This window comes from Lytechinus variegatus, chromosome 15, assembly GCF_018143015.1.
Source record: "Lytechinus variegatus isolate NC3 chromosome 15, Lvar_3.0, whole genome shotgun sequence".
Classification (NCBI taxonomy): Eukaryota; Metazoa; Echinodermata; class Echinoidea; order Temnopleuroida; family Toxopneustidae; genus Lytechinus; species Lytechinus variegatus.
In genome coordinates this window covers 32,573,381-32,645,469 of record NC_054754.1, presented here as the reverse complement: position 1 = coordinate 32,645,469, position 72,089 = coordinate 32,573,381, and the positions used below count along the sequence as shown (strand labels likewise).

Genomic DNA, 72,089 nt, shown 5'->3' with positions numbered 1-72,089 from the left:
GGGAGGGCTTTGTGAAGTGAAGAGGAGTGAAGGGACTTGAAGAGAGAGATAAACTTACTTTTTCACCATTTACCAGACGATGCGTCCACATTAAAGCTATATCCTGTTTGGCGCCAAAATAATCGACTCGATAAGGATTTTGAATTCTACCTTTAATGTTTCCGAAATATCTGAGTGTTCTTAGTTTGAATAAAATTATTGTATCTATAAATAAGTAACAAGAAGACAGACAAAATATATATGATCAGGATGTAATAACACATCGTCAGTGACTGTATTACCACGATAAATCTATCTTTTTACGCCAATGGATATTGTTCTCAGACAATTAGAGAGAGAGAGAGTTAATCTTCAACTTTCAAGAATTTTGGATGATATATTTTAAGTAAGAATTTAAAAAATATATTCATTGAGGTGTCAATAAAGTGTCGACAAAAATAGACTAAAAAATCATTTCGTACTGGTTACTTAATTTGTATTTCGTCCAAAACTATTTTTATCTTGATATATATGAAGTGAGTTTAAAGATGGCGACGACCCCTCGTATGGCTGAATTGAACGATAATCACTGGCCAACAACAAAATTGCTCTTCTCCAACATCTGCTCAAAATCATTAATCTGACGTACCTATCCAAACATTAGAAAGGTTATCTAAATCACGTTTGTCTCTACATGGAGCGGGTTTTTATTGAATACTAACATGTTCAGTGTATTTTAGTCATATCGTTCGCCTTCTTTCCTCTAACCATATCCCTTCTCTTAACCTTCCTCTCCTCCAACCCACTAGCTTGCTGCTCATTCTTTTACTCATTTTGATTTAGCTCCATTGTTATTTTTAGAAAGGAAAATTACTTACAAAAAAGGGATATACATTAAAGGGAAACTCCGGGCTGAGAATATTTATTTCCCAATAAATAGAGTGAAGTTCACAAGCAAAATACTAAAAAATTTATCAAAATTGGATAACAAATAACAAAGTTATTTAATTTTAAAGATTTGCATTATTCCTGTGAAACAGTTGCAGGCATGTCTTCATGAATATTCATTAGGTGGGCTGATGTCATATCCCCACTTATTTTATTTATGTTTTGTTACATGAAATTAGGTTTATTAAAAAAAAATTCTACTAAGAACTAAAACAATTGGATTGACAACTGATTAAGTGCATTATTTATTTCTTGCTGAAGCTATTTCATCACAATGGAGACACATTGTTCACATTTACTAAAAAAAATGAAACAATTATGATTTCAAACATAAGAAAAGGGAAAGTGGGGATGTGACATCGTCCGCCCACCTAATGAATATTCATGAGGACATGCCTATGTTTCATCGGAATAATGCAAATCTTTAAAATTCAATTACTTCGATATTTTTATCTGATTTTGATGAAATTGTCAACATTTTGCTTTGTAAATTTTACCTTATTTATTGAGATATAAATATCCTCAGCACAGAGTATCCCTTTAAGCAGAGCAGGAAATTCTAAAATAAATAAAATCTTAAAAATCAAAACAGAAAAGATACATTTTCAATATTTAGACAAACCCTACAAATTTATTTGAATTGGGGAAGATGAAGAAGCATTTTACCTTCCTTCTTTTAATCCCAAAATCATTTAGCCTATATCACATAAATTAAAGGTGAACGGATTTAAACTTAATTCATGTTAAAAACTTTTAATGATAATCACCACATACTGTATTCTTTATGAGGGATATCGATTTTAGTTTGGGTGTGTTTTTTGTTTGTTTAAGCAGAGCAAAGACTAAAGCAGATAAACCACATTTTAACTCCTTAGAAATTTGAAATATCTTATTCCAAAGATATAAAAAGGAACTAGGTTTTACTTTCCAAACCCATTGTCATACATTATGCGTAAAGAAAATCAGATTTGCTTATCCCACTATTTTCAACTCCATTTGCACAGTCGCATACCAATAATTGTATTTTATTTTCTCTCATATTTTACTCTCTCGCTTTTACAGTATTCATGATACTCAAAATGGAAATGCAGTGGTGTATAGTATAAAAAGTATTCCAAATTGCCAACAAAGTTGACATTTATTCGAGTTATAAAAAAATAGAACCATGACAGTATTTTATTTTAAGATGTCACTTAAGTAGACTTATATGATTAAGAAGGCTTTATATCCTGCATATCTTAACTTTTTTGTTTTGTTTTGTTGATATTTATAGTCAAAGGACAGTGACACCAAGTCTAAAAGGTAATACAGGTCACTCTAAGAAAATAAGAAATCCTTCTGGATTTAAAATAACACTCCATTGCATTGGATTATCGACTAGTCGCTTGGTCACTCCTGCGAGACAAGAACCAAACGGGTCAATGGTAGGGTAAAGGAAAGTAAGGTGAAGACTAAAGAATGAAAATACCCAAGTGATTTAACTGAATGTTTGTCTGACGTAGATGTTTTTTCGTTTATTTGTATCAATTGATTTTACAAGGTCATTGTACAGCGATCTTTGTTTAGAACATCGAATCATTGTGTCAACGTTTTTGTCTTTTAGAAGTGGAAGATGATTGGACAGAGAGAGTGAACATCGATACATACGAGTCTTTGCCGTTGATTTTATTTTGACAATTATTTATGAACAAAAATAGACAAGTGTGCAGTCATTTTTTTTTAATTTAAGTAATTTGTAGATTAATTATATTGACGCATTATTTCAACATGGATTTGTAAAAAGAAACATGTGAGAATTTGGCCATCGGTGGAATAATCAGCTTACAAACATCCTAATAGAATAAAAAAGTGAAATATTTTGTTGAAGTGCAAAGGATGCTTATACCCCCGAAGTCATGGAACACAGTACCCCCATCCCCGGTTATCTCCTTTATTGGTATATGATTATATTGATCAATGTAACTGAACACATTTATTTCTAAGAATGTTCTCAGATCACTTATAAGTTCATATGAAAAAAAAACAATCATAAACAGACATGGCTTATGTAGAATATTTTTTTACTTTAGATATGAGAAGAGGCTCATATGGATATAGTTGGGGAGAAAAGCATGATCTGATGAGTAAGCTTAATGTGATTTTCAAGGCATCTGTTGGAACTGCCTGATCAGAGAACTCTCATTAGTCATATTAGTGCAAATAAAGTAACTCGCAACCGTTGGGATTACCCCCCCCCCCCCTCGAACTTACACTAAAGATATCGACCGGTGAATGTTTCAAATGAAAATCTAGTGTAAATAACAGATCGTTATAACACATCTTCTATAACATAACAATGCTAAATCAATATGACGGTCTTCATTTAATTGAACAACTGGATTTCACGACTTGTTTCTTTGAAAGGACTTTAGGATTCCTCATGAATTTTTAATCAAGCTTTAATAAGTAAAGATAACGTTTAAACTCCTATGTTAAACAATCACTTCAATAGGAAGACCCATGCAGCTTAGCTTCCGATGTTCGTAATTTTTGTGAATCGTTTCATCGATTTAAGATGATAACGATGCGGTCTTTCTCTTCAAATGCCATCGATAAATGCTTCTAAATTATATTTCCGCATTTTATAATGACTTGCATATCGACGACTGTAGCTGTATTGAGGTTTATTACTTCCCAAATGGTAATACACCAAGCTATTCCAGGTTTATGGGGATAAACATATTGATCGCGGTGCATTTCAAATATTCCATCATGCCTATTACTATAGGAAACACTAATTCAATAAAGTTATTATATAAACTGTATTAGCCAAAATAGATACAATCCTTAAATGATTTCGTCGATTGAAAATTGCTTATTTACTTGCCCATGAGACAGAAATATGGAAATAACCTGAACTTATATAACAAACAATGCAATCTTTTTTTTATCTGTATCTTATCTGCTGTTCAATCATTCTCCGAATTAATATCATAAAACGATAAGTGATTGTAGTATCAGATGTATTATTATTATTATTTATTCGGCAAATAATATTTAAAAAATACATTTCAGTGTAAACAATACAAAATAAGAAATACCAACCATTGGAACGCCAGGGACAGAGAAAGTTAACTTAATTACTGTGGCCTAAAGCCTCCTGTCCCAAATGTATTATGCTCTAGTCAAAGCAATTATTTATGACTGAACGTCTGATTAGAATACCCATATAGCATATCCATACATTGACATCTTATATCAATTTGCAACCGATAAACAGAATGCATAATTCTTAATTATCAGTAGATCAGGGATCGCTTTCACCCCGCTGTGCACTTTTCACAGTTGGCGACATATCCTCTTCATTTGTTTGTGTAATAAAAAGGGTGCATTGTATTCGAAAAATTGTCGGTGTATAGTAAACCCTTTCTTTATCTGTGTATTCCGTCCGTAGAATAGAAATCGTATAATTGTAGGTATTTAACGGAAATTAGCCTGAGAGGACTGATCGATTTCAGCTCTTGATCAATAAAACCGGTTTGAATTGGTAGAGAAAGTGATACCTGTACCAAGCTACACAGCATCATGCAGTTGAGCGAGGAAAAATAAGGTCAACGATATGCAAATTTGTAAGACTAATAAGGGGTATGAGGGTGTGTCACAGAGTTAATACTGAAATGAGTGGAGCTGATGTTAACCTGAGACCAACATCTATGTTAATAATAGTTATAATATGTAATCACCGAAGACAATTTCGAACTATATTTTACCAAGTGTCGCTTTTTCATAAATCAATTAATCCAAATCTCATATGAATATTCAGAATTCAGACATACGTGTATTCAACATATTCACGGGGGTTCGCAATCGAACGATATTACAGTAATGAGATTAATCTTTCTTCCAGTGTTGCTATTTCTCTTCTGGAAATTAAAATGATTGTATTAATATAGATAATGACATACTCACAACCAGGACAACGCGGCAATGAAGATCTTTCCCAGATTTAATATGTTTTTCGATGTACATAAATTTATCAGAAGAAACAAGATGAAAGAGGTCGTTCAATGTACCCAGTAGTGACAGAATTATTTAAGAACATGTATCTTGGAGCGGTAAATTATTTTCTAATAGATCGTTTACAAATCTAAAAAGAATACCAGAAGATCTCAGACGAAGAACTGGTGAAAGAGGAGTTCAAAGAAGCAGCCATGGGATAAAACCTTTGAAAAGGTTTTAGGGTGGTGTCTCTTGTTGTTTATTGTAAATGTCTTGTAATTCGGCAGAGCTTCAAGTTGAAAGGGATTATCGTGGGATTCCAAGCAGTTTCTTTAGAATGTCATCCGTTACACATGTAGCGATGGAATGCCATTGATATAATAATCACCAATTAGTTTGATGAATGGTATCGGGAAGGTAGATTCAGAAAAGGGACTCGGTAACAATCATAAAAATGGTCCATACTCACAACCATTAACAAATACACATGCATGTGTACTGACAAGATGCATGCATGCTTTTTAACGAAAGGGTGGTCTTGAAAACCTGAATGCTTGTCAGAGACATGTCCGACATAGCGACAAGTGATGTATGCAGAGTGGATTCCATGTATTGTCATTTATTTATCCCTGCCTGTTCAAAGTGACATCATGGGCAAAGAGCTACAATTAGACAATAGATTTAAATCAAATTTAAATCGCAAAAGATCTAGATGTATAGTTGAGAATTAGGAGTTTGAGATCAATAGCGATTAAAATTTGATTTCAATGTAATTTGAATGTAATACGAATATGTAAGACGAATCACTGGTAAGGTATAGAGGATCCATACAATTGAGTTAAACTATGCATATTCGACATTAAGTAGTGAAAATGGGTGAATAAAATATACCTTATTATAACTATATTTTCAGAATGTTGGTATACAACATTAAAAATTAGAAGTTGTTTTACGACAGTGACCATTAACCTACTGGAAAACATTGAACTATCCCTTTAAATCATTTTACTGCGTATCCTTTTAGAGCAGAAGAAGACGATTTTGATTGTGTCGAGCTTGGATCATGTTTGAAGAGCAGATTATAATATAAAAGCAACGTGCATGACATGAAATGGTTGCCATGGTAATTTGAAACTGGGAGGCAGAATGATCAAATGTTACCTATAGACCAATTCGGCTTGGTGTGCTGTTTTCTATGTGTGGTAGTTTCTAACTTGGGGTGGGGGGGGGGCTTCAAGTATATCTAACAAAAAGATAATGCATGCATTGCCATAGCAATCAACGAACCTGGTTCAATGCGTATCAAGTGTTTTCTTGATCTTCTTTGGAAGCCCCATCCTTCTGGCCGCAATAAGTTCCAGTGATCTGAAGTCGGAATCATGATAATATAATTATAATAAAGGATATTTATATTGCGCACATATCCACCTTGTTAGGTGCTCAAGGCGCTCCTATATTACCCGGCTAAGCTAGGCGTTCAGAGCGCACACAGCTTCTTAAGGAATTACTTCCTACCGGTACCCATTTACCTCACCTGGGTCGAGTGTAGCACATTGTGGATCAGTTTCTTGCTGAAGGAAATTACGCCATGGCTGGGATTTGAACCCACGACCCTCTGTTTCAAAGTCCGAAGACTAATCCACTGGGTCACAACGCTCCACGATAGATAGCGTATAGAAAAAAAAATTTAAATTTAAAAAAATACATGAGACTGAGAAGAGTGTTGTGCTAGGATGAAAGAAGGAACATTTTCTGTCAGTTTGATTTGCATAAGATTTGCCCACGCCTCATCGGTATTATCATCAACAATATGTTCGATTATTTTGGAAGATTATATTTTATATTTTCAAGATCATCACTTCTATAGATAAAAAATAATAATAATAGGTTATTATCTGCAAAATTCTAGCCATGTTGTATGTAATATATTCTGTGTTACTGCTCAATTTATTAGAAATGTTATTAAAAAACATTCAAAGGTAAAACACACAATGCAAATTCTTTATGGACTGAATTCAAGCTTACTATGATTGTTTATTAAGAAAGTTTATGTAAAGAAAAAAAGCGTGTTTGGAAATTAAAAAAAAAATGATATTCAAAGAATCATTGCATCATTGGATTGAATTTCATTTTTATCGTTTGTATATTATATGTATATAATGTTATTATGAATAAATACCTCGATTTAGGGGATAAAATAAAAAAAAACTATCAACAATATCAATGCTGTATGCCAAAATACAATGTCAATTAAATGAATTATTGATTTATTTATACCTCAAGTTTATCGGTATCAGGATTATAAATATATCTTTCTTACTAACTTTTACCTTTGAAGAATAAGAGTACGCAACAAAGTGGTTCAGGACTCTCATTTAAATTAAAAATAGACAATGGTTTCTTCTGAATCTTTTTTGTTTGCAGGAATCAATGGCTTTACAACAATGATCTATTTACCCCCGTCCGTAGATTACCCAAATATTGACACTTTTCTTACCCTTTCGCTCTCCACCATTGTTGACTGGCGTCAATCAACCAAACCTAACTAAAGTACTGCTAATGATACCTCGTATTCCTGTCTTTTAACTTAATATAAAACTCAAATATTTGAAATGTAGGCTAGGTTAGATCGATATACAGGATAAACATCTAATTGCTAAACTCACTTTCGGCTCCTTGCGTTTGAGGTCCATGCGTGAAATATAGATCTTGACATGCGCAACTGATGAGATTGGCGCCGTAATAACATATTCCGTTAAATTTGATAATTATATCCCTTCGTTGATTAATGGTATGCCTATATTAATGACCTAACTTTAACGTTACCATTAGATTTTACATGTGGTTGCGTAGTGGGGTTTTTCCGTTTTTTAAATCTTAGTATGTAATAGAGACTTAGAAATTGAGAGTGAAAACAAACAGCCAATCTTGAGGGCGTACATCCATAGTGAAGTGAAAATAAAACAGTATTATCGTTAATGGATTTGGACAATGTACGTTTGATACTACCTCGCTTTAAGCATAGACCTATGCAGGTACAGGCCCATAAGTACATATTCGGTTCTGGCAAACTGATTATTTGGTTTTATATAGTAGTCACATGCATCTTATCAGCAGAGATGATATATGTACGTCAGCTTTCATTACATTCATTTGTAAATTAACGATGTTTTATTTAGCTGTTCATGGTTTTGGAATAATATAATTCCACAATTGTCATGATTATGTACCATATCAATACATGTTTTTGTTTTCCCCTTTTTTCAATTACCTTACTCATAATTTGTAAAATAGATATCGATTTTGCAGCCTTATATTTATTTATTTTTACATGTTTATTTTGTCGGTAAAGTATATATATTAAATATATGTTCTCGAAGAATGAAAAAATCAAATAAAGTTTGAAAGTAAAACGCTTTCGTTATGATATTCAGAATATTCATCAATATAATCAATGCAAATTAATGTATATAATTAATATCAGAAGCCTTCAATACAGGTCACTGATGGAACGGACCAATGATTATCTTTTAAAATCCTATTTCTATAACTAAGAGGCAATACCTTACATTACGAAACCATCCAATTTGTTATTTCTATTTTGTTTTACTGTACCTTTTCCTCATTTAACATTTACAGATATTAACACAGATACCCTACAAAATTAGGAAACTACAAGGGCTTTTAATTATGTTAGATCCGGTGAAAATAGAATGATCTCATTACATGACTAGACTCTCTCTTGGGGAAACTGTCTTAAAACAGATACACGTAGTATTTCCTTTACTTGTTGTTTTTTGAAGCGAACAATAATTTCTAAACTTTTGTAAACAGAGAGGTACTAGATTCTATACGTTAATGAAGAGAAAACATCCTATATTATTATGTCTTCGTATATAGAGAGAGAGAGGGGGGGGGGGTAAGCAAGGGGATGGAGAGTAATAACGAGGATGAAAGAGTATTGAGAGAAATGGATGCTATAGGCCTATACATTTAAATAAAGATATAGAGAGAAGCCCTGGTCCGTGTCTGGTCGGAGGGAGAGAGAGGATGGGGGAGCTAGGAGGAAATAAGGAAAGAGAAAAGAAGAGAAAAGGGGAAATTGGGAGTGATAAAACCTTAAACGTCGATACGCCTTTCGGGTAATAAGTGTTAAACGCATTACAACGAGAGGATAAATGTGAACATACAAAATAACCGTCCTTACTAATTACGTCTGCAAATACTAGCCTTAGCAAACATGGCTTTATTGATCCAAATAAAAGAAATTCGGTAGGAGGAAAACCACCCTGGGCAAGGATTTCGTATTTCTTGTACAGTGCTTCAAAAAGAAACTCAAGATTAACCATTATAATACCATGGAGCTATCAACACATAGCTCCATGTTAATACCTTTATATGCGGCAAAATCAGAGATGTTAGCACTGAAAACTGATAAGTGTTACTGAAGGCACATTTAAATTGCTTGCCCCTAAGCAGTGGACGATATCTTAAGTGTCGAATGTGTTTAATTAAATGTTCTCATTATTTGAGTGTAGGCAGTTGGATATGTCAATACTATAGATGTGTGTTGTATCGATTTAACATTGGGGTCTTGTCGATGATGTAAGGTAGTTTGTAATTCTTGGATGTGATCAGTTTTATTCGTTAGAATTAAGATGATTGCAATTAGATTAAAAGGGGAAAATATGTCCTTCCCTCATACACTATAATAGAACAAACATCGTTTCAAGGATTTCGTATTTCTTGTAAAGTGCTTCAAATAGAAACTAAAGATTCACCATTCTAATACCCTCTTTAATGAAAGTACTTGGAGGTACATAAAATTTCATTTGAGGAAACGAGCGTCAAGAAAAGAATATCATTAGTATAGTGAGAGTTTCCTAACAAAGATGGGTTTCGGTATATCTATACCAATTTGTTTCGTATTATAATGTCTCCAACTTCTGAACTTAACCTAAAATATCGTTCCATCTCAGCTGTCATCATTAAATGACGCATATAAATGACATCCGCTCCGACTAAATCATAAATTCATTGATACATCAATAGCAATAATTACACAATACAATATTCTTCAACGCTTTATTGCATGATCACTCATTTGTGTTATATTGGAATCCTAGATTCTAGTTAACAATAGTGACAAACTAAAAAACAAGGTCGATCGTCATCAAAACCTGACAAATTGAAAAGGGTTCATTATTTATCATATTTATTGTATTTCTTGGTTCAGGTGTTTTATCAAATCGTATCTCGAAATTGCTCAATTTTAATCAATAAAACGGTGGCATCGGGGAGGTACCAGTGATTTGGATAATAAATTATTATTGTTTAGATGTTGATCGCTCTTACAAAGCTAGCCATCACAGGACACGCCTATGATAAAATGATGAAGAGGAGGACCCTTGTTCTGGGTCACCCCATCCAATAATCAATAACAGCTTGTTTCTCATTTTGTTGGTTGATTTTTTTTTTCGGTCGCCAACATGCCAAATATAATCTTCTCGTGGTTTCCATTTCTTTCATTTGTTGTTGTTGTTGGTGTTGGTGTTGTGGAGGGGCATCGGTAATTAACTTTTCTGTCTACCTTTGTCATAATTATAATTCTTTTTTTTTACATAATGGATTTCGTTCTCTTTTGCCTAATAGCTGAGTGGAGTATCACGGGTAATGAGGGCAAAGGAATGCGATATAATGATGAATAGTTCATATTTTACAAAGGGCCTAAATCTAATCTCTAAAGGGTGTCGAATATTATGTTTACCTTTATTTATTTAAAGTGGATTACTGTCGAATAGCTGGATGCTCAAATTAATCCGCGTTCTGTCAGTTTTTTGGTCGAAATGTATATGCTACAAGAGATATTAATCCCTATATGTGATATGGTTATAGAATATTCCAAACTCACACTGACGTAACGCCAGCGGCACAACCCTCTAAATCACACTGCCTTATTTGAGAATATGCTTCAACGCATAGATTAAAAGGCATATAATTGCAGTCTTGTAGATTACAATAATTACACAAGCTATATGATCAGACGAGCAGTAATGCAAATCAGAACGCCACTCTAACTAAACATCCTGTATAGATATAGAACGAGCGTGGTGAAATTATTATGTGATAAAAGAAATTAGAGACCTATAGTAGAGTATTAAATCTTTTTTCGGTTAGATACAGACCATAATAGCTATCGATTTAACCTTACCAATCTGTGAAGCCTTCTAACTTTATAATTGGGTCTACATACTATGATCCTTTCATTTCAATTCACGTTTATCAATTTTTTTTGACGAATTGCTACATGTATATTATGTATCTGCAATGTTTTTTTTTTTTTGGGGGGGGGTTAGCAAGTGCTACTACTAATCTAAAAAAAAAAACGTCCCGGTGTAAATGCAGTGACACAATGAGTACACTCTAAAAACAAGAAATTTTAACTTAACATTTGAAAGGTTGGAGGAGTGACAACATTGTCTAAATGTTGCATTTACCACTTTAAATGGTTATACCCAACACTTAAAATGTTGGATTCAGCTTTAAACAAGGTTGGATGTAACATTTGGAAAAAGTTGTCACTCCTCCAACCTTTCAAATGTTGATTTAACATTCGAATTTTTAGACTGTATAAGCATTAATTGGGGTGGCTGATCAGGGGCGATGGCAGCAACTTTTGATAGACGGGTTGCCTATTTTTCAAAATTAAATTACAGGGTTAATACAGAGCTACAAAATTGTACCACATTCTTTTATGCTCATCTTAATTTTTTTCCCATTTCTTCACCTTTTCTTCCTCTTTTCCCCACGACTTGAAAACCATATGGAGCGGTCACCCCTGTCCCCTGTAGCTCCGCCCCCGGGGGCTGAACACAGTGTTCCAATAATGATACTAATGATACTACTGATGATGATGATGATGATGATGATGATGATAATAATAATAATAATAATAGAAATAATAGCAACAATAATACTAATAATAATTATGTTGCTAGCGAAAAAATAGTTTTCAAAATGATATAATGATAATAATCCAACTATTAATTTTGGTTTATACCGTTCCTCTTCACCATGTTCTTACATCCTACTTCTATTTTTTCTACGTTTTAGAACCCCCCCCCCCTTATTGCACAACAAAAATTGTGGTGTTAACCGGTGTACATAGCGGACCATACCAGTTGTTTTACACCGGTGTTAAATTGGTGGTCTTAGTTTTACACCCATAGGTGTTATTACAACACCTTTGGTTGTTATATTTACACTCTTTGGTGTTATGTTCAATCTTTAGGGTGTAGTTTTAACACCTCAGGGTGTGGTCTTCTATTAACACCAACTGGTGTCAGTTTTAACACCACAGTTTTTACAGTGTGTCTTTTGGGGTGTTGATGTATGATGATATAAATCCACAAAGATGTAAAACACAACAACTGAAATTATAATAATTGAAGGACAGAAGACTGCATTAAAAAGTAAAAAGATTACCTCCTTATTTGACATAAAATGTATATTCGGATTTTTTATACGTTTTATTAAAACCGGTATAGGTCTATATTTAAGAATAGTGCATGAGGCCTTTCAAATTCTTTTGCGATATACTGAATGATCCCATAATGAATATACGATTTATAATGACCGGATCACTAGTGCTTCATTGTAGGTCTACATTAACAAATCAATTTAGAGATCATCCCTTGAATTTCGATTAGTATCCGAGCTTGAGATTGATGTGACATTAATGTACGGGTGCATAATAACATTCCTTCATTGATTGATCGATGATGCATTGTGACTAATTTTCAATCAAGTCATTATCTCTCGATATTCGCTCAATGAATAGTAACCCTGCATTGTCCCAGGAATGTAGCTAGTATGTTCGTGTGGTATAGGTCCATGGTATAATAACCCAGGTCAAAGACAGTGCTGTTTTCCGTAGAAATACATCTTGCTAGCATGGTCATTACATAGGTTTGATCTCTAAAAATCATGAAAAATGAAGCCATGTTCTTTTTATTCAAATAAAAATAACGATGGATGATTATATGCATACTACTGGACACATGCAGTCACCTGTTATTGTTATGTTACACTGAAAATCTTCAATTCAGTTTATCTTTATAACAAAAAAGGAAAATCTTTTGAAAAATTGTCTCATTTGTTAAAATTATAGAGCATGTATAGAATGGGAGAATGTTTATAATATTGTTGTATTAAAGACTGACACAACAATGAATATGTGGTGCAGGCCTATTAAGGAGAGATTATCTAACACTATAGGGGAAATGAATGAAATACAATGTTCTCTATTTCTTTCTAATCTCGCTTAAAGTTTGGTACCATTTAAGCTTAGACCCCCTTTCTTGATCCACACTTAATTACGTCCACATCTTCCGTCGGAGGTGTATTAATGACGATGAAAATTTGTCAAGATTAGGGCGCGCTTTTTAATCTGCATAAAATCCCTGAGAAATGTCGTCTGCTCACCTTTCTATTCCGTTGTTTATCAATAAGAAACCTATAAACCAAATACCTGATCACAACATAGGTTTCCCTCCCGGATTTGTACAAGATTTAATACTTTCAATTATTTACTTTAAAATCTATACTCAAGGAGGGTTTAATTGCTGGTTTTAAGCTCAAGAAATATTTACAGTTGGTGTCTCAAGTATGTACAGCCCCCAGTCCCCCCTCCCTCCGTCGCTGAAAGGATTATACAGAGCAGATACAGTATGTGAGGAACATAACATAATAGTGGAACGTGGGGAGTGACAATACAAAGAAAATAAATATATAAAAATCCGGGATTCCTTAAATGGGACTGTGAAAATGTCAGAACATTAAAAATATCTAAATAGAGGCAGAATACCGGGATATTCTGATGGGGTCAGTTGTGACATAAATTTTGAATGAAAATTAAAATAAGGGTATCGAATAGTTACTCGACTAATCACTTCCTTTTTATCTTGTTATTTCTTAACTCTATACGTTCTCCTATTTTTTATTCACAGAAAAGTCTTATGGCGGACGACCATGCCCCGAATGAAACACTATTTCCGCACCAGTTTGACGATCAGACGACAAAGAAAGATAAAGAAGCCTACGTATGCTGGGATTATGAATCCAAGCAAGTTAAACTCCTTTTCTGCAAAGCCGCTGCTCGTATTTTACAACATTTTGGTTGATAGAGCAAATAATCTCTCATGCATATAAACGAATGGCCCATGTTGGAAAGCCTAAAGTTTTCTTTAGAGAGATCGCAAAATATCATTTTTATTTTTACATCATCATGAAAGTATGAAACAAATTAATTAAGGTTCCATGGCGGTAAAGTGAATGTGTTTTTTTATGTACTGAAAATATCTTTCCCGCACAGGCATATACATACACGTTTCAAATATTATGTATCCATTTTCGGTTTCCAAGCTCAAGAAACGCCATTATGCAATCATTACAAGTCTACGTTGAGACGTGTCTGTGAACTTCCAGTTTATAATCAAGGGTGCATGGTATTCAGTCATGTTGTTATGTAAACAATATACCATTTTACGTCACGGTCAAGGTAATAGTTGGCTTCTAAGAATATAAACATTTGCATCATCTCATTTCATTGTGTTTTCTATTATCCCACCAGCTTGACATCATACATCCGATTAGGTTAAACTAGACAGATCATTGGACCATAAATCAATCAGAGTGCCCCTTGCTTTGGTAAACAATCCCCGATTTTCAACAGAACAGGACCCCATAATGAATACAAGGAGATAGCTACAATAAAGCCTCTTAAAAAGAAACAAGAGAAATGGTGACTGTACTTCTTCAGAAGAAAGCATGTATTACAGAGTGCACGTCAGTGCATATTGTGCGTGCGGAACCAGTGTTCCATGTCGTTGGCGTGCACAGCTTGCACGCCAGCTTATTCTTGCGACAAACTATTTCATTCAACAGCTCAGCTGGAAGAACGAAGGTACTTTGTGTGGATTTCATGGAATAAACTGAACGTATAATGAACTATTTTCAACTCAAAATAGTGAAGATGTCTTTCCATACTTAGGAATGCTAGAGAGTGAATAGATGTTGATGTTAATGTAATATCGTAAATGTACGGAGCGCGGGAAATGACTGTTTTCGTTGAATCTTCTAGCAGACGACTCACTCAATGAGAAGTTTTCGTGACCTGTGAATCCTGGATCGCGACCCTGGGCTGGAAGATTCGTGATATTTGTTATCTGATATCTTTTTTCTTTTTCGATTCTCCATGTTCAAACTTTTATCTGATCACTGGAAAATTTATATATCTGACATTCTGTCGAACCTTGATGTATCGCGTTCCCGTGATTTGAGCAGATGAAATCATATTTTCAAGAGCATTTAAATCAGGACTGCTAAACAATATTATTTACTCTGGGGGACGGACACGGTCGTTGTACCGGGGGAGCTTCGGGTGCTTTGTTGCACTATGAAGGATATTAGTCAACGAATGATGCACTCGCCAGACTCGGACGTAATAGGCCGATATAAAGGCGAAAAGACTAAACAACAGGTAAGAAAATCATCACATTTTAAATATTATTGAAACAAATATGTCGGTTCGTATGAGATTCGGTATATGGCATTTACCAGCTTACCTCGGGCCCTGGAACGAATGACCGGACTCCAACACATCCAGTAGCATCGGCTGTACGTCTGCAATCCCTAACACCATAGTGATGACAATTTTCGTTCATGACCAGGAGTCAAAGCCCCTGGTCATTCATCTAAACATGGTTAACGTGCATAATTTAAGATATTGCCAAGGAGATTCCTGTCCCAGTGATATTGCCTCTGAAATCCACAACTAAACATGAAATATGAGTACTGAGTTCGAATTTGTTTCATGACGAACATCTTCATCGTGAGCGGTTGCATGTTTCTTTTCTGCCTGATGTTACCATAAAAGATTGGCCCACCATGTTTACCAAATTATAAACCATAATTTAAAAAAAAAATAAGTAGAAGAAGATTCTTACGACAAACCATTTGATTATGGATTTACACAATTCTAAAATCCGTGTTGAGAGCTAAAGGAAATAATATGTTACGAGGAAGTGAGTTAATGAAGCCATATATAACAGACAACATAAGTAAGATTACTGTATGTAATCTAAGGTCATTCGTTCCAGTATTTATCACCATGAAGTCAGTCAATTTGGTGGCTTTATTATTCGATAAGAAGTAGAGGGAAATTACAGTACACCCAGACCAAATTATGGGAGTAGAACCACTTGCTCCTGGGAATGAAACAGAGTTTCTCCCTTTACATTCACATTTTTTGTCATACCAAGGAGATATCACCTCTATCTCCTTGGTCATCCCCAAAGGGAGCCTGGCTGACAAGGCATGCTGCATGGGAACCAAGCTTAACTCATCTTCTAATCCTTAATACCTCCTCACTTACAATGCAAAATGTTAACAATGTTAATTATTTTGTGATTGGATTATCGGTATGTTCTCATCATATATTTACTTTCTACTGTACATATTTCCATTTTGTGGTATAAACTATTATTTTTATTAACAAATCTTGAGGATCAAACGTCCACACCCTTGGATTCGGTCCATGATCCGATCGACCAAATGTGATTTGAAGAGCGTCGAACTTTAACTTCGATTTAATGTGCCCTTGATAAAAACCACACCATTCCTTTCTCTCACATTATCAATGAATTATTGACTTGAATCAGTGCATTAGGATTAATCAGCGGAGTTCTTTAGGCTACGTTTTTGTTCGTAACATCGATTAGTTTTAGTCATTTTATTCTACTATCCATTCTATTGAATGTCTATTCTATGGAACATCATCCATGAAATACGCATAATGTTGCAGTGTTTGTTTTGCCAGTCGATGATATGTCAGCATTGCCATGGTAACATTGTAGACGCTGGCACAGATGGTCGGGTTATTAAACTGTCTAAAAGGTCTGCTAATGTTAAGTATTTAAACAGGTGATGCGGGTATATAGGACAGATCGTACATGTACTTTCTATTTGTAGGATGTATAATTTCGTCATCTACTTTGATTGTTTTGTCAAAAATCATCCATAATTTTCATTTTTATACCAGTCCTGTGAATGTATGGAAGTTATTTTTCAAATAATAGAATAAATCAAGTTAACACATAAATGCTGAGTAAATACGTTAGGGTTGTATGTATAACAATCTTTAAGCATTTTTGATGGGATCTATAGGGCGGGGCACCGACATCTCTCTATGTATTTGGGGGTGGCCCAAGTTGGCCTTAAGGTAAGCTTGATTTATACCTAACTTGCCAAAAAAAATCCAGATCATTGTTATAGTAACACAATTTACAAGGCATATATCTTTCCATACATTTTCTTTCTTCTTCTTATCTTCCACTTCTGGCTGTGTCTTTGTTCCGTAATGTAGTGCGACATAATATTGATTCATAATTGATGTAGAATTTTGTTTATATAATTATTTGAAAGCATATATCTAGTATTGTATTCGTTTGATTAAGGTAATATTGTTGTGACGGACACAGCCCCATTTGGGGTTCGTTTTGCGAGATAGATATTCAATGTTTTTGCATCTGTGAATGTACAAGTTCTCAACGTGTTTTTGAGTAAACATTTGATATCCTCCTATATGATAATTCGTGTTCGCTTGCTCGCTAGGGGTTCGACAGATTCTCCTCGTTTGTGGTTTCATCTAAAATCAAATTAACCTGTAGTCGACCTTGGGTGATAGGCATAGAACGCATCGTATTGATCTCTCAGTCTTCAGCAAAAGAAGCTTCAGGAACTTCTGAGAGCCAAACAAAGATCGATAGGATTTTTTTCAGTTTGAACTCTTTTGGGTGAAAAACCAAGATGGGGAGATGCTCAGAAAGGGCTTTTAGTAGCTATTTGTCATCTCATAAATTTAGGACGCATCGTGATTACAAAATTTTTAAGTATGATAGTAATTTATATTATACCCTCATTCTGAAAGCTAATGCACACTCTAGATTTCCAAGATCTAAAGTCAACTAATTGCGTGGTTTGGGACTTACCGAAAAGAACATTGAAACAGGACAATATATTCTTTCAACAAGTTTCTATGTTTGTGTATCATCGTCGGGAAATTTTATTGGATGAAATTAAAGGAATTTGGTAAAAATGAACTTAAAGCGATGAGAAAATTACATTGTAAATCGAATTTGCCAATCTATTCTTGATTTTTTTATAATTTTTTTTCAAACCAAAGTGACTCTTTTTTTTACACTAAGATCATTGACAAGAGAAATGAATGAAAAATTCCAATAGCAGAATGGTCCCCTGCGGACCAATTGTAAAAAAATATCTAATTTTTCTTATATTTTATATAAAAGATTTAGATTGAATTGAACTTTGTATCGAGTTCAAATCAATCAAGTGAAGCAACTAGATTCACAAACATATTATCGTCGGCCTTATGCCAAAAGGGCCTTAACCCGATTTTAGGGGTTCTGAATATTTTATAATAAATTTAACACATTTCATGTAAAACTTAATAACTAACACGTTTATCGAAATTGGCTTCAAAAGCAAAAAAACGACCACAAACTTTTGATTATTAGAGAGGCCAAAACCTTTATAAACGCCATTATCTCGGAATGGCCAAAAGCAGTTAAGGCCCTTTTGGCATAAGGCCGACGTTATATAGTATATACTCATACAATATCCCCGCTAGACCAAATATCAATGGAAAAAAAATACAGTAGAAAATGTATTTTTCATGGTTGAGACATCATCTTCAATATTGTGATTGTTGCATTTTCCCTTTTCGACGTATTGATGCATGCCTCCGTGGTAAAAATGGGAGGTCCTGATAAAAAGGGAAGTTTGTCCCACTTGTAATGTCGGCCTAGTCTTGAAATGTTACATACGCAGGTGCATGTACAAACTCATGAAAAAGAAATTCCGAAATCATATTTAATTGTAACGATGTGTATTCATTGTTATTCTGCCTACGTATTTGATAATCATTTTCTCCTTTTTTCGTATCTCAATGTAAACGATATAGTGTGCTCATATCTATCAATGTAGATAAGTCATAAAGATTCAGATTATATTATTAACAAATAAAAACGGAACTCTCTGTTAGCTGTTCCAGTATAGACAATTGTTCCTAATCATATCGATATGACAAAAATATGAAAACATATTGCAGAGGAACTGTTATTTCATTTAGCCAAAATCTGTAGAACACGGGCCTTTCAATAATATAAACAACCTCCTTGTATCAAGTGTGTAAGTTTTCAATTCGTATGCCAATTAAATAACAAAGCAGTATCCCTATAAAATGGCTGTCAATTCTTGAGAGTTAATCACCACTTCTCTATACCCCTTTTGACACCCTTCTATTTGAGAATGATTAATGTGGCCATCAGTATTAGATGGGTTTCCCCCGCAAGCGGCACCGAATACCAGAAAGGGATGACATTTCGAAAAGATTGCTTAGCGTTTATGGCGCGTGAATATCGTCTGCTACAGAAATTCAAATGGACTTGTGCATAATTATGTATCGTCTGCAAAAAAAGTTGACACAACAGAAAATGAAGACATTTTTATGTTAGACGGACTATCATCATAATGTTTTATTCATATAAAATAGCACGTGCTAAATATGAAATAATATTGGATCGCATTTTTAATAAATTTCATGATCCCAATATGAGGAAATACAATTATTCACAAGATTTTCAGTATTTTTCAATTTCAATTTATTCAACCATGAAAATACCAATATGCAATACTGTATATACAGTATACATAATATGCAATGGATGATACAAAATATGGCTAGGACCATAAAAATAAAGATGCATAATGTGAGAATGAATTATATTGTATGAGAGAGATACAGCTCAAAACTACATTTCTGTATCCCTGGCGACATTTACATGCTCGCAATTCTATAAATCATCGCTTTATCTCGAAAACAAAATAGCAATAAACATTTGTTATCAAAAAGCAATTTCTGAGTAATTAATTTCATTTCCATCTCCCTTTTCATAGATAGAACCCATTTATATTTATGACTCAATATTGTTGTCACCTCAAATTGAGCGTACAGGGATCATTATTTCATTTCTTTGACATGTATATGGTGAGATAACATTGGATTGTGATGAACGTGTTCTGCCCTTCAGTTTCAATTGTATTTTGATTAAATTTTATTTCAGAGACTAATATGTTATCATTAAAAGATCACACTGGTTTCAATTGTTCATCTCTCTTATTGAAAATGAGCCGAGCATTTTCAAGAAATCCATAGTTCGACATCTAAATAAATAAATGTTGAATATTTTGAAACTTGTGCACTGTAACTCAATTTCTGGTATTGAATGGGCTGCATTATTTTTGTTATTCATGGCTCCATGTTGGGCGGGGTGATTTAGTCTCAGAAGGTTGTGAAAAAGTGCTTACATTATAGTAAGGGGTGTTTGTTAGAAATTAATTTGATACATTTGTGTTGTTCTTTTCTTATCAAACTGACTTTAATTGTTGTTTGAGATGTCCTTGTTATATATAGAAGGTGACATCCCAGTGCACACATTTAAACACATCAATTATGTCCTATTTGCATCTCTATATTCTCTCGCATTCCAAGCGATCAAGCGATTACTAAATAACGATCGCAAAGGTGTAACCTAGACTTATCCCAGGATTTCCTTTGATATTTCATTATAAAAAATTGTATTAGGTGGCCTATCAATAATTATATTAATAAGAATTTTGTATCCGTTGAATACGATTGTATGGAATAAGTTTAATGACTTCTATTTCCACAATGATTTACCCATAGGAAACATAAATTAAGACAAAATTTATCAAATAAAACATATTCAGTCATTACATCAACTACTTTAGACTTAATTCAATGTTTTCATTTATATTTCTTTCTGTTTGATCGCAAAATTATAAATGTATTTATCGTTTTATTATGTCCAAGGCGAGACAAAACTGTATTAAGTCATATACCATGTATACTGTGTATTCCATCTCTCTTCATAATAATGGTATTCTAAAACAATAATTATTACACTGCTGATTTAGCCTGGTGCAGAAGACTAAACTGTTGAAGTTATAATAGGTTATTTCAGGCGGTCAAGTGAAACATCCTTTTTTTCTAAGGCAGAGTTTGATCCGAGTGTTAGTGAAGGGATACTATTGATTGGTGTCCCGCTGGAACTTTCTCTTTTTTGTCTCGTGTTGATTTTCTTAAAGTATCTATTACTCCCCACCAAGGCTTATAATTCCCTTTGTCAACTTTATCGAAGTTTGTTCTTATTTTGTAATTCAAATCGGCAGCAGTCAAATCAATTTAACTGTGAATGTTCTCTCTCCTGTAACGCAAAGTTATGAGTTCTTGCATGCTTGAACTTTCAAACGAAACAAAAAGAGATTAGTAATAAAGATATCTTTAATTTTGGTAGTATCTGAAAGTCATATCGCTTTACATCATCCATCCATCATTAAAGATATTAGGGGGTCAGGGCGCGAATGGCCGGGGACCCTCTGTTTAAGAGTCGACAGTCTTTTCTCTGATAAACCACGAATGCATTATTTTACCTGCATCATCATCATGATCAACACCCTGACCATAAATTCGTATTGTAGATAAATAATATATTATCACCCTGCCCCCTCATCCGACATTTTTGGAGTTACATTAGCTGAGGAGTTGCAAAAACTAGTAATATTATACTCGCACAAAATTTATTTAAAATTTCAATAAGTACTTTCAGTTTTCAACTTACAAAATTTAAGTGTTCTCCCTCTCCCATTTAAAAATACAATTTCTGAAAATGTGATTGAATTACAATAGTGAGTTTGTCTTATATTATAAATGAAATGAAAAAAATCTTGATAAAAACAATCCGTACGTTTCTTTTGGAAAGATTACCGACCCCTTACACTGTCATTAAACCCAAACCAAACAATTAGGCTTGCTTTTAAAAGATCGATTTGAAATCGAAGAATAACAAAAAGTCGTGGTCAATTTCACAGCGGGCTGTTTTTCTATCCAACGATAACGATATACTGAACAATGACCCCCGTTTGTAACAGGTCGTTTATATGTGAATAGTGATAGCATAGATGGTTGCATAGAAGTAAATAATGGAGTTGTGTTTCTGAAATTCATATCGAAATTCATGCACTTCTTTGTACATAGATTGACTCAGTGGAAAGGTATTAAAACCGATCTAGAGCAGAGAGCAGATATAGAGAGGGGAGGGGTGTGCGTTTGTTTTGGTTGGTGTGTTTGTAAAAGATGAACACCTTGAGAGAGAGAGAGAGAGCGAGAGGTACAAAAATAAAATGAGTCTTCATCTTAAGTAGATAACAGGATGTAACCATGGTAATATAAACACATCTAACAAACATCTATCTGATACCTGTCTCGTGGAGGATGGTCCCTACTCTTTTGGTCAGTTAAAAAAAAACATTGATTATGTCCTGAATCTGGGTTCGTGGATCATAAAAGACTCGGGTCCCGACTAGACTTTGAAATTGAAAGTCATTCTCATGATACCAAAATACCAAGCCCTTAATGAGATCATCAAGCCGCTTTCACTGACAAGGCATTAACAGAGGATCAACATCATGTACAACAAAAGAGTTCTAAAGGGGGTTAAAGCTTGGCGAGAAGTCAAAGCGATCGAAGTCCCTTGGTCCTTACGATAGCCAAGGAGCCAGGCGAATGTTACGGAATGATAATTTTGAAACGGATGATAGCGTATAACCCCTCGTTCATTAAACTCTCTGAAAAGAATGACGTCATCCCGGTTAGTGACATCTTATGAGGATGATGAAGACCTAATTAAGAAGGGATTTGACACCTCCCCGCAAAAATTCCCTTTCTGTACAAATTAACCAGGAGATAAATGTGGTTGCCAATGTTACTACTCCCCTTTAAAGATAAACAAAAACAAATCCGTTTATTTCCTTTCAAACTGTCTTCAACAACATCATAAAAAATGTCTGACGGACATAATTCAACGTGTATACAACTTTATTATTTGTCTTTAATTGTAACGCAATTTCTAAGCAAAATCTCTTTCAGTACACTGTTGTTCCAAATTTTTATTATTTTAAGTTGTGCCTTGTGGCAAAAGTTTTAGGTAAATAAAAGAATAATTATATACACGAATCATTGATTTTTCGTTTCTGGCGTTATCTTTCTGGGTTAATTTTTGAGGAGGCACCAAAGCGGAGTCGTTTCATCCCCCGCTGATTTGAATATGTCGAGTGCGTGTTAATACCTCTATTGTGCCGGGTAGATTACAGTCAAAGGAACACTAATTATCTTCATTTGTGTCTTGGGAGAGAGTTTTGACCGATGATTTCTGTTTTGGAATTCTTCAGAGATATTGGTTTCAGCGTGAATGAGTTTTACTATGATGGCAATGAGTATGGTGCATCAATAAAAAATACTGTATTTATTGTACGTTAATTGTCTGAACCTATTTTTCGTCCGAGAAAGTTGCCTAAAACCATGAAAACAGTCTAATCTGTATGTATTAATAGGGATCTAGAACCAGTTATTTAATAGGCAGATATAGCCTATATACATGGGGCTGCGTTTATTATTCATTTGGTAAGTCCTGATTGTTGTCGTTGCTCTCTCTTCTTTCTTTCTTTCTTTCTTTTTTTTTCTTTCTTTCTTTTCCCGTTTTCCATCACTGGTCTAAAACGCCTATAAAACCTCCACCGCCCCTACCACCACCACCTCCACTACCACCACCAACTCCCGCATCAATACCATCTCCATTGTCAGCCTTGCTGATCTGAATTTTAAATACTAACAGCTATATTCTTCTCAACCTCATAACAAATCATTGGTGGCAAAACTATTTTAAATTTGTCCATCCTTAAAATAATAATAATGCTCAATTCTTGTATAGCGCATCACACATCCTTAGTATCCGAAAGAGTTACAAGATCTAAAGATCGAACTGTAGCACTTTGCACAGTTGGATTGCGTTAGAGTAGGGTGTATTATTTCATATATTGATACTCGACTAAATCATCTGAATCTGAATCCTTGTATACACTACCTTCCTATCATCGTAAAGCAATCATCATTTTGATACAATAACTACATGGCCCGATTAGATCGTGTCTTTTCATTCACTAACAATGCTAGATATTGCCGGGAGGTACTAATGTGACTTGGCAAATTGGCTGTATACAAAGTTGAACTTGGAGTTCACCAGTTACATCGATTTTTGTTTCTTTGTTATAAGATTTGTTTATTGTTACAGGTTCGTAGCAAAACGAACAACTAGGCTTGGGCATGTATACAGTCATACGTCATCCTTATTGGCGAGGTATTATGACAACCAGTGATCTGACATTAAATGGTTTGGAACCATGCACGTATACATGACATCATAACGATAGTTATAAAGAGATATTATTGTCCTGTTTATTATTCTCATTCAAACTTATTAACAGATGGTACGTAGATATCAGCTGAAAGGGAATGTTAATAAACAAGACAGGAGAAAATCTTAAATGTGTGGATCAATGTAAACTGATAGCAAAGTTTTTAAGCACTCTGGGCAATTTGAAAATATTTTTGTTTATGACTCCTACTAGTCAAAAATAAATTAAACTAACGGTTATACTTCTGCAGTTCACGAGGGTTTATAATCCATTTTTTCCTCATCTTCATCTTGTTCATTTATAGTACAAATTTCTCAGTACTCCCATGTGTTGTACTGTTTTTCTGTAAAATCGACTTTTACCGAATATGATTACTAAACCGCAGAGGGCGCTCAACTAGAATACCAAATGTTGACATTCATTGTCATAGCACGAACTGCATAAGCAGATAAGTAGTCGATTTGACAGTCTCATAGGCTCAATACACCAACCTAGAAATGTTCTTTCCGATGAAGTTTTTTTCTTGATTCGTGTTCCTAAGGGGTCCTAGAACAAATTCAGCTTGGTTGCCAAAAGTTGCCGTTTGGGCAATTTTGCTAATTTGCATAAATCCAAAATGGCCGCCAGATGCCATCTTGAAAACCTAACTTTTGAACCCCTGTCCACAAAATGATGAGTAATGACTCGTTTTAGGGGTTTAGAGATGTGTAGAACTGATTTCTGTAATCATTTTTGCAATATAAGGTCATCTTCAGGTCAAATCCAAGATGGCCGCCATATGCAATCTTGAAAAATTGACTTTTGTTCCCCTTGCCCAAGAATGACGAGTAATACCTCTACTTAGGGGTTTTGAGGTGTGCAGAATCCATTTCTGCTTTCTATTTTGCAATATGATGTCATCTTCAGGTCAAATCCAAGATGGCCGCCATATGACACCATCTTGAAATATCAATTGTTGAACCCTTTGCCCCAGAATCATGCATAATAACTCTATTCATGAGTCATTAGGTATGTTGATTCAATTCATGTAGTTATTTTGCACAAAGGATAATCTTCAGATAAAATCCAAGATGGCCGCCAACCGCCATCTTGAAAAATTACTGTCTTGAGGCTTATACGTGTTAGAACTAATGTAAAGTGATTTCAGTAAGATTCTCATTTCTTTTATTAATTCTCAAGTTTTTGTCCCAGAATCATGAATAATATCCCTCTTTTCGTGAGTTATTTGGTATGTTTATTCAATTTCTGTTCATAATTTTGCAATGTAGGATCATCTCCAGGTCAAAATAATCCAACATGACCACTAAACGCCATATTAAGAAAAAAAAAACTACTTCCGAGACTATTGAACCTTGAAGAAGTGCTGTCCCTAATAAGGTTGTTGTTATGTATTGGAGCTCATGTAAGGGGATTTCAGTGAGAATGATTCATTTCTTTTAATCACTCCATTTTTAGTTCGAGGTCAAGTCATGTCTAAGATGGTCAGATGGTTGATAGATTTCGTCATTAACCGCTTACCTTAGAATTAAACCATTCAAGGTTTGGGCTATGATTTCGGGAGTTTTGATCCTTTTTTATTTCTGTGCAACCATACTTTTCCAGTGAAATGACTTTAAAGTATTATTTGAATTAAAAAGTGATTTCTCCGTATTTTTTTTCAAAAAATTGATTTAATTATCAACTTCCTTTATAATTATTATTGGACTTTTCCTCCTGACAAGAGCCATTGACTTGGTCAGCAGGAGTGCACTCTTTAGCCTCCTGCAGAAGATAGGCTCCCCAAGACTGTTCCACGGTCAGGATTGTTCTCATTCGTGAAATGTTTTACGGAAACGATGTCGCCCCTGCCTCTCAAGAAGTGGGAGTACAAGACCTAGTCATACATAACAGCTGCCTGTCTTGTGCATGTAAGGGGTTTGGACCATCCATCAGACTTTGAGACAGTCAGAAATCCTGATAGACTCAAGACACCGACTGTCCTCCAGATATGTATATCAACAGCACACACTCGTCTGGTTATGGTGGACTCCTCACCTACCTTGGACCGACTATATGTCTCTTGTCCCCTTTCACAGGACAAGCATATAAGCATCAGGATTGTAAAATCTGTCACAGTCATGGCCAAGCTCCTGCACGGAAGTAAGTCCTGGAAAACGTACGCCGACCAAGAAAAGTGGCTAAACACCTTCCATGTCAGCTGCCTCGGACGTATCATGCACGTTAAATGGCAGGACAAAGTGAAAAATACAGAGGCCCTTCAGCGTACGTGCTGGCATCAAAAGCTTATTCTCGTTCCTTAGTCAAAGGCACCTCAGGTGGTTGGGGCATGTTTGCCCCATGAAACCTTGGCGAATCCCTTCTTGGATTCGCCAAGGTAAGGTAAGCTGTGTGATTGGTCTCACCCCATCGATAGATCACACCTCCGTTTTAAAGACACATGCAGATATGACATAAAACTTGCCGGCATAGACACTAACACTTATGAAGGTGTAGATGATAGTCGCCATCCATTCTATGGAGAGCTACTAAGTACAGGGGTCAAGACGTCAAAAAATAATCGGAATGCTAAATTGGCAGACCAAAGGCCTAGGAGGAAGGCTAGGGCAGCATCTCTATATAAACGTGTCTCAGCGCCATCCTCCTTCATCTGTAAAAATTTGCTCTAGAGACTGCCACTCTAGAGTGGAGCTCTATAGTCACTCTCGAAAATGTAAGGCCTAGCGCTACACCGAACTGATGCCTACCAATCATTGGACACATTGATTTAGAAAAATAATATTGATAAAACACTTTCAAATTGAAATAAGACCCTAAAAGCCTCTTCAGTACAAAGGTATGAATGGACCTTAAAAAAATACACTCGAAATGGATAGCCCAAACCTAGAGGATTCATTCTAAGTTGAGCAATTAATGTTGAAATGAACTTGAGAATTAATAAAAGAAATGAGTATTCTTACTGAAATCCCTTTACATTAGTTCTAACACGTATAAGCCTCAGACAGTAATTTTTCAAGATGGCGGTTGGCGGCCATCTTGAATTTGATCTGAAGATTATCTTTTGTGCAAAATAACTACATGAATTGAATCAACATACCTAATGACTCATGAATAGAGTTATTATGCATGATTCTGGGGCAAAGGGTTCAACAATTGATATTTCAAGATGGCGTCATATGGCGGCCATCTTGGATTTGACCTGAAGATGACATTATATTGCAAAATAGAAAGCAGAAATGGATTCTGAACACCCCAAAACCCCTAAATAGAGGTATTACTCGTCATTCTGGGGCAAGGGGAACACAAGTCAATTTTTCAAGATTGCATATGGCGGCCATCTTGGATTTGACCTAAAGATGACCTTATATTGCAAAAATGATTACAGAAATCAGTTCTACGCATCTCTAAACCCCTATGACGAGTCATTACTCATCATTTTGTGGACAGGGGTTCAAAAGTTAGGTTTTCAAGATGGCATCTGGCGGCCATTTTGGATTTATGCAAATTAGCAAAATTGCCCAAACGGCAACTTTTAGCAACCAAGCTGAATTTGTTCTAGGACCCCATAGGAACACGAATCAAGAAAAAAACTTCATCGGAAAGAACATTTCTAGGTTCGGAAAATGTCAAATCGACTAAAGTGGGCACAACGAAGATTGGATAGGCCTACTGACAAAAGAAAAACACAGTCAGATTACACAGTTGCTTTCAAAATAATGTAGTTCTCACAACATAAAGGGATGAAGGAGGTTTTCCCAACATAGCAGCAAGGTGATGCTCGCGATGTCAGGCCTGCTATTATTGAGATCCGCATCACAAATATTAGATAAGGTCGAGATATAATTCTCATCTGTATGGAAAGTTTCTCTCCATGCATCTCAATACAGACCCACTAATTTAAATTCCATTTCTATCTCCCCAACGGTAATATGTTTTTCTTTGGTCATTTAACTATGGCGAGATGAAGCTTCCTTGTTCTAAACGTATATGTTCTACAACTGGTGGTAATTTGAAGCAACCGCTTTTGATATCATCATTGTTAGGATGACGTCACTGTACTTTAGTGGCATTGGATGGGGAATAGACTCTTCTATTAGCCTTGACTCTAATACACCTGATATGAAGGACGTGAGTCTTATTCTCCTGGTAATAAAAAAGTGCAATGGATTCCGGGAAGGAATAACTTGTTGATATGCCCGTCAGAAAAAAAATATATCGTATCAACTTTGTTGTTTGCCTTTTACAGAAACACAGTTCATTCATTTTAAATAACTTGAAGTCAAATTGATTGAAAGACTCATAATTTTTAACTGATATAATTTCGACACAGAACGCAGCCCCCCCCCCACCCCCCGCTTTTATTCACCATTGTAGTTTACCATGTTTACTGAGGTGGTGCCATCGATAAGTGCATCGAACATCGTTTTAAAGTGCGCCATCTTCGGTCGCACTGGAGATTTATTTAATATTTTGGGGCCACCTTGTTTGATACTTTTCCTTTTACAAAAAAAAAAAAACCCAGCAACCTTTTCCTTTATTCTCCGTTTTCCCTCATTCGTACAATGCCAAATATGATGTTAACCAATTTATTTTACCTCTTTTCTGGTTTCCTCCTCTCCTAATACTGTCTTAATTTGGGTCCTTTCCCTCCTCTCGTTTCATTGTCCATTTATACACGTTACTTTTTCTTGTGTTGGGTTTGAATTTCATCATCGGCGACATGAGATTCAAATTACGGTTGTCTAAAGTTGAATTGGAAATATGAAACGTCCACAATCCAAACAACAAAAATTATACGGGTATGTTGTGAGAAAGAACTCATTGTTAAACCGTTTCGAAGGGAGAATTTGATTTTTTTTCCTGGTATGCGTGGGTACATTGTCTTACCAGGATATTCAGCTTTATTTATAGTCATGTCCATATAAAGTGAAAGGAAAAAGATTATTTTTTAAGTCGTTAATCATTCATAAAACACTGCAGAACATGGACATGATTATCGGATCGTCACAATACTAAGAAGTTACCATGTTACATACCTGTTCAAAAAGCTGTCGAGCTGTGGGTGTTTTCCCCGACATATTTCCCTTATTGTCAGTGTGCATAATAATCAAAATGGGTAAGTTTTTACAGGAATTTTACTACTGAGAGGCCTTATGTTTATATGGTACATAAAAATGGCCGAAAACGACTATTTTATTGCTGTTTTTATACGAAAATGTAATAATAATAATAATAATAATAATCCGCTTTTATATAGCGCTTAATCCATCGGAACGACGTTTCTAAGCGCTTTACAGATATATTATTACCCCGGTCATCGGATTCAATCAGTCATTCCCGCACACAATGTGTGCACATCCTCCACTCCCTGGGGAATATTCCAGTCAGTCGCCTGTGAGGCGCACACAATACTGGACAAGCTACAATGACTTTCACATCCTACCGGGTACCCATTTAGCACCTGGGTCGAGAGTGGCAAAGTGTGGATTAACGCCTTGCCAAAGGACGCCAGACCGCGGTGGGATTCGAACACACGACCCTCTGTTTACAAGGCGAGAGTCAGAACCACTACACCACGGCTCCTCCAAATGTAGCATGTTTATGAATTTCATTTCTTCAATTGATTAATGCATGGACCTATAGTAGCATTTTTAGTAGGTCCATGATTAATATAAGAAGAAAGAAAAGTTTTCACCAAAACGAGTTTTAGCTAACATAATTTGTATTAACTAAAATGCTTTTTTATGGATCGCATTATCGATTAGCTATTGCATGAAGCACGTTTAATAAAAAAATATGAAAAGATTCGCATTAGAGTACTACCACTATTCGCGCTGTCCTCGTCTTCTAAATCGACAAGGTACCTCCTATTACCTTAGCTTGGCAAAGTCAATCTACCTTGTTATTGTTTCTCTATTTACCTTTGTTATTTATTCGTCTACTTACACGCCCAGTCCTCGTATGTCAAACATTATTAACTCCCTGGCTACACCCATTTTCTTGTATATTGCCAGGTACCACTTTCTAACAGTCTAAAGTCAAGAGAACAATTTATACAGCCCCTCCTTGAAAAGAGCCACTTCCAAGTGGTATTTTGGGAGTGAGATGCAACTCAAATATGTAAAAGATAGAGACAATAACCGACTTTCATATCCATCATGTTATTCTGTAATTAAAATGCTTGAAATTATTTTTCGCTTAGTTTTCTGTCAATTTTGTTGCGATTAACTTTTTTGTTAATCTTAGCAAGGATTCCGCCGATTGTTTCGCATTTACTCTCGTCATATATTATGTCGTTCAGTTTCGTGATAATAATTCCAGGAAGTTAGATGTTTCCTATAAATTGGTATAGTTCATCGCCCCAACTTCGTGTGTTTTTTGTATGTTGTTTATTTGTTGTCTAGTTGTTTACCTGGCTAAATAGTAAACATTTGAGTAACTCAACCCCTGTTCTGAACGTTGACTTGTTTGGGAAACATTTGAGGCAATCCCTAGCCTTGTTAGAGAATGTCAAAAAGCTATCGAGAAGGTTCGTCATGAGATGGCGTCACGAAACTCCTTGATAAACACAGAGCTGGTGGCGAATAAATTTCACTACAGCTTGACGTTATACCAATCCATCATTATTGTACAAATTATTGATTCTTTTCTTGATTGTTCAAAGAGGAGGACACATACTCCCAATATACTTAGCTCCATTATCCAGCCCAATTCTGAATGATCTATCGATATATCTCATGGATGTAAGGGTGTTCTGATAGGGCTTCGACTTCGATTGGCGTCATGACATAATCCTTGATGAATCTTAAGGTTTCTTTGAAGGTTGTAGATCACATTTTACACCCGTAATATTCTGAATATATTGATCGTAGAAGTCACCACTCATTCTCCTAGAAGTAAATATGCAGATGTGTATAGTATGTTAAATTATATTCATGAAAATAGACCTACCTCTTTTTTGCTTCCCCTTTTTCGGGGAGAGGTGGTTTGGAAGATAAATGATCATAGCGATTTAAAATACAATTCAAACATTTCGGTAAATGTCGAAATCTTTTTCATAATTAAGTACCGTAATGTTTGTAATCTTATTTTGTATGTACAACAAAGATCGTTCAAGCTATATGAATTCTCTAAAAGAGGGAGGCGTTATAATAGTTGTCAATGAACTCATATATCTATCAAAGATGAATTGGAGGAATGATTACCTCAACAAAATGACGAATCGTTTTGGGTCAGAATTTAATGAATGATTCACGCTGATTCATTTTCTTTATGTCCTTCATAAATTATGTGCACATAATTATGTTCTTATGCATGGTATTGGTCTATATGAGGTTAAGATTGTATCGAATACATTCATTCCAGTTCATCCAGTCTAACTTTTTGGAGCTGCAAGAGGAATTATCGTATCACGTATCAAGTAACAGATTTTTTTTGTAGATCAATGATATCGACGGTCATATGTTAACTGCAAATTATTTAAGGAATCTATGGATTCTAACCCATATCAAATGTAGAAATATTCTTTACCTATAACTTCGAGCCATATCACATATATAGCACTTTTTTTTTACTCTGAAAAAAAAAATCTCGGCAACCACAGGTTATTGACTTAGGTCGAATAAAATGTGACCAAGTGAGTCCATAATGTGACCGACAAAATGTAAAAATAGATCCATGAATGTCCTTTGTTATATTTATTTAGGCTAGATTAAACATTGTGTTGATCAGTTTGTCGAGGTATGTGCACAATCAACAATGAAGCTTGAGCAAGCTGACCTTCGGTAAACTTCGCAATTTCGTCTTTCCCTTTTCTCTATTCTCACTTAATTATATCTATAAAATAAAATATCATCATAAACCCCCACCCCCCAAAAAAATTAAAACCTCTATGTGGGCCGATCGAAGAGAGGCGTCGTTTTCCACCTTTATTAAAGGTCAAGTCCACCTCAGAAAAAAATTGATTTGAATCAATAGAGAAAAATCAGACAAGCACAATGCTGAAAATTTTAATCAAAATTGGATGTAAAATAAGAAAGTTATGACATTTCAAAGTTTCGCTAATTTTTAGCAAAATAGTTATACGAACGAGCCAGTTACATCCAAATGAGAGAGTCGATGATGTCACTCACTCACTATTTCTTTTGTTTTTCATTGTTTGAATTATACAATATTTCAATTTTTACGAATTTGACGATTAGGACCTCCTTACCTGAAGCACAAAATGTTAAAATAATGGAATTCCACGTGTTCAGGGAGGAATGAAACTTCATTTCACATGACAATGACGAGAAAATACAAATATTTTATATTTCATATAATAAAATACAAAAGAAATAGTGAGTGAGTGATGTCATCAGTTCCTCATTTGCATACCGACCGAGATGTACTGTTTTGTGAAATGAAGCGAAACTTTAAAATTCCATAACTTTCTTATTTTTTCATCCGATTTTGATGAAATTTTCAGTGTTATGCTTGTTGAATTTTTCTCTTTTTATTCAAATCGAGTTTTTGTTGGTGTGGACTTGTCCTTTAAAAATGTTGTCCTTCCCATGCCCTCTTAAAAGGGAAATTGCCCCTTTCCAACCTTTCACTTTTTTGAGTGTATAGTCCTAAGTTATATCGTTTGGTTTTCACACTTCTTCTGAGAATGTTCCAGTGGTGATTTCGAACCTTCATAAATCCATTCTCAGATCATGGATATACTTCTCTGGTCAGTTTTTACCTCTCATTTACTTGAAGAGATTGGGTCGTCCTTTTCAGGACCAACACTTTCCCAAGAAATATACATGGTGTACCGTGAAACCATGGATCCTACTAGAAACCTACTACACTATCTCTTCTTCATTACTCTTTCTGTCAGTGAGGTGAGGTGAATAAATTCACCTCACCTCATCTCCAATTTCAGCGCCAGTCGTAACTTCGATTCCTCATCGTTACTTGAGAAAAAAATAAGAAACTTGATGATTCCTGCACAGTCCGATGCCTTCTGCCTTTGCTCTAGCCCATCCCATTGTTCTCTTGTCAACGATAGCCCCTCGATAAAATTGAAGACTTTACGGCGACTGCACAAAACGAATGAAGTCTGATGAGCTTAGTAACTACAAGAAATCAATATCACAATGGCTAGCTATTGTTAACACAAATCCTATCAAAATACACATTGATCAATATTCAGTCGATGGCAAAGGCATAAATGATTCTCATTTGCAATATGTCAAGACAGGAAGATTTCACAATACTTATATAGGCAAGTGTGCGTTCTGTTCGATATGTCAGAGTGGGGCGGGACCAGTCATTTTATTATGATTGTCACAAAAATGCAAAAAAAAATAATAATATCCAAATGAGAGCGAATGAAGTAACCACCAAATGCACCTGCCTATGTCGATCTCACAAGTCCCTAAGACTCACTGATAAAATAATCAAAATATGTTTTATATAATTGTTTTTTTTTATTAGGGGAGCATTCAAGAGTCTCCATTATGTATATAGAATGCAATTTTTTGTACAAGCTTGACCCTTTACTTAATTCTGACGATTACTTGAGAGTAGCATGGAGTACTTAGGCGAAAATACCCCCATTTATAGATTTTGTTTTAAATATCGTCAGTGAAGCTTTACTTGAGATATAAATTCCATTCAATTCCGCACTCAAGGTTGGGCATATTTTCTTTTATAAAATACCAGCAGACTATTAAAGCAATCCTTTCTGCTCCAAATGATAATAACAAATGTATGTTTGTTTTTATTGTATTATTTTCAGACTTAATTATTCAAGTAGATATAAATCTATACAAAATATATAAACAGAAACATTTCCTCGAGGTTCTTTAGAAATGATATGGCAAATAGTAATTTCGTAATGCTAAAAGAGAGGCGTTCTTGTAACGACCTCGGAATTACCATACCCTCGTGCCGATTTGATATTCACACTTTACCCCCCCCCCCCTTTCCCAAGTAAAATAAAGGACAAGTCCACCCGAACAAAAAGTTGATTTGCAAAAAGCGAGAAACTGAACAAGCATAACACTACAAATTAAATCGGATATAAAATAAGAAAGATATGACATTTTAAAGTTTCGCTTAATTTCATAAAATAGTTATATGCACATCATGGTCGGTATGCAAATGAGGAGACTGATGACGTCATCCACTCACTATTTCCTTTTTATCTTATTATATGAAATATTCTAATTTTCTTGTCAAGTTGGTGTTTGTTGTCAAATCTGTAAAAAATGAAATATTATATAATTCAAACAATAAAAAACAAACGAAAAAGTAATTCAGGGACATCATGGACTGTCTCATTTGCATTTCACTGAGTTGTGCATATCGCTGTTTTATGAGAAATAAACGAAACTTTAAAATGTCATAACTTTCTTATTTTACATTCAATTTTGATGAAATTTTCAGCATTATGCTATTTTGATTTTTTTGTATTCATTCAAATCAACATTTTCTGGGATGGACTTGACCTTCAACAAAGTGTACCTCTGCCCGTCCCAACACTACAGTATGCAATAATTAATGATTAATATTATTAATAGATTACTCATTTAGTATTCATTAAGTGTGTCCACATTTTCTTAAATTGTAGCCGACTTTTTTTTTTAGTTTCGATAAGTATTACAAGCAAGCTGGAAATATGTCTTATGTTTTATTCTGGAACATATCAGTAGACATGTATATTTTGGGAAAACAAAATAGCTTTATATTAAGATAATTTTTTGCAGACCCAGACTTTCGATGGATGTGTATAGTTTATAAATTAAAGAGCAAATATGTCGAGCAACATGCAAATGTTTGACGAGTAGGCTGTTGAATGGATTTGATTTAATCTTCATATTTTATCACCTTTGTGAAGTGTGTACAATGCACTTAACAATGCAATGAATGGGTTGAAAGCAAATACATAATGGCATTCTTCGAATTCCAATCTTCATAATTTGCCTATTTTTATATTGTCCGCGAGACAAAGTAATTCCATTATATTCCATTCTAAATTCACTGCTAAATATGGATAGACGGATTGAAATCTGTGATAAATTTCGGTTATTATCGGAGAATATAGCACTATAATGTGGTATTGGATTTATTATACTATTCCAAGGAAAATATTGCCATTTAAATCATTTTTCACCAATCAGTCACAGGTTAATATCGATTCGACAGCCATGGATAATTTATCAGTTGAAATTTTAGATTGATGTCGAGTTGTGTTCTTTAAAACCCAAGAAATCATTTTATTATCATATCATTACCAAGTTATGATTAGGTTCTCCTAAACGTTTCTTTATCTCTCAGAAATAAAGGAAAATGTAGTTACAAAGTACTCTATTTTTTTTATCCAACTACGATAGGCCTAATATAATCATATGAAATACATATATTGAATATTGATGAAAGTAGTGTACAATGGAGAAGATAAAAATCACAATTTTTTTCTTCGCCTTAAACCACACTTCCTGTTTTCCGTCGTCATCGATCCTTGAATTTCAAATAGCTTCATATAGCATCAGCTGAGACTTTCAAATTCTTCTCATTAGCATAATAAAACAGTTATATACTCCTTGATATGAGTCATCATCATAAAAGAGTGCAAGAGGTTATCCCCCAACTTTTCTTGTCTTTAATTTTATTGGATTAACACCATGATGAATCAATTGGTGTAGGTGTTATGACGAGGTTTGGTAATTAACCGGCCGCAAATCTGCAATCTGATCCCTCAAATAGCGATGACGCATAATGATTTTCCCCATGTTTTTTCTAAACTTCAGGAGGGACAAAAACAAAGACTCAGTCATGTTGCATAATTTGTTTGATTTCACCATGGGGATTCAAACAGATTTTACCATGAAGTTATTTTGATAGGTCCGATTTCGCCTCTCTGATTCGATCGTTACATTGGTGAAACCGACTCCAGAATGACAAAAGCTACTAGCCCTACTTCACCATCGTTATTACCATTTTTTAAACAAGTCCACACCTAGTTTCAGAAAATGCAAATAACATTTCCATGTATTTGAATCCAGGATAAAAGAGCACTGTCGATTAAACACCGTCCTCACGGGCATATACGTGGCTTTGAATCGAACCCCAGACAATGTCTAGTCGGCGCCTTGGACCACTAGGCCACGACACCTCCTGTGTCTTACCATGGATTGTCATTCTATCGCTCGGTTTGCAGTCGGTTTCTTTGGTGTGACTATAGCATGAAACACACGAGCCTTTGTTTACTCTGGACTCGGTCAGTTTTCACCCCCCCCCCCCATTTCAGGTCAATTTAAAGATCTTCTTATCAGATGAATTCTCCTCAGCAACGCCACATTTTAGCATATCTAAGAGAAAAGAAACGGAAATATTTGTTTGATTTCTGAGGATAGGTGGTCTTAGTTTTGTTAATGACTCGACAAATTCCTGGTGAAATCGTTAAATCAAATTAGAAGGGTAAATATATGGACTCAAACGGAAAGGAATGGATAGGAAGTTACAAATACACAAGGAAGTAGGAATTATTGAGAGATGAGGGGGAAGGGGTGCAAGTTGGCTAATTCAGGCGATTCGTATGGCAACTGATGTCATTGTTTTAATGCCTAAAATAAATAAGTCCCGGTTTGAAACAACGAAAAACAAGAGATAAGATTGAAAATGTTTCAAGGCAGGAAGAAAGCGGGGGGGGGGGGTATGGGGTTGACTATTGACAGAAGTCACAGTTGAAAAGGTATGCGGCTTGCTTAGTGAATCATTGGAGCTTCGCATGCACACGAACTAAATGCATTTACTCTTTTGTTTGTCCAGTCGAAAAGGGGGATATTTCGTTTCTTTCTCTGCTTGAGCACTCGTTAAATGTGACGATTTCTTTGTTGCCATTTCTCAGTTCGTCTTCTGAAAGACTTGCAGTAATCTAACGAGCTCCGAAAACTTGTGTCATTGTGACATCTTATACTTTACACGAACGCTACCTCCCAGTGTTCCCTTTATCTTACATTTCTGGAGATTTTGAGCGGGATATCTGTGTTTTTGAGGATGCACTACTTTTTTTCCTGTATCAATAACTCCTCTGAGTTTGAAATGTTGCAATGCTGACCAAAGGAAAGGAAAGGCTTGTGTACGTGGGTAAAAATTTAATAAAAGTAAGTATTACCGGCATGTCGACTGCAATTCAATCTTTGCTTTGTTACATTGCCTATCTCCATCCTGTCTCGCTCTGTAAAATCATCCAGGTCTCGAAGGCGTGGATTCATAATAGGTCTTTAAATAACATATTATCACTCACTGTAGACTTTGATAACTTTGCAGAATGTAGCTAAAAATTACCGTGTAGACACATGGTCAATAAATATATCTTAACATTTTGTGTGCATGACTGGATGAATTCTTGTATTATTTGCTGGCTAGGCAAAACAAGGCTAATTGCCTAAGCGAGAACTTGCCTCAAAATCTCAAATCACTTCAGTTAGTCATAGCAATAAAAGAAGGGAAAACGTTAAATACCTACACCAGAATATTATGTGACGATTTTCAGGACAATAACATAGGCCGGGAACATAGGCTCCAGGAAAAACACTGGATAATTTTTCATTTTTTTAAGCTTCGTTAATTCCTCGAGCTCATATACATGCATGACATAATATACATACCATCATCATTATTAAATTGCCTGTTTGTTTTTATAACACATAACAGTGAAATAACGCTATATGGAAATTGTAGCATTCAAGGACAGAAGATGGATGCCGAGTCCAGGATGAGTGAAAGTTACTCCATTTGGACAGGGTTTTACATTGACATTGAACGTGTATGGTGCGTCGCATAGAACCAGTGAAGTTTAAATGTCTCGCATCCCCACAAAGTGTTTACATCGTATCTACTTTTGTTTATGTGCTAGTATCCATTGTCTTTGACGACCTCAGATGTCGCAACCCATAATCATATCCAATGAGCACAAACAATTGAACTTGAAGGGGGGTCTACCGCTATGACAAGGGTGAAAAGAGTGAAATTGATTTTTGTTTTGTTTTTCTTTCGTGGAACGCACCTCTAGCACCTCTAGAACGAGTTGTTACATTCAGAAGTTGCTTATGTAAAAATATCATTTGTTTTTACTTGTGACCAATATGCATGGCTGCGACATACGGTGAGATGGGGTCTTGATTGCATGTATATACTACAAAATTTTGGATAGCATCAAACTGGTGGATTCAAGGTGAAGAGTAGCATGAAAAAAGTCACTTTTGTAAGTTTTTATTCGAACTTCTCTCCTGGCATGTTTGAACTTTGATTTTTATGGAAACATCAACCTAACTATTGCTTAAAAATTGATCATCTAAATCCTGAAAATTCAATTGAGTTTCGATATAAAGGTACAGAATGTATCTATTTTTCTTATTCGACGAGATAACCTGATATTAAGTTCCTATTCAGCAATTTGTTTATAGCAAGACAAACATACTTATTGTCTTTGTTTATCTATTAATGATAACTGCATTCCATGTAGATGCCATTCTTATCAAAATTCTTACCTTGATCTATCGATTGTAATCTTCGTCTACTTCTTTATCTGCTTCTTCTTTTCCTCTTCTTCTTTTATTCTTCCTTTTTTCTTTACGTCTTTCTTTCTTTCTACTATTCCTTTCTTTCTGTCTTTTTTTCTTTTTCCATTTATTTCTTTCTTTCCTTCCTTCTTTTCTTTCGTTCTTTCTTTCTTTATCTTTGTCTTCTTTTTCCTTTTCTCATTCTTTCATCTTGTGTGTTTTGATGTTTTCTTGTCATCTTACCAAAATAAAGACAATCTATTTTGCATTTTGCACAGTCATGCTCATGGTGAAATTGACGTTTTATTTCTATATTTAAAATAATTAAATTTGTTAAAACGACATCAAGAATAACACGTTGGTACAGAGTACATATCCTTCGGGGGCAGTTAAGTGCAAAATAATTTATTCTCGTTATATTTACACACTCAGCATGTAAAACCAATCCACAGTGTTTGTATATTTGATCGCATGAGTACATTTACATAAACTATACATGCCATGTAAAATTCCAAGCTGTCACAACCTTGTGATGCCCTTCAGAAAAGTGCGCCTACAATGGAATGCAATAATGGGAGTGGGCACAAGTGCTATCTTTAATAGAAATGGTCAAGACAATTACCTGCTTAATTTCTAAGGAATAGGGCAGATTTTGACCTTTTGGTGTATGTAAACTGTTATAACAGAAAATGTGGCATAACCCTGTGAAAAACCTCTCTCGAAATGCTAAAAAAAAACCTGACTGAATTTGAGGCAGCCTGTTTTCACCAACCAGAAAGTCGGAAATTGACCTAAAAGATATTGCATTCATAAGGTACTGATTTCGCCATGCCAGTGGAGAGGTTGTTACTATTAATTATTGACATTTCAATCCGAGAATGGGCTTCGAAAATGAATATTACATAGCTTAGTTTGGGTGTCCCAGGCGAGAAAGGTGACCAAGGCAAGATAATTACGATTCTAAATAATAAAATGTTCTACTTGATATAACCATTACTACCACATTTAACTCTGACTGCTAATATCAGGTGCAGATTCATTAATTCACTCTGTTGGCATTACAAAATATACATACATTATTCACATTGATTATACTAATATAACAATATTGGTTTAAAAACGGTGTAGAGATGCAATGATCAATTTGGCTATTAATATTAATTATTTGTAAGAGCCCCGCCCCCTTCATCAAAGCAACCAACAACAAAAAATCAAAACCAAACTGAATGGCGTAACACACGTCAATCACTTTTACCTGTGATGCGTTTGTGGCAGATTCAGGTTATATCAATATTGTATCGTGATTGTACTACCAACGAGAATTGAATATTGCTATTCGAGTTGTTAACCATTGGCAAACGAACAAACATCTTTGTGAAAAGCTTTTTTGGTAACGAATAAAGAAGATCAAAATATTGGATGTATTTTTTTCCATGTAATGCATCAGTTTAATAAAAGATCTAAAAGATCTATACAAAAAGTCAAGTATAATTGCCAAACGTTTATGTTTGTTTTATTTGTGTTTAGCCATCGAGATTCATTATTACTTGTCCCACGTGGGACGTGGGATCCTTGTTGTATAAATATGAACTAGAGCAAACATATTGATTATTGAACTACAATAATGATTTATTGTCTTCATTTATCATAGATAACGCGTAAATTTTAATTCAGAACTTGAAATAAACTGAATTTTCATCAGTAACTACTGGTTTTGTGAATAGTTTTTAATTTCCAAATTTTATTGATATTTTTAACCATTCTTAAAATACATTTACCTGATAACATAGATTTATACGTACATGGATGGTTAGGTTTGCTGATAGTTAAATAATCAAACAATTTACTCATCCTAATGCATAGAACATTGGCATGATTGTAGAGAATATTGTCAGGTTGTTCTTCATATTGGAAACCAAAGGGAAATATTCAAGATCTCGTGTTCAATTGTTGTTTTATATATAAAATACCCGGCATTAGCTTCCGTTCTTTTGTTAGGACTTGAGAGGAAGTCGGTTTTATCCGTCTTTGTAAACCATAGAAAACCAATAGTAAACAAATTATGACGAAGGATTTTGTATTTTTCACGAAAACTAGATATTTTTTCAGAGCGTTGATTGTTAGTACTAAGGTAATCCCGAGAATACAACCCAAGTAACTGATATTGGTAAATTCATAACATGTTTACCTTGTTTAGAATCTAGATGTTTGTTGTGACGTCATTCAATAGTGTTTACAGTTGAACAAATCAACAAAGTGACCTTACGTTTTATGTTTAACTACATTGTATGAGTAGCAAACAGCCAATATAAAAATCACCCAGTTCTAATTTCGAACGAATCTTTTCGACCTCAAGAAGGAGGGATATTAGTCAAACCCTGGTCAACTCTCCTGTCCCACTCGTATTGATTACTGTGTAATGTATTGTTAATAACCCATTTAGGCGAAACCGATGGGGGAAAGGATCTTTATTTGAAGATGAAGAATTGTTTGTGATGATAAACCACTTATTCTATAAGATTAAGTAGGGTGAAAGACAGGAAAGTAATGAGTCTTAACGAACCACTTTATTAACGTTAGTTCCACCACCCCCCCCCAAAAAAAAGAAAATTACTCCTCTCCTATAGTGAACTGCGATGGGAACGTTAGTTTGGAGGCCAATTTCTTAACGGTGAATCCAGTGGTGAATGAAGTTCTTCACCGATTTCATAAGTTCAATACAATTCTTTCTTTTCTTGGCCATTTGTTGAAAGAAGAAACGAATTTATATTCAAATATACATGAAATAAAATGTATGGTATCCGTCACGGAATGTCAGCAATCGTTAAACTTTGTGACGACGAAAAGTAAAAATAACGGCTTCAATTTTCATTTGACTCGTCGATGCTGCTGATTTTAGAGGATTAAATATGGATATGAAATACCAGTGCCTAGTCTCTTTTCCGTAGTATTCATTAACCTTACCTATACTTGGTTCCAATAACTGTATATTGATATTCTGTAGGTCTTTACGCCGATTTGTACATTTACACTCTTTGGTTTTATGTTCAATCTCTAGGGTGTTATTTCAACACCTCAGGGTGTGGTCCTCTATTAACACCAATTGGTGTCAGTTTTAACACCACAGTTTTTACAGTGTAGGTTTAGTCCTTTACATCATGGTAGATGTTTTCTTTTCTCACGCTTCTCGCACGAATTGATGAATCCAACATTTTTAGGTCACAATTTGATCCATTCCATCCATTATCTACCTACCCGCTTTTTGTCACATCCCATTGTAATCCTTTCAGGAATCACATCAAATTAACGAGCTGGTATAATAGAAATATTGCTAAATGATGTATGACAATAGACTCTGAAACTCTCTAAGGGGTAGATTCCACGGAGATACCATTCTTCTCACAAAGAATGCTAACTATCTTTCTTTCAGTGTTACAAATTTTCCCCGTTTCTTTCAACAAAGTAAGGTTTGATGTATAATTAAAATTGTTAAAAAGCAACTTATTGTATATCGGTATATAAGTACAGTAAAACCTTTACATCAAGACCAGCAAAGGAAGAGAGAAAAAGAGATCTTTATACCTTGCCATAACTTGGAAGGGAGTATCTTCATCTCGGTACACAAATGAAAAATATTATGGAATTGTATTCTGTTTAATTACATTATATAAAAAAATAAAAATTGTTTAGTGTTGAATGTAGAAAAAAAATAATAAATAGGCATAATATGAACACTTTACTTTTGAGCACCGCTGCAAGCTTTAACGTGAACATAATTCAAATGTAGACAATAATTTCAGTACATATTCCCCTTTCGTTTTGGGGGCTATTTGGTTCAAATTTATGAGAAATATCCTAATTATAAAAGTTACCCTGGTATTTCACCTTTTAGTAACCCGTCGACGTGCAGCTATACAAAAGACACGAAAATTCACAAACTTCACCGAAGCAAGTCAAAGAAATTGACATTCCGTTTCCGATTCAAAGCCTCAAACTTTTCAATTCTATTAGATGTACACACAATGTGATATAATAGTCTAAATGCTTTGGTTCTAAAGGTTAATACTTCACTGTTTGCGATCATAGCTAACCCTTTTAGAAATACTGTAGGATTTGTTCCGCATTTGCGCTTTTTGGTATAAAAGCTAGGAAATGTGGGACATTTTTTTCTTTTATCCATTTCCTGTCAAATCCTTCCGTTTATTGAACGTAAGAATGAATTCTGTTCTGATGCCAAAGTATCTGGTTTATTTTTCGTATTAAGACATAGGCCTAATACAGTCCATTTCTAACCAACTATAACAAAAAGTTAACTAGATTAAACCAAGAGTTGATCAAACATTTAACAAATTTGCATGTGATTATGAAATCTCGCATTTATCAATTAAGATATGGGATTAATCATCAATCAAGTGACATTTCTCTGGTACGAGCAGTGACGAGTTTGATTTCGTTCAAACCTTGGAGGGGTTATCGTCATGCTTTTGTAGCCATCGGTTAAATGGCAAAATGTCGTCTATGGGGGAAGTGTCAAAGTATAAATCTCGAAGAAAATACAGATTTTGTCATGGATGACACTGAATACAGCACCATTATTCTTTTGTTTTTCGGATTCCATTGTCTGATTGTGTAGAATATATTATTTACGAGACGTGTGGAAAGAGTTGGAGAATTCATGTTAAACCATGCGCAACACTGCCGATTTGTATCAGAAGATTTGATAAAAATATTTCATGACAACTCAGATCCTGCCCATCAATCAAAATGGTAGATTATGAATATTCTGTAAACAAATTTATTTCATTTTCTTCACGAATGAAAATCCAAAGCTTTCGGTACCATCGACTTGTTTTAGAATATGAGGAATAGAAGAGAGGAAGGCGCGGATGGAATTAAGGAGGGAGGGAAGAGGAGGCGGATCTTCAAAATTCTCCCTTTCTTTAAACATGTTAAAACATGTCAAAAGCAAACATCAAATGATAAAAAACAGTTCGTGACAGAAATACAGAAAATAATTTAATATTGCTCCCATAGCAGTTCTCTATTTGCGTCATGGTGCCGATTGCACGAAAGGGTCTTTGCAAGGACCGTCTTTCGTGTCGCCCATCTTTTATGATGCGCCATGTGAAACGCATTTTAAATAAATCATCTGCAAACATGTTTCATTCGTCCGTTAAATTAAACAAAATATTTGTTTATAAAATGATGTGATTTATCATGAAATCGTATAAAATTTGATTTAACAGCAAACTAACGAATCTTATTCTTAATCATGAATTTCAGAAACACACCGCCTATAGCGTATCATAAAAGATGGGCGACACGAAAGACGGTCCTTGGAAAGACCATTTCGTGCAATCGGCCCCTGTTAACTGTCATAAAAAAACGCACATAAACCCCGTCAAAGTAGACGAGACTGCACATGGGGTCCTAATAACGCATGTAAACGAAATATTTGCTGATTTTTAAATAGGGGACGTTGTAATAGCCCGACCTCATTAACTTCAGTGTTTAAAATCCTGTCAGGTATGCAATCTATATAATACTTATTTGTTCATCTAGAGGCATAATGCTTTCTTCTTGTAAAGAATCTTGGTTATTTTTTTTTTCTTGTTTTGTTAAGCTGCCCCAGAGCTTCCCCTTTTTCAAGTTTGCTCGCTGAATTAGAAAGTGTGTTTGCAAAACAGCTGAAGTTCTACGAACTGTCTTGCCACACAATATTGAAGATACAAGGAAATTTCTTTCTCTGCCTCAAGTTCTTCTGGAGCTTCCTTTACTTGGTTTTCAAAGTACAACAAGGTCTCCATGACGTGTTTTACAATATGCTGCATTTTCTTCTCGCTGGAGATTAAGAATAGTTTAAATTGGAGAAAAGAAAAGAATGAATATGTTGGGAGGCTTCTTATTCCCTAAGCTTTCTTCCCATACGATGTAACTTGACAACTGATAATACCAAACTAAATATAGATAGTATTTTGTTGAAATTCTCTCCACTCTTTCACCCCCCCCCCTCTACCTACCCCTCATTTTCATCTCATCCCCTACCTCCCTCTCTCTCTCGTCTTCAGTTACAAAACTGTTTCTGTCCTGTTTCTGTTTTATGGTAACCCCGTAGGAATTCGGCAGGACAGCGTTTTGCTGGTACATGCCGAGGTGGTATATAACCAGTGACCTTGAAAACATTTTACGTTTAGGTTAATCAGTCATAATGGCTGACCTTATAGACGATATATATTACTCTTGGACCTTTTATTAAAATCAAAGTGGAGACAATGGCCGAGTGGGGATTCGAACTCCCAACCTTGCGATTATGAGTCCAATGTTCTAACCACTGGACCACACGACCCATATCAATGACATGAATAGTAATTAGTTTTATTTATTATTCCTAACAATCGATCAAATTGTATTTTTGTTAAAGATTTAGTCCATTTACGATATACATTTTGTTCTTTTTGTCTGCGCAGTTGGAAAGCGAAGTAAAGCTACTCCGAGAGAAGCTGGCTGCAGCCCAGACTACCCTTGGTGAGATGGGCCATCAGATGGACCTACAGAAGACAAGAACAAGACAACTCTTAGCTGGCTGGAAACTCAAACTCGAAGAAAGTGAAGATAAAATCATGTCGCAAGCACACGAAAAAGACTCCCAGTTTACCGATCTCATCTCTGATTTGATGTACTTTGAGGGATGTCTCAAGCGAGAGAGGCAAGAAATTGTTTCAAAGCTTGGTGACAAGGATCGCCGTATACGCGAACTTGAACGACAGGTTATGAAGCAAGAAAAACAGATTAACGCACTGAACAAAGCAAATGAGAAACTTATTAGTAGCTTACACGATACGAGGGGAATGTCGATGTCCGAGGATGATAGAAGCAACGGAGCGAAGTCGAGTGACGACTCGCACCACGACGAGAGCAGTAGCAGTCACGACAACAGCAGCGAGACCGAACGCGTCTCGTCACCCTCACCGATGATGTCGAGTCGACGTCCGAACGGTAGACGATGCACGGTACATACGGGTCCGACGTCGCAGCAAGTCAGTGGGATAAGACATCTTAACAACAACACCATTAAGGCTGGCAGTCCAACTAACGGACATCAGCATCGAGTTCGCTTCGTCGATGATGTCGTCAATGACCTGAGCGCGAGTAGACCTCGAAAAGGTTTCCTGATGAAAACTGAAGATCGAAGTAAAGCTAGGAAGATATCTTTGCCCGCATATCGCTTGCCTGTACCCAATGAAGGTGATGAGAATATAAGGTTCTTCTGATATGAACTGAAGCAAATGACGCAGGTGTAGAACTTGCTTTGAATATCATTATTGGAAAAGATTTTTGTCTACAGATACCATGTGGTTGTGTATTGTTGGAGTCCTGCTGGCTCGAACAAAATGAAGACACTCTAGGGCTGGCAACAAAATGATTTGAGGAAGCATTGATGTGGGAGTTTCTCGTGTAATACATCAGGTTTTGCAGTACAGTGTAATAAGACGTTTTGATAATGCCTATTGCTTGAAAAATGAAGACTTGTGGACGAATTAATGTGAAACGCGATCATCAACTTTAGAGAAATATGGAAGAACTCAGTTTTCTGCAACTCCCGCGTTATACGAATTATGTTAAGACAAGAAATGAATCTTTTTGAAAGCAAAGTAAATGGACAATACTTTATGACTATTATGAGATGAATGGAGATATGTATTACATTTCAGAGGTGTGTTGTATCGATAATGAGGTATTTTCATGTGCTGGTAATACAGTAAATATATGTCAACTTTGAGTTTCGTTTATTGGCGAAAAAGGATGTTAAATGCATATTACGATTAGCATTGGATTCCTTCCTATTTGTTTTCTTCAAATACTCAAATTTATAAAAATGGCAGGTTTTATCACAGAGATAGATATTAGTGTTTGTGTAAGACTGAACAAACTGTGTCAACCTGGTATGATAATGAAATTGTCATGATTGTGCAACTCTAAATTCATGTCGACTAAGCTGTCAAGATTTGTTTAATCTTCCCGGATAACCAACACGACCAATATAGATGTGTTTAGTTACTACGCATTATACCATTAATTTGTGTCCCAAGTGCAGTTACTCTATGAGATAGTAGAACAGTATTTTCGTTTTATTTGAGTTTGGATGTTCCCTATCTACCAAGAAAGCAGTTTATGCGTATAGGCATGAACCACGGACCAATGATTTTACGACCTCGCCGAAGGAATCGATAATGATGATTGATAGTAAAGATACTATTTCGACATGGTTTCCAACTTCAATATCATTGTTTTTTCACCAAACCTCCACTTACACTTATGTTTTTGTATAAAATCATATACAGACATCAGTTTAGTTAACATTAAGAGTTCTGTAGGAGTCGTTTATCATGTCCTTCGAAAGTTGGTAAAAAAATGTAGGTTTTCATTATATTAAATCATGAGATCAGACGTGTTAGACCTGCATTGCATATTCATGATATTGAGATAAATTTCAAAATATTTATGTGGAAGAAATCATATTACATAAATTAAACCACCATGGCAAGTAGCAATATGCCATACTAATATAACATTTCTTACCGTGATTATATTTCAGATTTCATGAGGAATTTGTGAACCGGGTTTATTTATTGTATGAGTGTACATAAAATATATCAGCTAGATTATAAACAATAAACCAGAACGTGTTTGTATTTCATTTTTCTTTCAGAAGAAATAAAAAAGAGGATTTGAGAAAGAGGAGAGTGGGTTATCTAATTTGGCGATGGAGGGTATAAGTGACAACTTTAATTTTTATCATTATTTTTCAAAGGGTTTCCTTTTCACTTCTGATATTGCCTTCTCACTTTAAAACTCTTTTAATAGTGTCATCCCCTCCCCCACCAATGCCTTATCTTATTTCAAAAATCTATTTTCGAGAAAAGCGTGGACAACTCCCAGACAAGAAGAAAATAACGGGTATGAGAGCGAGCAAACGAGAGAGGAAATGGAAGGATAGAAAAAGAGAAAGATCGTAAGATGAAAGAATAAAGAAAAAGAGTGATTGGTGAGAGAGACAGAAAGGAAGTACGGAGAAAAATTGAGGAAAGGAAAAAAATGAGAGGAAGAAGATAGAGAAGAGACAGACAGCGTGGGAGAGAGGAGGAAGAGGGACTAGATAGAGGAAAGAGGTGCATGGGGAGGAACAAATATTTTTTTGTGTTTTGATATTTAATGCTGCAATCACATTTCCCCTACGGCGAGTCGAAAACGGCTATTTTATTCACTTTTATTCAAACCACCTATTTGTAACTGGTAAAAAATGTTAAATAGGATTTTTTTTACGGGCAGTACGGCCACCGTATAGGCATGCTAGGGAAAATGTGACAGCGTCATATTATTTGTACGTTAAGGAATCGTGTTTTCCCCGTAACACAAAGCTTAAGTATTTACATTTTTCTTGTCATTTTTTTTCTTGACAAAATATGTTCCATTCAATAATCTGATTTCAAAAGGGAAGTTAATTCAAAATCAGTGAGTGGCTGAACTTTGAGTCAATAGGGATAGCATCGATCAATTTTATTTTCTCGCCAAGTCTAACAAAAAAAGAGGTGGCGCTGTTATAATGTACATTCTTATATAAACTGTAATTTTTTTAGAAATTTTATGTCATCTCTTTCAGTAATCGCAAGCTTTAACCACAACGGCATCTTGTGATATTCATGTTCAGCAGCTCAAAATGGGAATTTAAACAATTTTTAAATTTACATTAATGTATTTTACTTTGTTTGATTTCCGCCAAACTTTAATCCTTCACCTCATATTTTACTGTTATGAATACATGAGAATATCCTTCCATTTATATATTAAGATCGTGGTACCCCCCCAAAAAAAGTAATGATAATAATTCAAATATTCTTAAATGCGGTTACTACACTGATGCTGAACTGTGACAGCGCAACCTCTTTGAACTCGTTATTACTCAATGCTTGATTGAATTTAATGCTTGATGCTTGATACCCAAAGTTCTGCCACTCACTGATTTTATGAATTAATTTGCCTTTTAAAATTAGATTATTGAATGGAACATATTTTGTCATGACAAGAACAAATAAATGAAATGAATCAGTATATAAATAAATCATAGATTATGCACAAATTGTTTTTCCCAGGCATTTCTTTTATGTTTTAGACTTCGTTACATAATAAATTGTTTATTTAGTTGAAACCGGGTCTGAAAACCGTTTGTTAGAGACAATTTAATATTTTAGAGAAAAGAAGGAAATATAAAAAGGGTCACTTAATCCAAAAGGAAGCCTTATAGCATAAAAGAATCTCTGATTAAACAAAATTGGACAAAGAAAAAATATCAAAGGGAAATGACAGGCCTACAGAAGTATAAGAAAGGAAATGGTTTACCAATAACTTTAAATAGGGGTCCTTGAAAGTATGAATGTACAAAGTATGCCTATCTGTATGGGAATTATTGTATCGTTAGGAAATGATCCCTTATATGCACCCCAAAGAAAAAATGAGCACTTTCACTTATAGATTACAAATATGATATAGAATCAGTTTTAAATCAAGAGGATCTTAATATGAGAAAGTGGTAGATATGTGAAAAAATGTTAAACTGAATTAACAGTGGTTATTAATATGCATAGTGAATTACGTAGTAGGAGCGAGAATTGAGCACAGATTAGACAAAAGAAAGACCTTTAAGTTTAGAACGGTTGTTTTTTTTTTCGTATATGAGAACTTTTTAAACCCGAAAAGGGCACTTTTAAATACTAGGCATTATATATTTTGGCACTTGTTGTTATAATAAGAATGAAGAGGAGAAATCGCAGTCTTAATTTTCAAAAATCAAAAAGACCATTTATCAGAATGCAAAGGGGCACTATGAAAGGAAAGGGGCGCAAAACAAAGAGTAAAATAACAAATTACCAGCTATAAAAATGGTAGTTAAAAAATCAGACGACTTTTATAAGAGAGAGAGCATTTGAGGCGGGTAGTTGGGGAGGATGACACGACATTTGCTCCTACGACAATCCCTCCGGTCTTAATATATCAGAGTTATAGAGTGTTTGGTTCAGAATAATGTAAAGATTAGGATTAGGGTTTAGTTTTTGGGGTTGTAGGTTTTAGGTTTCGCTGAACAGTGCCGATTTTCCAACGGAGCAATTATCGACGGAGCAAATGTCTTGGAACCTTGTAGGATAACTGTGTTCTCGCCTCCTAGTGCATTGCCTCTTTATGAATTGATAGGGGTCCGCCAAGACGATTTGAAAGTGACGTCATAATATTGTTCACATTGGAATTAGGGTAACTCATACTGGACCCACCTCTCATTTTCATACTTCATTCTTACTTTTTCTCACTTTTTTTCTTCTCCTAATTTTGCTTTCGCTACTCGAAATATTACAGGGACACCCCCGTGGTGACACTGCCCTATATACCGTCATCTTGTATTCGTTTCTATTTACTCAATAAGCACTGGATTTCTTTCTTTAGTGTCGCCCTCATTCGACCATGTATCATCAGTCAATTATTGTTTCTGCACGTCTTGGCAACCTTACGTCATTTCCCATACATTTGTACGGATGACTACCCGATAATACTCGCACAACAATGCTCGCCCGATGTGATATGCGAGCATACAATATACACATGTACCGTACCTGTGTTTGCAAACCACAGATCTAGTTCAAATCTACATACACGCTTAACATAGTACAAGTGGACATGACTTGACATGACATGACATTGGTGCTCGGGAATTTAGCTTTTTAGTGTTACTGTTAAACGCATTGTCGAATTGTTTTAGCTCCGAGTCCGACTTAGCTTTGACTTTTGAGAAGCATTGCCATTGGCATGATTGGTAAGGTAATAAGATTAAGATTTTTAAGTTAATTGATAATGTAAATTATAATTTATGATTCATTATTTGCTTTGAAATGGAAGCGAGGCGAGGGTGAGTTAATTAATAAGAAGGATGTATGAGTATGAGTAAACTTTCTTGAAGACGAAGTAATATTAATATGATTTACTCAGAATAGTAGGAGACTACTACTAGGGCGTGAAACAGGCCCAAACGAACAACAACGACAACAATGATTTATTTGAGTGTGTTTAAATTTGAAATTGTGAATGGTACATATGGTCAGGATATATAGTGAGTGATTGTATTACCGACCGGCCTTGTATTACCGAACGCGCGCATCATATGCATCAGAAAATAATCAAATACGCTCAAACCTTTGCAACTTCCTTCCAAAGGGAACTTAAATAGAAAAATGATGAAAAATTATCAAAAACACAATTTTGAAGTCTTTACATCCTCAAAACAATAAAATATGGTCAAAATAGCTCATCAGTGACTTTGTTGTTTTCCCAACTTTTCCCATAGAAAACACACGTTCGGTAATATACTTTTCAAATGATCAAAATATTTCACTTGCGAAGAGGGGTCCGATTTGAAGCTGATGTCGTAAAAATGAAAAACAATTTCGGCAAAATTTCTGCATGTTTATATTGTGTAGGTATTTGTGTATTTATGGTGAAAGTTGGGTGAATTTTATTGGAATAATGTGTTACTGTTAGATATGATCAAATTCATGAAAAGTGTTCGGTAATACGATCCACTACCATACATGTATATGTTAAAGATTTTTTTTCTTTAAATTCTTACCGTACATGATGTACTCTCATGTACAGTCAGTTCCTTGGGTGCAAATCAGTAATCTGCATCATACCCGGGATCATACCCACTCACCACGCACTCACAGTGTCATGTATTGCGAGGTTAGGATGTTGCCCACCACGTACATGTACTCACCTTTTCCTATTCCAACCCAATTTTGAAATATATGAAGTGTGTTTGCTCCATAAACATTAAATACATGTATGATGTATCCCAGGTTGGTGTTTTCATAAATCTGTAAGTTAAAGAGCCACTTTAAGAATGACTGGTCAATCCTTTCTTATGGCTGTGTTAAATAATCACCAGTGGGCATTTATTGGTGGATATCATTTACCACAAGAAAGGATCACCAGTCATTCTTAAAGTGACTTAATGAAACGGCCCCAGGAGTGAGGAGGCATTGCTTGCTGCCATAAATCCAGGGCCCAGTGGTTACGATTTTTTTTACTTGGGGTGCTGATGCAAATTTACCCCCCCCAAAAAAAAAAAAAGTTTTTCACTACAAAGTTGAGGTCATTTTACAGTAGTCCAGAGAAATTTGAAAAGCAACACCCCCCTACAGTCCTACTACAGTCCTCCATTTTTCATGCCACCCAGAATTCCAGGGGGTGCTGCCTATGGATACACACTTCAGGAAAAAACCCAGTACCCCCACTTACCAGGGCCATACAATCAAATCAGGGATATGCTGTGATCAGGTTGATGCAGGCATAAGTTTACTTATGGAGTGAAAGAAGGAATTTGACAAAAGCAGGGATGGCGACAATTAATGCTAATTTTGATTGGATTGATTGCAAAATCAAGAGTAGGCATTCAAGTATTTCCATTAAAAAGGCAAACTTGAAATTCAGTATAATTTTGATCGTTACCTATCCTTTGACATTGTTATGATTTGTATTTTGTATATTTTATTAACATGAGAATGCATCCAAATGTTTTTATCACTCTATTCTATCAAGAGAGAAGATACATATATGCTAGGCCTGCATCTACAGAATGCAAATACATGTATATCAAATTACCTATATTGAAATATGGTACATTTTGATATGTATAAATTTTAGTAACAGTGCTTCTCAGCCAGCAATCAAAATGAAGGAAAGTTATCAGATCAGACAAATATTGATGAAATACTCTCCATGCTGTGAAATACTCTAAATTACTTGTGAAATATAATTTAACTGGGAGTTCACAGCCCCTATTAACTTCTTTATATCCATTAAAATTTAACTTCTTTAAATCCATTAAAATCGTCAAATTCAATTGTGCCTTTGTGAAAAAAGAAGCATCAAAATCACAATGCTTCAAATAATGTCATATTCATAAGCTTCATTATGATGATTATTGATTAATATAATCAATAATCATAATATATAAGGAAATATAATGAAATACAAGCAAAGTATGCGCTGTATTGTGATGAAGATGAAAAATACAGATAAAGAGAGAGAGGAGGAGGGAGAGGGAAGAAAGGCAGTGTAAGTTAATTTAAGAAAGAAGAAGATCCCAAGATAACACTACAAAGGTTTATTGTACATTGTCCATGAAAAATGATGACTAATCTTAGGATCGAAATTACATGTACTGCAAAACAGCTTTAAAGGAAAAGAGTTGATAAAAAAATATTAAGTAGTTTTGTTTTCAAAGCAAAAATAAAATGGAAACTTGGAAGATAATTGAATGATTTTTGAAATATTGAAAGTGAAAAAAAAATTGATATTATTTTTATTATATTATTGATTTGGATACTGATAGTTATGATCAGCATTCAAAAATGACATTTTTTGCTTATTTTTCACAAAACAGTGATATGCACAACTCAGTGACTTGCAAATGAGATAGTCAATGTCTCTCGTTATTTCTTTTGTTTTTATTGTTGAAATTATACAATATTTCATTTTCTACAGGTTTGACAATAAGGACCAAGTTGACTGAACCATATAGTATTAAACAATGCTAATTTCTCATGTTCAGGGAGGAATTAATTGTTGTTTCACTTGACATTGAGAAAATTAGAATATAATAAAATACAATATAATCAGTCATCAGTCTCCTCATTTGCATACAGACCAGGATAGACATACATGTAGGCTATAACTGTTGTGTGAAATTAAGCAAAAAATTAAAATGTCATAATTTCATTATTTTACATCCAATTTTGATGAAATTTTCAGCATTATGTTTGTTGGATTTTACCCTTTTTATTCAAATCAACTTTTTGTTGGGGGTGAATTTGTCCTTTAAGTTGCATAGTAAACGTAAACTCATATTGGCTATAAATTATTTATTTCAGCAATGTGCTATAACAATCCATATTTGACAGATTCAATCATCAATTTTCACAATAATGAACACGACATCAATCTGTTGTTTCTGTTTCTTGAGCTATTTCTTTTGTATTTTAAGCAGCACAATTCCAGAATATTAATCAGCCTCTTTGTTGTTTAATCCTATTTTTTATCAGACATTCTTTCTTGAGTTTCATAGATCTTCTCTGAAAATTTCTTTTTGAGAATTCATGATGCATTGTGTGAGTTTTGTGTGATTTTTGTTCTTTCAGGATTGTCTATTTCATTTTCATCATTGAAAGTTTTAATGTCTTGGGAGTGCTTTATGACAGGACTGTTGGATATTTTATCTAACAGTCTGTATTTTTTACATATTCCATAGTAACTGTCAGACACCTTGCTCTCAACCAATCTTTAACTTAAGGAAGGTTTTCAGATGTGACATTTTATAAGGTGACAAATAATGGAATGTTTATAAAACTCTCCTGATCAGTTATTGATTCATGAAAATCAAGCACTTTTTGGAGGAAGTTTGTGGATTTACCATTTTCACTGATATAGCACCATTATCCTTTGGCAATCATTATGATCTATATTACAATTCATCGTACCACTGAGTTCCCCCTAGTAGTATGGCAACACCCAAATGCATGCAGATTGTATGTACATGTATTTCATTGATTAATTTTTTGACAGGTTTCATTTAATGTTTTATGTTTGATTTATATTGTGTGTGAATGCATCAGTGATCCCATGATGTTTTAATTGAATTTGAATTTATTAACAAACTTCATTCACTTGACATGAACATTTTGTTTTACAATATAGACAATGATAAAAAAATATTTGTAGCAGTATATCGTATAAATAAGTAACACATCAATACATTTTCCATTCTGATTTCCGATAAATTGAATTATGTATATACTGTATCTATATATACAAAGATTGTAAACATATGAAAGCATGGTAGAATACGATGGCAATGAATAATGAATGGTGTTGTTATACATGTACATTCATTGAATAATATGAGTTTGTATTCCACCGCTGCCACCAAAAAGTAAATTTGCTCAAACAAATTGATTGAGAATAACATTGAATCATGGTACAGTAAAAGAACCAAGCATACTCAACAGGGCTGTGATTTAATGTTGAATTCTAGGATGATCTTAAAGGTCTTTCAAGGGATGTATTACAAAACAATGTTAAAAAACAGAGATTTTGCATGTGTTACAATTTTTTTTAAGTGGAGAAAAGTTTGTTTCTATAGTTGTGGGGGTATGTTTTTTGAATGGCCAAGTATTTTCAATTCATCATTAAAAAAATATGCAATTTTACATTACCATTCATGTGATTAGCTCTAATTGTGCTGGATAAATGGAAGCTCTATGGCTATTCCTATAGGGCCGTCTCCACCAGCCCGAGTTTTCAAAGAATTGCGCTATTTCTGATCCGGCAAATTATCCCAATCTGAACAATCTTGAGATTATTTGTAATGGAGATGCAAAAAATCAGGAAAATTTGCTGGATTAATCTCGAGATTGCAATACCAAGTCAACTTGGGCTCATTTGCAAATTAATGCGCTATTTTCGAATTATCCCGCTAGATCGAAGGTGCAGATGCACTAGGGATTATTCATTCATGGTGTCAGACCATAATGCATCCATGCCTAGCTCAAGCAAGAATTGCTTGTGGGTTTCTTGATTCTCAAGATTAATTGTGAAGAGGGCCTATCAGGCTAAAATCTCGAGATTGAGCAAACTCTGGCTGGTGCAGCTCCACCTTATGGGATTATGACAGAGGCAGGTTAGTAGGAGCATGTATCAATCTTGTGGGGGAATGTTTGGTATTGACTATATATCGATCTGTTGTTTTGGTGAAGTGTTAGCAAGTTCCAATGTTAAATTGTACAATAGTCTCACTATTCCAGACCTTAAACTTTGTGCTCATTTATTGTCACGCTTACTTTTCTCCGCTCAATGAAGCGCTCGATGAAGCCTACCAGTTACATGGTCATCCTTGATGCTTTCTTGCTAATATGTTTATTTCACAGTAATAGGCATTCACAATTAAAGGCACTCACTTCATCAACCACACAGTCTACTTGAATAGGTTTAGAATTATATTATGGTCTTGAAGCATGACAAGTTTCTTTGAATTGATCGGCTTACCTTTTAATCATCTTGGTCATTTTTGGAAAGAGGGTCAGGCTTATATTTATGCCCATTTGGTTGATGACTGTTAATGACTCATCTGAATAATACAATGTAGGGCCTAGATGTGTAACTGATGAGAAGAAACTTTGTCACAAAATTTTTCCCATTAGAACAGCTCTTAAACAAGTCAGCCCAACTGATAAAAATCTTAGAATCATAGTGCATTTGACCCTGACCTTTCATAGGTTTGAACCGTTTGATATTATTTTTGGAAGTAGAGCTTGGTTCATAGAGTCCTTTAGATGATTGTCTGGCCTTTCCTTTAACCAAGGCTAATCTATGTTTGTTTCACCTGCTTACTGCACTGTGTTGACATCATTGTTTTGATTTAGGTGTTGCCATGAGTAGCAGATAAACTATTTCTGAGATGAATCTGTGAAAATTTAACACGTTGCTTGGAGAATGCGGCCTTCTGGTGATGAAGATTTCATTAGGTGGCTGCAGGTATGAAGACATGATGTTGGTGATCATATAAGATAGTTTGTTAATTTTCAAGTTTTCATGTTATACTTTGCATGAAAGAATAATGGAGACAAAGTATGCCTGTTTGGCAGATGATGATTTCCAATGAAGGATAAAGATGAGTGTTAAACTCTACAGACTACAGGAACCCTTTTTTTTAAATGACAACTATATATTATAAATACAAAACAGTTGCCATCTTTTAAAATAAAGGTTTCAGGAAAGTAAAGTTTTACATTAGACGTAAACTGAACTTCTTTCCCATGATCTTTCCATTATTTAAATGAAATGGATGTTGCTTTAGAATAAAACTCAAATCTTGGTCTGTAAGCCTATCTAGTATATACAACATTCCACTTTTAATTTGTATGGTTCATCTCTATTGATAATCCTATAGATTTCATCATGCCTATAATATTTCCCTGTTGCTGTATTTATTTGAAGAAAAAAAATAGTGTTCAGTAAATACAAAATTCATGAAAAGCCAGGAATACATCTCATTTTACAACTCCTTGATATGGTTATCCTCACCACTACAATTGCTGCTAAAGGCAGGTGTTAATCTTTACAATCTATCAGTTGTTCCAACATTTAACCGGATCTCAAATTGGTTGCCTTATCCACCATTCAGTGAGGAAATATTGACATTGACATGATAGGTTGCTAGGTTTCTTTTATCTGACTCACCAGCCACATCTATAGAGTGTCTTTTTCTTGCGATGTTGATCTGTGAGGGCGTTGAATGCTTCCTCTACATATTCGTGCTGCGTCGATCATGGCAAACGATAACACCTTCAGCAAAGCTTTGACTCTGTAACGATGGTCTTAACCATAGGTATCACACTTAAAGTCCAGTAGTGGTGTTTGTTGTTGACGCTGGTCATAAGGTTGGCCGGATATTCAATGCAGATCTGTCGGTCAGATGGCTTCTGTCCATTATACAAAATATGTTCATTTTTTATACCACTCTTACAAACTGAAACCAGTGCTTCATATAACAAGGTAAAAAGCATAGGAAAATAATGATGCATGATGACTATTATTGATTATTGATTTAAAACTACAAAATGAGAACAGTTTGTTAACTTTCACATTGAATCCTGTAGGCCCTGTATTTCTTGTTTTTAAAGTTGTTAACAGGAATTTTGCCTCTTTAGACATGTTAAAATACATGTATTTGCCAGGAGAGACATGAATTTATAATCTGCTGAGACAGGCAGATAGGGGCAAAACATATTTCCAATGAAATGACATAGTGTCCATCATCTGAGTAAGAAATAGGGAGCTACATGTATTTAAAGAGAAATTCCTTATATAATAATATAATATACAGGGTAATATGATATATGTTGCATTTATTATTATATAGTGCTTTTAACGTTTGTTTCTAAGTGCTTTACAAAAGAATAACAGAATTTTAAGACAAAATAGAGAACATGTACATTTCATATTATAAAAAGAATTTAGTCAAATTATACATGTAATCATAGAAATCAATCATAATTACATACAATTAATAATTAAAGGCCAATTCCACCCGAACAAAAAACTGACTGGAATAAAAAGAGAAAAATCCAACAAGTATAACACTGAAAATTTCATCAAAATCGGTTATAAAATAAGAAAGTTATGACATTTCACTTAATCTCACAAAACAATTATATGCATTATCCTGGTCTGTATGCAAGTGAGGGGATTGATGACATCACTCACTATTTGTTTTTGTATTTCATTATATGAAATATGATTTATTCCCATTTTCTCTTCATTGTCCTTTGAAACAAAGTTTCATTCCTCCCTGAACACGTGGAATTACCATCGCCTTAATTAACATTCTATGGTTCAGTTAAGTTGGTCTTTATTGTCAAATCTGTAAAAATTGAAATTTATGTGTATTTCAGACAATAAAAACAAAAGAAATAGTGAGTGAGGGACATCGACTCTCTCATTTGCATGTCATTGAATTTTGCAGATAACTGTTTTGATAAAAATAAGCGAAACTTTAAAATGTCATAACTTTCTTATTTTACATCAGATTTTGATGAAATTTTTAGCACGATGCTTGTTTGTTTTTCTTTATTGATTCAAATCAACATTTTAATAGGGTGGACTTGACCTTTAATAATATTGAATAAATTAAGACAAGAAGAGATGTGTTTAGAGGAGAGAATCAAGAGAGGTGGACTGACAGATATGTAGAGGGAGACTATTCCAAAGAGTGGGAGCACTATTAAACATCAAAAGTACGCTGACCATCGCAGGTAAATGTACGAGGAGAAGGAGAAAGTGTGTAGAAAATGAAGATCTGAGATTTCAGGATGTTGGAACTTTGTTAGAAATTAGATTTTGGAGGGAAGAGGGTGCAAGATCACTTCTGCTTTTATTAACAAGAAGAATAATTTAGAATTGTGTTTGTTTTTCATTGGGTAGCCAAGGGAGGTACTCCCGCAATTTTGTCCCTACAGTCAACAGTGCAGCACTATTTTGGATACGCTGGAGAGGAAGAAAATGCGTTGTTGGCAAACCAGAAAGAAGACTGTTGCAATAGTAGGACGACACAAAGGCATGGACAAGACGTTCAATGGATGATTGGTCTAGATAACATCTTAACGTTCCTATCCTGTAGATGCCATATGAAGTAATCCTACAAACATCCTGAATATTATTATTTGTTTAGCGTCACCTGTGCCTGGTAGGCGAAAAGCGAACTGAATCACTATGACCCGCAGGTCTCTCCTCCCGATATAACTGATTGGGGGGAGTGCAGGTGGACCTCTACACCGGGGTTTCCCCTACTCTTATACGAATAGTGCAATGGGTTCTTAACATGCAAAGGTGGTGACTCTCCTCTACAAAGGGCCTCCATTTAACGTCCTATCCGAGGGACGGGATGTTTTCCTTTGTAACATAGCCTGCATCTATGAAACATGGGAGAGACGTTTACATACAACGCACTGGCTTCAGTCATCTGCCCGGGGTAGACTCAACCCATGATCTTAGATTCGACGGGCAGACACAATACCGACTGAGCCAAATCCATTTGACGTCTCCCATCAGAATCACTCCAAGATCCCTTTACAGAATTTGATACCCTGACAAATGAATGATATGCTGGGTGAATTGCGATTTATCATATATAATCATAGATCTACATCTCTATCACGTTCTGTTACAGAAAGCTTAATGTCGGTAAATTGTGAAAAATACCCACTCTGTTGAGAAAAATGATAATTCTTTACCTGAGTTTATTACGGGGTATTTTATGGCATGATTATCCAGACAATTATTTAAAATGCCTACTTGGTGATCAAAGTTCAGTAAAAATTCAGTCTGTAATCATTAGTCGGAAAGTGTGCCACCTTTAATGTATTGATGTGTGGTTTATGTGTCTGACACCTATTACACCTGAGTTTATTGGCTGCTACCTTAGGAACGTGTTTATCAGAGATGCAGACATGTTGTTTTATTGATTGGATTCTATAATGATATTTTCTCTGGAGGATGCCTCGTCGTTCAATTACAGTTTTGGATAATGAAGGCTTGGGTGCTGTAAGAGCTGAGGTTTTCTGAATTTACAACTTTAGAGCTTGATTGAGTTATAATTTGTGATCAGATCTTATTTCATATTTTTAAATATCTTTATCCATTTGTATTATTTCTTTATACAATAAATGGTAGTAGTTTTGAGGAGTATAGACTCATGATGCTGAGGTCATGGGTTTATGTTTAACACATGGTGCTTGTGTCCTCTGACAAGTCATTTAGCTACAAGTCCAAACGACAGACAAAATCAAATTGTACTTGTGTATACAGGATTCAACAAATTTGGTCTATTGGTCAGAAATCTGCAAAAAGTTCAAACTTTCTTGATAACAATCTTGAAAGTAGAAAGACACATGCATGTACCAGTGCATCCTGATAGTCTTTCTTTCAATCTACATCTATTTTGAAATAAAATGATTAAAAGACTTCTGTTTTTTCTTTCAGATGCTCCTGCGCCATGAATCACAGCTATGGAATGTCATCAAAGGCTTCATGAATGACCATAACCCCTACAAGAAGTGGCTTCATTATTGAGGAAAAGAGAGTTACATAATGGTATCTGCAATGGAGTAAATCATGGAAGAAGTAGATTCATTACTATGACAACACCTTGATTAGCAGTGAGATTTCACATCGGAACTCATTAAACTCGAAGGATAAGCATACTTGAGGAGGAATTGAGTTATGAGAAGATGACACTGAACTAGGAAAGGCTAAATGGACCTTGTTGAGATGTCAAGTCACTGACAGATATTGCTCTTAAAATTCAAGGATGATATTTATAGAAAGCAATTACTTGTATTCATTCTAATAATCTGTAATCTAATCAAGTGTGTTTCAGAAGAGATTGCACAGCGCTCTCGCTTCTTTTTATTTCAAGGATTGGTCAGCATTTACAAATCTCAGGTTCAGTCGTGATAGGACATCGTCAAAATGATAATTAAACCTTGCTGTGTACAATGTGAATGTGTGATTTGAGCATTGCTTTTGATGCATGGTCAATCTTTGCCATCCTGGGAGGAGAGACGCGTCAATGTGTATTGATGAGCACTGAGGATAGCAAGCTATTTTGATAACTTTTACCAAGCAACCAGGATTGCAGAATTGATGGTACTGTCATCGCCAGGGGGAGAACATTTCTTTTCATGATTTTCGATCGACGCCGGAGCAGAAATGCTTCCAGATGACTCGTCTATAAATGCATTATTGATGTTGTTGTGGTAACGAGAACATTTTTCTTTGTGATTTCCTCTTGGATGAAGAATCATTATTATGCTTCTAGTTTTTCCAGGTGTCTTGTTACTAAGATCATGAAACATTAATAGATGAGGCTAGAGAAGTAGGCAAAGCAATACACGTTGATTATGTGATATGGAGACGTTTCTTAAGAGGCTGAAAAAGGAAACTCAAAATAGAGCAAACAGATGCAATCTATCAACTCTAAAATGTTACCACCAAATGCATGAGCCAATTATCTTGTGTAATAATTGGAGAACATTAAAACACTTTTATTTATAAATATTTTGAGACATTATTCATCTGGACTGTCGCGATGGGATGTTCGGCGGGTAAAAATCCTCCGCTGGATCGGATACCATCGACTTCATCAACCGCAGACCTCAAGTCAAAAGAAAATGGGAAGTCTGTGCATTCAAAAGGTAGGTTTAGGGATCTCAGTCATTTATGTACAAGTGTAGTTTGGAGGTGTGAGGTGACAAATTTTAATATTGGTACTCTTTTATTTTTTTGAAGGGGGGGGGGGTTAACTAGTTAAAAAAAATGAAAGATATATACTAGTTTAAGAAATTATATTTCACCTTCATTGAGAAAATTAGGATTAAAATCAGGTTTAATACTTGAGAATGTACATTGACAGTATATTTAAAGTTCCTACACAAATCATATAATCGTAAAGAAAATTATAAATTTTCTACATGTATCCTTGTTCCTTACTTGCAGTTTTTCCTCAAATTATATATCATTCCACCTGCTTTAATATTTTGTTTCGCCATTTTGTTTTTAGGGGATGCTTCTGATCTACCAAGCAAGAAAACACTTGAGAGAAGGGATACAGGAAAGTTTAGCAATGGATCATTAGGAAATGGAGATGAAAAGACCAATCATCATCAAGCTACTAGTCTAGTAAGTATCAAATTAAGGGGCTTGTGGTGATGAGGGGAGGGGGAGGCAAGGGGATAGATTGATGGAGGGAAGTTTAGCAAGGGATTAGGAAATGGAGATGAAAAGACCAATCATCATCAAGCTACAAGTTTAGTAAGAAGCAGATGAAGGCCTCAGGTCTGGGGGAGGGGGCATGGGGGTCGAGGGGAGAGAGGTGGGGATGATGGAAGGGAGAGGAGGGAGGGGGAGGATGGGAAGTTTAGCAATGGATCATTAGGAAAGGAGATGAAAAGACCAATCATCTTTAAGCTACAAGTCTAGTAAGAATCAGATGAAGGCCTCAGGTCTGGGGGAGGGGGCATGGGGGTCGAGGGGAAGCAAGTGTAGTAAGAATCAGATGAAGGCCTCAGGTCTGGGGGAGGGGGGCGTGGGGGTCGAGGGGAAGTGTAGTAAGAATCAGAGAAAGGCCTCGGGTCTGGGGGAGGGGGCGTGGGGGTCGAGGGGAAGCAAGTGTAGTAAGAATCAGAGAAAGGCCTCGGGTCTGGGGGAGGGGGCGTGGGGGTCGAGGGGAAGCAAGTGTAGTAAGAATCAGAGAAAGGCCTCGGGTCTGGGGGAGGGGGGCGTGGGGGTCGAGGGGAAGCAAGTGTAGTAAGAATCAGAGAAAGGGGAGTTCATTCGGGTGAGGAGGGAGAGGTGGTGATTAGGGGAAGAAGAGCGGGAGAGAGGAGGAGAGGGAAAGAGAGGGAAGTTTATCAATGGATTAGGAAATAGAGATGAAAAGGTGTATCGTCGGGTAATGAGCCTAGTGAGAAAGCCCACCCTAAAAAACAAAATACCCGATGAGAAAAAGATCAGGTATCTTGCCAATGTGAAAACAAGTTACTCATGATATTCCAGAAACAAAACACCTGATGTGGTTTTCTGGAACACTGTCATAAATTTTGTAATTTCTCTCCTAGATATGAAGCCGCTATGATTGTCACAGATCAGTATTCTGAACATTGTCTTTTTCCCTGTCATTTCTCTTGAAGTTCCCGCCCATCTTTTCAGAGGCAAACCAATCAAAATCACAGTTAGTACCCAGTGGGAGCCCTTCTAACCAATAGGAAGGCCCGATGGCATGTGGGGCGTATCCTCAATAAGTAGCTGGAATTGCACAACTGCATGTATATTGATGCCCTTAATTACAAAGAGGCAGGGAGCTGTGAATTATTTTCAGAGGAGAGATAGAAAAAAAAGGAAAACAGAGAAAAAAGAGGAACTAGTATGTAGGGCCTTGCTAATTGTAGCAAGATTTTTTTTTTGAATAATCATGGATGAGTGAAACTTATATCACAATCTAATCTAAATAATATCATTGTATGCTTTATTCGGCAGGGTTTCAGGATATTTGGCACTATAATATAGGACAAAATTTATGACTGCTAGACCCTGTCATAAATTTTGTCATATCTTTTGCTTGTATATTTGGATTATGCGCATTAAAGAAATGCATATTTTTGGTGCGCTCTATTAAGATAAGAGACAAAATTGATGACAAAAGTTTAGACTTCCACCAGAATACAGATTCTGTCATATAGATTGGAAAAGAATGGAGAAAAGAGAAAAGAATGGAGAAAATGTTCAGAATACTGCCCCGGCCTGCTTCTCAGTAGATACTGTTAAAAATTACAAGAATTATTGGGTATTATGAGGCCTGAAGAAGATATTGTTTATGGTATTTTGATGATCAAGTATAACAGGACCTATAGGGAGAAAGGGAAGGAGTTGTGAGAGAAACAAATGAAGAGGAATGGTACTCCTTTCATAAACCTATCCTCCAATTAGCCGCCTAAGAGTAATGCGGATAATTCAATAAAAGTTGCGTTCACAAACTCCGAAAATAAGCCGCATTATTTTTACGAGCGCCCGTCCCGAAAAAGGCGGATAATCGTCATGACAACTGGACACGCCCCCTCCGATGCGGTTGTGTTGGAAAAGGGTGACCTTGTGACCGCACCATGACAATTATCCGCATTATTTGGAAATGCGTTCATAAACGCAAAATCTTGTCCCGATGCTGCTATTATGCGGATAATAGCAGCATCAAAATAATGCGGATAACTCTTGTCCTCCTCCAATTTTACGACCCAATTATGCTGCTATTAGCCGCATAATTGGGTTTATGAAAGGGGTATGGGACGGGGTACCTGATGGTTGTCAATGATGAACAATCTATACCATACATACTGGATGTATAAATCATACAGTATATATTCTCAGTGTACTGTATATTATTATTTTTTCATTTTTATTTTCAGGTTGACTATTCAAGCATGAAGAAACATAAAGATATGCCATTATCAGGTCCTATATGCAATAATAATAAGTAAGTACACAGATCTTTTTTAAAACAAACTTATCAGTATAAATTTGCTGTTTTGTATATCCAGCAATGTAAAATTTTGTTTTTATTCGGCAAGATGTCATGTTTTCCCTATTTTTTTAGACAATTTTCTTCTTCCAATATAAGATGACAATTATCCAATTAAAATCAATAAGAAAATCTATAAAATTTCTGTGGGACAAATCGTAACAAGACTAAAGTACCAGTAACTGATATTTACTAACCAAGATTATGGACTGTGCTTGAAAAAAGAAGAGGAAAACTCTGAAATAAAATAGTATAAACAATTGTTTATATGATATGTTTATATGATATGGTCTGATATGTTTATAAAACTATCAGAAGTAGTATACTGATATGGTTCTAAGTCTATGGTATATTGCATTAAGGAGGAATATTTTCTCAAAGATTTTTTTTTCCTCATCTCCTTTTTCTCTAACATGAATAACCTTTGTCAAAGAGTATCATGATAATTCTGATATTAATCAGTTACTTATCATTTCATTATGTGTGTTGGTAACACCATGCCAAAGCCTTCAAATAAAAACATTAAATCAGCACTAATAGCAATTTCACAAGGTATTGAAATTTGCTGAAAATCACCACCCATGGAATTTACCAAATTAAATTTCCATGAGGAGAGTTTTGATTTGAATTTATAAAGCACTCTTGTATTCAAAAGTACATATGCATTCCAAGAGAAGTTTGTACATGTATACACCATACAAACAATGGTTCTGCATGCAATGTTTACAGTAGCTAGATCTGGTTACCTGGTACTGTGTAAATGCTAGGTCTCTAATGTCAACGGTTTGTACACAGTGAAATTCACATCCCATGGATTTACAAGTATATAATGGATGTCGTGGTAGCTATTCATTTTGAATGAAGCCATTGGACTCTCAATTCCATTGTTGAAATCGTATAATTTTGCCCTCTCTCTGTGCATTCAATTGTATTAATTTAAAAGAGCATGCAATGAAGCCAACAATGTGAAATTGAATTGTATGTCTGAAATTATGAGAGGGCTGAAACTCAACCATTACATCTAGAACAAGAGTGATGATATTATATTGACACCATTCACACTATTAAAGATATTCGCATTACTTGAATGATTGTGAATTTGTTTGACCACCCTATCATGTTATAAATCCTGATTTCATTTACACCCCCCCCCCCTCTCCCATGAAAAAAATTCATGTCAGATTCTGTCAGAAAAATATGAGAAACCTAGTTGTTAAAATCCATGGTGCTTTAGATTTGAAATGTTTAAAAAATCCTTGTCTGAAGTATTATCCATGGTGTACATGTATATGCTTGAATAGCTGATGCATGGATCTATTACAGACAAGTTTGCTTTAAACAATGGGCAAAGGGAGAAGTTATTTGCACATACATGTATGGGTGGGAGCCAAAAGCAATTCCTCATTTTGAAGAGAGTTCATTTTGAAGAGAGTTCATTTGCGAGATAAGCAAAGAAAATTAAAATTTGGCTGTAAAGATGAGGAAATACGTAATGTTCTGGGCAATGTAAGACAAAGCTTAGCAATTGATCGTAAGGCTGACTTCTATGATTGATTGTATTGATGATTGTGTATGATCAATGGTAAATATCAATCTTACAATCAATTACTTATCTAAGATTGATTCAGAGTCATACTTAAAGGGATGGTCCGGGCTGAAAGTATTATAGCTTAAGAGCAAAATGCTGAAAATTTCATCAAAATCAGATAACAAAGTTATTGAATTTTAAAAGTTTAGCAATATTTTGTGAAAACAGTTGTCATGAGTATTTATTAGGTGGGCTGATGATGACATATCCCCACTTGTTCTTTTGTATTTTATTATATGATATGAGGTTTATTCATTTTTTTTCCTCCAAGAAATAGAAAAATTTTGATTGACAACTGATTGTGCATTAGATAATCACATTTTGAACAACTCTAAACATGTATTATGCATTATCATTGGCCATAAACTAGAAGGTCATGATGGATAGCATTTTTAGTTGGTCATTATTATAATTTATGTGCAAGTCCTCTAACCGGTCTAATTAATCCTCTTTTCACTGTATATAATACCACTCCAATCTACCTCTCATACTGTGTATAATTTATCATGGATTGGGAAATTATTGTATTTTGCAATCATATGTGCGAGGCACTTAGGCCTGAACCTTCCTCTGTGTTGTCTAATCTCTGTAGAAATTGAGCATTTAGCTATTGACTTTATAATAGCATGCATCTATACAGCCAATAATAATAATAGAAAACTCACGATGATTGAATACTATGTCTTCATGAGTGCTATCATTATCGGAGAAAGTGGATGGATAGAAGTAGTCAATTACATTGGTTGCCATGGTAATAACAAGATTAGATGAAAAGTTGCTTCACCACAATCTGGGTTACTCTTTGATTAAGACGAGATTGGTCGTTGACAGTTAATGGCTACGGATGTTATGGGAAAATGCGATAAAAAAAATGTATTTATCATGCATTTTAGGGAAAGTCTGCATGTATTTTATATAACCATAGTTTTGAAATAGGAGTAGAACATTAACAGGATGCTTGTAGTTATAATTTTTTTGTGTGAATTAGGTGAGAATACATGTATATTATCATCATTTTTATTATAAATAAGAATATATGGTTCATATTTATAGCACAGCTACAAGTGTATACTCTACTGCGCTTGATACTTGTATATTACCCCGGCTGTTGCTGAGCCGCCATATACATGTACATGTAGGTGCTTAAGCATTCAAGGAATTAATACTGCTGGGTACCCATTTACCTCACCTGGGTCGAGTGCAGCACAATGTGGATGAATTTCTTGCTGTAGGAAAACACACCATGGCTGGGATTCGAACCCACGTCCCTCTGATTGAATACGAGAGTCGTAACCACTAGAATACAAAAGGGTCGTCTGCATCAGCCCGAGTTCTCAAATTACCACGCTATTTCTGATCGGACAAATTATCCTGATCTGAACAATCTCGAGATTATTTGTAATGGAGATGCAATTAACGTGCTAGCTCATAGGATCTGAGATAGCAATCCCAAGTCAACTTGGAATTATTTGCAAAATAGCAAGTTATTTTCCGAATTATCCCACTAATTCGCAGGTGCAGACGCACTCGGGATTATTTATTTACGGTGTCAGACCATAATGCATCGATGCCTCGCTCAAGCAGGAATCGCTGTTCTTGCGATGGTGGAGACGGGGTTTCTTGAATCTCGAGATTAATCGCAAAGAGGGCCGATCAGGCTAAAATCTCGAGATTGAGCAAACTTGGGCTGGTGCAGCACCACCTAAAGTGTACATGTACATGTAGATAATTGTAATGTCTGATTAGTGTTGACCTTTGGACTGATTTCTATAATTGATTGCATTTATTAATTGGTAATAAATTCCCATGATCAATCGCAAAGCTATTGTTACCAGGCCCTGGTTAGAAAGCAGAAAAATGGTAATCAAGCATTGGTCATTGTAGGGTTTTGTACATACTGCACTCATTGCTTTGTTTGAATTGAAGCTTTATATTGCAGTAATGCTGAGATAAATTCTTAGGTGTGAAATGTACATAAACTTGAGGCTTTTCATTTATTAGTAAGATTCTATTTACAAGGACTTTATATGGGTTATTGCATAACACAATTTATAGGCAACAATTCTGTAGCCTGGAGTTTCTTTAAATTTTCAAGTACAATACTTTTGTATATCAATGTTGTATGACCTTAAATGCTATTAAGCAGTTAAGTGGCTATTATTTTACCTGACTTTTTCAGAAAGCTTGAATTTTCCTTTGTTAGCACTGAGACGACTTTCAGCTGTACATCCTCTCCAAGGGACTTGAAAATATTATTGAAGGTCAATGCCTTATACCAAACAACTTAACATTGCTTTTGAATCTAGGTTGCCAGATTTTTAAGTCACCATATATATTTAAGTCAAGTAATTGATTTAACCATTTGTACTTCTACTTCTTCTGTAGTTTTTCTCAATAGTAGATTGATAAATTGTTTATATTTGTTTCTGTATGCAAATATAAGTTTTATAACTTTTGAGAGAAAGTGCAGAAGAAATAAAGGAAGAAAGTATGTATGTTTTAACAATAAGATTATCAAATTTTGTGGCATAATCCTAAAAAATGATATCATAGCCCACTCAATAACAGTCTTCCTAAGTGTTAGATTGTGTATATTGTTACCCCAGCTGTAGCATGGCTACCCTGATTGAGTGCCAATTTTAATATAGATTGATGCCTTGCCAAAGGATGCACATGCTGCAGTGGGATTTGAACCCTATAGGTTGTGGCTCAAAGTCTGGTAACTTACATTATCCACTGAGCCAAAGCATCTCTTCAAAAGATATATCAATATATACAGTAATAAGTAATTTACTCTCTTTTTTTCAGGGAAGTTTCTAAAAGCCAGTCTGACTTCTTCAAGATGCTGGACGCAAAAATAGAGCAGGTAAACTAATTATTTCTAAAGAATAGGAGCTGTATTTTGCTTAAAAAATACTTAATCATCTTTAGTATTCAATTGCCTTTTTTTTGCTCAGTATTTTGCGTAAATCTAAGTCAGTCCTCTGCCAGATTTAGTCTTGCTTGCGTGTAGTTTACAAGCGTGATATGCACAGTCATACATGTACATTCTATGCACAGATTGATACATACATAGCATGTTATTTGGCTCAATCTTTGTGACGTCACAATGGTTATTAGTTAGTATTTTGCTTAATTTGGCTTGATGAAGTAAAATACTTAGCTGCAATCTGGATATGAGTTAAAAGCATTTTGCTTAGCCAAGTAAAATGCTAAGAAAAATACTTGCGAACTGAATACTGGCCCAAGGGCTGTTTCATAAAGCTGTTCATAAATTATGCATGACTTTATAAATGACCTCTGACCCATGAATGGTGACCCTTTTTTGTGCTAATTCATATATTCCAGTGAAGCTACCTGAGCACCTATGTCATGCTTAAAGTGCATAACACTACCAACAGCTTCTTGAAATACCCATCAGTGCCTTCAAGTTCATCAAGTGTTACATAATGATGAGAAAAGAAGGGTCCTGCCTCAATATTCTCTGAATCTTATCTCACTTTTTAGCTAAAACCCCTATTCTTTGAATAATTGTGTTTTATCAGTCAATCATCCCGTCATAGCATGAGTCGGCATAGCATGTTTTACTGTATTTACTTATAGCTATGTCTATCCATCATCATTTCTGCACTTCATGACACTCCTTCCAGTGACTCACTTTATTCATCATCCCAGTATAGCTTGCTGTATTAGCTGCCAAAGGGATTATTTCGTCAGGTATCAAGTGTCAAACAATCAAAAGCATTTATGATAATAATAATAATAATATGCAACATATAGCACTTAATACAAGTGTTTCTAAGCGCTGCATACTATCACCCCGGCTTTAGCGTGGCTACCCTGATCGGGTGCATCGAGCATTCAATGAATTCCTTCCTACTGGGTACCCATTTACTACACCTGGGTGAAGAGTGGCAAATGTAGATAAACGCCTTGCCAAAGGACGCTAGTGCTGTGGTGGGATTTTAACCGCGGACCTTGTGGTTCACGGTCCGGTGACTTATCCACCGAGCCACAACACCTCTTTTACTTTGATATTGTTGTATTATTGGTTAATATATGATCATTATGTGGTTAGTCACAGCATTATCCATGACATTAAATGAGACCACTTTTCTTGAATTATTTTTCATACAGGGTAAGGACCTAGATCCTGAAGAAGTGACGTGACACCAGTCTATTTCATCTATAGGGACCCCTTTGATTCTACATGGGACAGAGATTGAAACTCATTGAAAGAAAACTAAAGATGCCTTCTTAGGCGTGCTCTCCTTCCCATCAATAATCGTGCTGCAATATTTCTGGTTCATCATGTTTCAGTTTATTATCAATCAATCTTTGCTACTCTTCAAAGACTGAAAGATTCATTCATATTTCTCTTCCATGAATGAGAAATTGAATTTTGTTAAAAAAAGGGGTTGTAAAATTTTCAAATTTTGGCATATATTTTGTACTTATGATATAAATCTGAAAACCTGTGATGAATTTTGTACAGTATAAATGATATTTTTCAAGGCCTTGTTAAAGAATGAAGTACTTGTAAATTGGAAAAGATGTTTATTTTGTGGAGAATTATGCGAGTCATCCATTTGTAATCTGTTTTCAATACTGTGATGGGCATTGTTGAATGGTCGTAGAATGTATGTTTTATCACATTCATTATTCCTCTTTCTATTCAGGATTTATGTCCCACAATGTATGTTTGTTTGTGCCGTTTCCTTCTTGTCCGACTACTATAGAGTGTTTTATCAACCTTTCTCATCGGATACCTTCCTCTGATGGGACTATACAGCTGAGCCTAAAGTTGATATTAGACATGGACTTTTGAGAAAAAAAAAACAATTAGTGGGATAAGGTTTTTTTTCATAGCTGGAATAAAACTAACTCTTAATTTAAAAACTGTTAGAAATTGAAGTTGCCGGATAAGGGCCTTAATAGCTGGAGGAAATCTAACTCTATATTTAAAAACTGTTAGAGATGTTGCTTAGCATTGTCATACCTTATCTGCATAAGACATGTGAGTGAAAATAGGTACGTCATTCAGTGCTTGGTCAAATATTTCAAAGATCTCATTCCATCCACTTCAGCCATTGCCCTCATCAAATTGTTTGCCACATATGAATATTACTAATCCCAAATCACATTCCATCTTGTACATTTCCAATTCCATTATTATTATTATTATAGATATGATATAGTTGAGCGTGATTATATAATCCAACTTATTTTTGTATATCTTGTGCCATGTGTGTGTTTTACAATCAACCATCTACCTTGAAACCTGCCATCTCATATTCTACACTATATGTAAATATATATTTTTGCTGTTTTCAATTAAATTTGATTGCTGAAAACAGATTATCTTGACAGATATTGATCAGAGGGTGTGTAGGAGACATATGTATTTGTTTGGTATAGTGTTAACATGTGTGATATAAATATTCAAATATCAATATCAATAACTCTAATATGATTCTCATCCCCAATATTCATTTTTTTAGTGTTAGAGAAATTACATGAATTATGATGTCCAAAGCCCTACGTCTGGGACATGTCTGAAATATTTTGTCTGTGTTTTCTAGTTCATATTAAAAGTTTCATCAATGAACCCAAATTATTGAGCCGTTTGGGGAATGAATTAAAGTGCAGAAACGTAAGGGATGGATGCACGAAAAGTTTGATTATTTTTGGAATTTCATTTGCAGTTTAATCTCTTTGACAAGGTTGTTAAAAGAATGGGAAAATGCTTCTCTACATTGATGCGAAATTTATACTATTTCATGAATTTAATATTCTTAAAAATCTCACTGGTTTGGAAGATTAATCTGCTTTTGGTGTTAATATTTGTTACATGTACATAAGATATTATGGGATTGCATAAATCAAAATGATTTCGAAAGTTTTATTTATAAGATTTAAA

At 35.1% G+C, this 72,089-nt stretch overlaps 2 protein-coding genes across 6 annotated transcripts; both read left to right on the top strand.

Annotated features, from left to right (window-relative positions):
* Positions 1–14,809: 14,809 nt before the first annotated feature.
* Positions 14,810–47,524, top strand: LOC121428455. Of its 4 annotated transcripts, none has more exons than XM_041625067.1 (2): positions 14,810–15,445; positions 45,320–47,524. In XM_041625067.1, the coding sequence occupies exons 1-2, from the start codon at positions 15,362–15,364 to the stop codon at positions 46,121–46,123; spliced, it is 888 nt and encodes a 295-aa protein (XP_041481001.1). In that variant the 5' UTR covers positions 14,810–15,361; the 3' UTR covers positions 46,124–47,524. The 4 variants fall into 4 exon arrangements, with proteins under 4 accessions (XP_041481001.1, XP_041481004.1, XP_041481002.1 ...); XM_041625070.1 differs by lacking the exon at positions 14,810–15,445 and adding an exon at positions 29,256–29,431; XM_041625068.1 differs by lacking the exon at positions 14,810–15,445 and adding an exon at positions 37,103–37,451.
* A 2,887-nt stretch (positions 47,525–50,411) lies between these two features.
* On the top strand, positions 50,412–70,941 carry LOC121428693. 2 transcript variants are annotated; one of them, XM_041625497.1, is made up of 6 exons: positions 50,412–50,712; positions 60,492–61,705; positions 62,071–62,189; positions 64,469–64,536; positions 68,978–69,035; positions 70,307–70,941. In XM_041625497.1, exons 2-6 carry the CDS (start codon positions 61,600–61,602, stop codon positions 70,337–70,339), a joined length of 384 nt encoding a protein of 127 aa, XP_041481431.1. In that variant the 5' UTR covers positions 50,412–50,712; positions 60,492–61,599; the 3' UTR covers positions 70,340–70,941. The 2 variants fall into 2 exon arrangements, with proteins under 2 accessions (XP_041481431.1, XP_041481432.1); XM_041625498.1 differs by having other exon boundaries at positions 50,412–50,717.
* Positions 70,942–72,089: the final 1,148 nt, after the last annotated feature.

Excerpts from the sequence above, each read along its gene's own strand:
- LOC121428455 (XM_041625067.1), top strand. The coding sequence starts at position 15,362 with ATGAAGGATATTAGTCAACGAATGATGCACTCGCCAGACTCGGACGTA. Across the intron at positions 15,446-45,319 it reads GCGAAAAGACTAAACAACAG|TTGGAAAGCGAAGTAAAGCT; the intron begins GTAAGAAAATCA and ends TTGTCTGCGCAG.
- LOC121428693 (XM_041625497.1), top strand. The coding sequence starts at position 61,600 with ATGGGATGTTCGGCGGGTAAAAATCCTCCGCTGGATCGGATACCATCG. Across the intron at positions 62,190-64,468 it reads ATCATCAAGCTACTAGTCTA|GTTGACTATTCAAGCATGAA; the intron begins GTAAGTATCAAA and ends TTTTATTTTCAG. Across the intron at positions 64,537-68,977 it reads CCTATATGCAATAATAATAA|GGAAGTTTCTAAAAGCCAGT; the intron begins GTAAGTACACAG and ends TCTTTTTTTCAG.